The sequence below is a fragment of the Pogona vitticeps genome, chromosome 3 (genome assembly GCF_051106095.1).
Source record: "Pogona vitticeps strain Pit_001003342236 chromosome 3, PviZW2.1, whole genome shotgun sequence".
Lineage (NCBI taxonomy): Eukaryota > Metazoa > Chordata > Lepidosauria > Squamata > Agamidae > Pogona > Pogona vitticeps.
In genome coordinates, this window is record NC_135785.1 from 62,859,156 (window position 1) to 62,931,244 (window position 72,089).

The 72,089-nt window shown below is 40.2% G+C and overlaps 1 long non-coding RNA gene across 1 annotated transcript; it reads right to left on the reverse strand.

Moving 5' to 3' along the window:
* Window positions 1-17,810: 17,810 nt before the first annotated feature.
* LOC140705505 (uncharacterized) lies at window positions 17,811-56,274 on the reverse strand. Its single transcript, XR_012084899.2, has 3 exons — window positions 37,355-56,274; window positions 23,647-23,754; window positions 17,811-22,109 (listed from the first exon to the last, which is right to left on the reverse strand). It is a non-coding gene; the product is annotated as an uncharacterized LOC140705505 (long non-coding RNA).
* Window positions 56,275-72,089: the final 15,815 nt, after the last annotated feature.

A 72,089-nucleotide genomic window follows, 5' to 3' on the forward strand; every position in this document is an offset into this window, starting at 1 on the left:
CGCCAGCACCAGCCTGGCCAGCAGCTGCCTCAAGACCTAGCGGTGCTTCCTCCTCCTCCTCTTCCTCCTGCTTCAGCCACCTTGGCTCTGGAGGCTGCCTGGGCTCGCCTCGCAAAGTTTGCTCCTCTGTCATGGTGGGGGTAGCTGCTGCTGAGTGCGCCTTTATTTGAGGGGGGCCCTCAGAGGAAGGTTGTTGGACCTCTCTCTCTCTCTTTCTCTCTCTCTGTGTGTGTGTGTGTGTGTGTGTGTGTATGTGTGTGTGTGCGTGTGTGCATCTGTGGGACCCTCTCCCCATTCTGTTTAATTTCGTGGATACCGATGGCGGCTTTTCTCCTTTGGCAAGGCAATTCTGTGAGGGTTTTTAAAATTTTTATTTCATGCTCTCCTCCCCGCTAGGTGGTCACCTGTGCTCCCTCCCTTCTCCACTTCTTTGTCCTGCTGCTGGTGGTGGTGTTAGTAGTGAAGAAGGAGCCGGAGGGGGTTGTGGCCAGTGATAAGGCTTGCGCGCCCCTCCTCCTCCTCCTTGGAGCCCCTAAGGAAACTCCTGGGCGGCTTCCTTGGGCTCTTCCTCCGCTTGCAGCCCAGCCTCACCCAGACTCTGCCTCCAGCGGCTCCCAGGTAAATTGAATTTGAGACCCCTGCTCTAGGTGTATCATTCTGTGAATGGGAGACATATTTTCCTCTTCACAAGGGATTTGTTCCAGCTGAGCATTTCCATTGGTGGAACTGGGAAATGAACAAAACTTACTTTGCTGATTCTTCCTCTTCTTGCAGCCCCCTCTTCGCCTTGCTCAGGGTAGTTGGTGGAGCATTCAGATAGTGCTGAGGATGACAAGTGGTGGAGAAAGAGATGATATCTACTCATGCTCTCTTCTTGCTCCCTGGGCACATGCTGAGTTGACTTCTGTTAGGGCAGTGGTTCCCAACCCTGGGACACCAGATGTTCTTAGACTAAAACTCCCAGAAGCCTTCACCACTAGCTGTGCTGGCCAAGATTTCTGAGAGTTGTAGTCCAAGAACATTTGGGGACCCAAGGTTGAGAATCAATGTGCTAGTGGAATGCTTCCATTGGCAGGATTAAAGGAAATCTTCATCATTCTCCTTAGTATAATCTCTTTGTTTGTTATGAGATACAAAATTGATCCCACTAAAATCTTATTTAAATCTCCCTTTTTAGTATGGTAGATGCAGAGTCTAGCATGGGGAATGCAGACCATCTGTAATTTGTTTCTTTTATACCAATATCATTCTTGTAATATCCTTTTTAATTCTTGGTTCAATGTATATGGTTGTTTGGAGAAACAGAGAAGCCATTCACGAAATTCCCCTGAAATAGCACAATTTGATCTAAAATATCATTTAGGGTCACAGTTATTAAAATCAAGCCTTGTCAGAGATGGTATGAGGTTATTAGCCCTTTCCATTTTTCTTCGGCACTATGAATAATAATCAGTTTCCATGCTGCTTTTGTAGGGGGGAAATCTATAAATCTATTTAGGAGTAATGGGTGTTGTGACTGTATTTGTCCACTTTCCCAACAACAACAACAAAAAATTTCTGATGAAATATAGGTCATCAGACTTTAATATATGTTCACTTTCTGTTAAGGAGAACCATTCAAGAGCTACACTAAGATCAAAATAACGGAGTGCAGATATAGAAAAGTAAAGAGATTTGTCTGAAGTTCTGGTACATTGGCCATTATTTCAACCAAATGACATCTGACTTTATTCTTTCAAGCTTTCTTTGCCCCTTCAGATAAACTGAAATGAAAAAGGTAATGGCTAAGTTGTGCCATCTATTAACTTGGTAAATGTTTATAAGTTCATGTATAAGATAGCATGATTAGTGTTGATTTTGAGCTTCATTTTCCTTGTGTATGAAGTGTCTATTCCTTTGAACACTAGATGGTTTGCTAGGATGTAAAAGAGGAAAAAATAATTATGAAACCAAAGTGATAGGAATAACATAATGGAAACAGCTCTTTACCTATGGATCCTTTTCAAATAGTGCTTTCTTTGATACAGGGCGGCTTCACACAGAGTCTTTTTTTACTGCAGGCTACATAACATGTGACCTACCAGCATGTGATGTGGCTTACCAGCTGATTGCTTAACTATCACGCTCTTTTGCAGTTCTAGGTAAGCAACAAAATGAGGAAGTTGAGCCTTCAATGGGCCACCAGCCTTGGCTTATCAGCTTGAAAAGGAAGAGGATTCACAGACTTGCTTCCACAGTTGGGAAATAATGAGTTACAAATGAGTTACTCAAGTCGATCTTTTTTTTAATAATGAAAAGAGGACTTCAGCACATTACAGCTGCAACTTACCACTTCTTTTAAAAAGCATCATATAAATAAATTATACACAGGTGCACAATTTCTCTATAGGGCTCACTCTGAATACTGCTTGCCCTCCTTCCAAGGCTAAGTCAAGGTAAAAGGTAAAGGTTCCCCTTGACAATTTGTCCACTTGTGTCTGACTCTAGGGGGCGGTGCTCATCTCCGTTTCCAACCCATAGAGCTAGTGTTTGTCCGAAGACAATGGCTCTAGCACTACAATTCCTCTTACCTACCTGGATGATTTGGTGACCTGTTCATTGAGATGTGACAGGCTTAGAGCTTTCAGCCAGGAAAGATCTTCTTTTTTTTTTAATAATGAAAAGAGGACTTCAGTACATTACAGCTACAACTTAACACTTCTTTTAAAAAGGATCAAGTGACTTCTAGGGTATTTTCTGACCCCATGGGAAATACAGAGTATTAAGAGTTAACAAAGGAGTTAGGGCTAGGTTGGAGGGTATTGTCCTAATGCCTCTTTCTGAAGGAAGATAGCCTATTTGACAATGTGAATCTTTCCCTTCTGTTTCCCAGGATCATCTCTGAGCATCATCCCAACCAGAATATTCCACTTGTACCTTTTAGAAGCATCATCATAAATTAATAATAGATTTGTCAGTAATATTTTTGTCTTCATTCTTTTCTTTTCTTTTTCTCTCTCGCTCTTTCTTTTGCCTAAAAAAAATGTGCCCGGACCATGGGTGGAAACTTGGTGCCATTGTTCACAACTGTTCAAGTGATGTGTGAATTCTAGGAATGGGACTTTCAAGAAATACCATAGGAAGCAGTACTATGAAGAGCTTCCAGTCCCTTAATTTGGCCCGGAGGGAGGTTACTGACAAATTATGGGACAGGGGTTCTCCCCCTGCCCCCTGCCAAAGTTCAGTCCCTGTTGAATTCTGCAGCAAAACATTGCTTTTGCATGGATGAGGTTTATATTACTCCTTTTGTACTGTAATTGTAACTTCTTGGATTTTTGCATAGGAATCATATGGCAGTTGCTTTTTGTTTTGGACTACAGAAGATAACAGGCTAGGATCACATGCCTGAGTGTAAGCTCACTGTATTCACTGGGACTTCCTTCTGAGTGAGTGAACATTCATTCCATTGCAGATGCTGGAGTCCTCTCTTCCTTGATTATTAAATCCCCATCAGGCATTTGATAAATTGTTGTAAATCCAACAATTCAGGTGGAAAGATCTACAGCGTACCTCTATTAAATGCATTAGTGCAAAACCTATCACAATAATATATAATGTATGGGATATTTATTTAAATATACTTTTATTTGGTTTTCAGCTAAGGTTATTTCTTCTTCAAACGTGCACTGTAATGTTCTTGTCTTAATAATGGCATTTCCGTACAAAGCAATAAAAAAGATGTTTTTAATCTTGAAGTAACCTGTGGTCAGTCTGATGGTTATCAATTAATAATGTTTTGGACTTGTAATATTAAATTTTAAAGTGTAACTCTAGGGGATCATTATACTTAATTTCACCTTGTTCTATTCCCAAAACAAAATACATGGATACGTGTAAAAATAATATAAGGATGAATGCACCTCTTTTGCTACTAAGCAAATATATTTGAAAGTTGCTGTCCTAACTGTTATGTCAAATATAAACCAATCTGCCATTCCAAAGACTACCATTTTGAAACCAAGAAAAATAATGGACTATAAGCAAAAATGGAACAAGTTACTTTTGAAACCAGAGCTCCTAGAATCTCAGTCCATGCTAATGTTAGCCTTAAAAATTATTTATTGTTGTTATTGTTTATTAAATTATTAAAGTTTTATCCTGTCTTTCTGCCCTAGTGGGAACCCAAAGCAGTGTACATTTTTTTAAAAAATCCGCAATTAATTAATTAATTAATTAAAAAAACATACCAATTAAAATAAAAAAAATTAAACTCTATAAGTCAAATTTTAAAAGACTTTTCCATCTCAGTTGCCTATCAACTCCCCCAAAACCTCTCTAAACAGGAAAGTTTTCAGTTGCTGGCTGAAGGAAAGGAAGGGGCCAACCACACCTCCAAAAGGGAGGGAATTCCATGAGGTGAGAGCAGCCACAGAAAAAGCCCTCTCTTGATTCCTCACCAGACATGTTTAAGAAAGAGCTACTCCCAACTTGTTGAATATTCTCCCTTGGGAAGCTATCTTGTCCCCTTGGTCTTGTCCTTCTGGTGAAAGAAGATCCTCCTTTATAGGCTGGCTTTTGACAACTAAGTTAAGAGTCTTGATTTTGGGTGCTGCACACTGATGTTCTGTGTGTTTCAATGTATTTTTAAGATGTTCTTAACTAATTGTTTTAATCCTATTAAATGTATGATTGTTTTTGATGAAATAACTTACTGTGGTTTTAGTTGGTATGTTTTAATAGCTGGGTCCCTGGAAAAAAGGTGACCTTAACAATCAAATAAATAAGAAAATAAAGTAGTGGGATTGGGTTTTTTGTGGGACTGAGTGAAGGCGTATCCTGAGGCTCTTAATAGTTGTGGGTAAGATATACTGTCCTGCAGATACCTTGGACTGGAGCCATATAGAATTATGGGAGTTCTAGAACCAAAAGATAAAATAAAGGTCCTAATATTCAAGATTAAAAGTTAATTATAACAAACTACCATTCCAGATAACTGAAATTCAGTCAGTGAGGCTCTTACAGGTTTCTCAACATCAAGCCTGTCAAAATAAATTATACACAGGTGCACAATTTCTCTATAGGGCTCGCTCTGAATACTACTTGCCCTCCTTCCAAGGCTAAGTCAAGGTAAAAGGTAAAGGTTCCCCTTGACAATTTGTCCAGCCGTGTCTGACTCTAGGGGGCGGTGCTCATCTCCTTTTCCAACCCATAGAGCTAGTGTTTGTCTGAAGACAATGGATCTAGCACTACAATTCCTCTTACCTACCTGGATGATTTGGTGACTGGTTCATTGAAATGGGACAGGCTTAGAGCTTTCAGCCAGGAAAGAGTTGGATTCACTCTTTCCTGGAACAATAGCAGGGATTATCCACATCCCATAAATGGCGGTGCTTTTCTGTCACAGTTGAGGAGTAGCTGTCTAACAAATATATCACTGTATAGCTTGTGAGGCTGCCAGGCCTGAGAGGTACGATGACATTACCAGCATATCTTGCGGTTCAAATAGTTCTGAATTGGCATGTACATTCCTTGGACTTGGATCTTATGACAGAGTTCCACGTTGACAAATTGCCTAAAGAGGTCACGTTCCTTCTAGTGCAGAATGATTATATGAAACCACTAGACCATAAAGAATTTGTATCGGGCATACTTCTAATTAAGCATAAAAATCACCTGATATGGGAGCTGTTGTCTGGTACTTCATTTGGTGTTAAAATGAATTCTAGAAAGGTCCTGAATTTGAGAAACAACCTATGTAACTTCCAGTTTACTTCCAGTGCTAGTTTTGACCTGGAAAGTTCTAAAGGCATCAGGAAAGGATTTATTTTGTTTTTATTTTGTTTTGTTAACACTATCTTCCTCTATATCAGTCATTCTCAATAGAGGCCATATGACCCCCTGGGGGTCCCTGGTACATTTGAAGGGGACCACAGACTGGAAACAATTCTTTACACACCAGCTAATAAAGTTTGTTATGTGACTTATACAATCCTGATTCAGCCTATATTTCATATTGTGTTTATGGCTGTCCCCCACCCACCCAAAGGTGAAAATTGTTTCTTTACATATAGACTCAAGATGGCTCAGTCAGTGTGTCTCTTCATATCCGAGTTGCCTATCTCATCAAAGTAGAAACCCTAGGATTCCCTTATGGGGAATGAAAGTTGTATCAATCAGCCATAATTATGTAGTATAGACACAGTCTGAGTCAGATCTGCACTTATAATATAGGTGGTGCAGCTCAGGTCTGTTCAGATTAGAATTCACAAAGCTCAAATTCCTTAAGGAATTCCAATTTCCTACATAAGGTTTATGTTCCTGTCCACTTAATATTTTGATACGTGCTTGTATTCTATGCCCACCTATCATTTCTTTGTCTCCGTTTCCCAGTCCACATTATTTTGTGCTCTGTGCAGGAGTAAGATCTATTAAAGTGAGGGAGGAACTGCTTAAAGGGGAAATGGACATAGGTTTACACTCTGGTAGTGTCAGTTAGGTGTGTTTATGTGTAGGTCAAGATGTGAAATTTTGTGTGTATAGAGTGCTAAACATATTAAGGGGATATAGGAAAAAAGTACAATCCTAAAAATGTATATTGTGCTTTAAAAAATAAGGTTTGAACAGCAATTTACTAAAAGTCATTGTGAGATAATGTGCCAGCTCTTCAGCCAAGTCTGGAACCAAAGTCAATGTAGAATAACATTGCCTTGCAAAAGAATGTCTTTTATAGCTGACAACCATATAATAAGAAATAATAATAATTTTTTAAAAAAACAATTGAGAACAAACAAACAAACTCCTAGAGTCCTAAAGTCCAGGTAGAGCAAACTGATAGCTGACCAATTTAGCACTTTAGACCCATAACATTTTGCCTATCCGGTAAAATGCTTCCCAAGAAACTTACTATTCCTGCAAGTAGAGGGACGGATTTGGTCAAAACAATGGTTGCTATCTGCTATGAGGGCAAATTGCCAGCCTCATAAATTACTATGTTCTGCTTGCAATTTAAATTTTGTTTTTGAATGTACTTTTCTTTGCAATTTCTCCTATTTGTAAGAATTTTGCTTGTCACACCTATAGCTTTTCCTAAATTGCAAGGATGGATTTCTGTTTAAGCATTTGGGCCTATAGTTTTTTCCATAGCTGTAAGGCTTTTAGATGTTCTCAACAACTTTGAAGTATTTTTGTGCTCTGGAACATAGAAACAATGTAGATGAATAAAGCTTGTAGAAATAGAGCCATTCTTGCCTGGAAATATTGCAACAAGGGAAAAAATATTTTGATACCCAAATGAATTTTGATATGATTGGGAACGATTATCTGGTTTTATTCTGGATTTAGCCCTTTCTGGGATAAATGCCAGAGCTGTGATAAACACAGTATTCTGATTTATTCTAGAGGTCTATAAAGTTCAATAGGGTTGTTAGGGAAATGGTCAAGTGCCAGACTTTTCTGATCCAGCACATATATGTAGATGGAGATGAATGAGATAGCAGGACTTTTCAGAAGGCTTTCTATGTATATATTCTGTTTTAGTTGCAATGGAATCTGTGGATCATGTTTGCACTGAAAGTAAATGGGAGATATCAAACTGTTTCTGTTGATTTCATTTCAGGATGGAGTTGTAAGTATACCATATCAAACATGTGAAGTGCTCTTGGGATCAAGTTTTATCTATGTCATCTAATTACAGATAAAGCAACATAGTATTTAACATCTCATTAATTTAAATACCTTGGGCCTTATCACATCATATTAATTTTTCAGTAGATGTCCTTATTGATATCAAAGAAGACTTGGTAGAATAAAGGGGCCCTATAGCTGAAAAATACAAGAGAAGAAAATGTACTAAACTTGGGTGGTAGTGGAATACTTAGATAACCTGAGGGAGGGAAAGATTAGGGAAAAGAAATAAAATATTTTGCTAATAAAATATTTTTGATCTCTTGATATTTGAAATTTTCCATAATAGAAAACTCTTCTTTAGCAATATTTGTAATAACAACATTAGATGTATATTTGGTCAATAAATCTTTTAGTGATACAGTGGTACCTCGACTTACGACCTTAATCCGTTCCAGAATGACGGTTGTAACTTGAAACACGTTGGGGCTGAAAAAAAATCACACACAAAAAATGCAAGCCCCATTGGAACACGTTGGGACCGGGGGGAAAAATCACAAAAAAAAAAAAAAAATACCCACACACACACACAAACCAATGCAAGCCCCATTGGAACATGTTGGGGCTGGGGGGGAAATCACCAACCGCCTTCCCCCCAAAAAAAACCAATGCAAGCCCCATTGGAACATGTTGGGGCCGGGGGGAAAAATCACCAAACCCCCCCCCCAAAAAATGCAAGCCCCATTGGAACATGTTGGGGCAGGGAAAAAAATCACCAAAACCAAAACCAAAAAACCCCAGAAAAACAATGCAATCCCCTTGTAACACGTTGGGGCCAGGGAAAAAAACCCACCAACCCCCCCCAAAAAATGCAAGCCCCATTGGAACACGTTGGGGCCGAAAAAGAAAAAAAACACCAAAAAGCAATGCAAGCCCCATTGGAACACATCAGGGCCAGAGGAAAAATCACCCCCCCAAAAAAACAATGCAAGCCCCATTGGAACGTGTCGAGGCAAAACAACAACAACAACAACAACAACAACAACAACAACAACAACAACAACAACAACAACAACACATACAAAACAACACAGCAAGCCCCATTGGAAGGTGCTGGGGCAAAAACATACACACACACACACACACACACATACACACACACACACAAAGCAAAAGCATGCTGCTGATACACCGCCTCATAGTGCTTGAAGCACTATCTGGGTGGTTTATAAGTTAATTATGCAGGCTACACATTGCCCCCCCCAGCAAGCTGAGTACTCATTTTACTGACCTCAGAAGGATAGAAAGCTGAGTCAGTCTTGTGCCAGCTACCTTGGATTCAGCCCCAGGTTGTGAGCACAGTTTTTAGCTGCAGTACAGCAGTTTAATCACTGCACCACAAAAACACACCAAAAAACATCACAGCACAGAAACATAACCCTCCCAGCCCAAACCCACCCTGCAAAACCCTATACAGTGGTGCCTCGCTTAACGAGCGCACCGCATACCGATGAAATCGCATAGCGATCCGTTTTTTCGGATCGCTAATGCGATCACTTAACGTTTTTCCTATAGGGCACAATTCGCTTTGCGAAGACCGGTAAGCGTTTCGCTTACCGATCTTCGCAAAACGAAGCCCGACGATCAGCTGTTCGGCGGCCAAAATGGCCACCGGAAGCCCGGAAATGGCCCAAAATGGCCGTGTGCAGCGTTTTCGCGCCCTCGTTAAGTGAGGCAAGGGCGCGAAAATGGCTGCCGGCCATTACGAAGCTTCGTTGAACGGTGAGTATTTGGCCCATTTGGAACGCATTAAACATCGTTTAATGCGTTCCAATTGGTTTTTTTGATCCGTTCAACGATGCTTCAGCATAGCGAAGGTTAATCCGGAACGGATTAACCTCGCTATGCGAGGCACCACTGTAATTGTACTTACTCAGAAGCAGAAAGCAGCACCAGGCAATCCCAAGCCTCCTCCGATTGCACTAACCCCAACCATTGGGGCTAAAGAGCTACAAAGAAGCAGCCTCTTCGCCAACCAATGGTTAGTACATTTGAATTCCCCACCTTTCCCCAACCTTTTTTCCTTCGTAACTCAAAGCTCCGGTCACAAGTCAAAGAAAAATTTTGTGGCCAGAGTGGTCATAACTCAGAATGGTCATAAGTCGGGACAGTTGTAAGTTGAGGCACCACTGTATACAGAAGTTTGTGAAAATAATATTTATTTAGAAAATAACAAGAATCTGTGTTGAATGTGCAGGATTTGAGATGTTATATTTTGTATCAGATTTAAAGAGCTTTAAAAATATCTTTTTTTAAAAAAATCTGCATTTGGATGAGGTTTGGGAAGAATAGAACATTTCTCCCAGCATCTTCTAACCTGATCCATACCTGCAACAGTAAGTTAAAGCCCCTATAACATCCTGCTCGTCCAATACGAAGGGAATCAAGGAAGGGATTGTATGGAATGGATCAGAAATGGTGTAGTGGAGGATGGCTAATGTCCATTAGGGTTAGTTCATCATCAGAAGCTTGATGATGAACTACCCCATTCAAGCATTACAGATAGTTTGTCACTAGAAAAGGGGATTCCTTAACTACTCTCTCTACATTGTGATTGGTATTCTGGTCATACACTTGGGCTTTGTTTGCAAGTAGAGTGTCTTAGATATAAAGGTCTGCCAGAGTCAAGTTTTGGATATGCTAAAGTGATTCCAGGTGTAATGACCAGTCATCTCTCACATGTAATTTGGCCTTCTGTGTCAGTACTGTCCTAAATCTTATGCAGACTTCAACAGAGCAGCCTGTTTGCTTTGAGTGCTGTGTGTTAAGTCTGGCTAGTGATAGCAGATCACCAGCTTCTGCTAGATATACAGGCTTTCTTAAAGAAGTGATGTTCTTTCTTTTTTAAAAAAAACCTTTTGGTTTGAACGTTTTATTTAGAAATAAAAAAACTGTGATAAGATCATGACTAAGCTTTAAAATCAAAGAAAAAGCAAAGGATTATAAATGTGGCATTACTGGGATCAAATCCAGGAGATGATGCAGATGTAGAAATGCTTTTAAATATCCTGCAGTACTATTTTCTATACTTCCTATTTTGCAAAGCCTGGACATTAACATTTTGTTTTCTTTATTCCCTGTCTGTTTTCCATGTACTTCTATGTAAACTACATTCTAATTTTTTCATAGTTGGCTTCCATCTTATTTGAAAAAGGGGTGCAATCTTGACCAACAGTGTTTTATGTGCCTCTCACTTTTGTCAAGTTCAGTGTAATCTAGATGCTTTGATAAAGAATCAGTTTGCTGATTATGCTTCAGTACTTGTAAAAAAACATAGCAAATAACATGAAATGAAGTGAAATGAAATGAAGTGTGTGTGTGTGTGTGTGTGCGCGCACGCGCGCTCATATGCGCGTGTGTGTACAGAAGGTCAAATTCGTACATGAAGCTAAAAAAAGAGATTTTTTTCCCACTGATCCCCATGGACTTTGGCTAAGTCACATAGAGAGGAGGGCTTTAGTTGGACTGGTCAATTAGGACTTATTTTGGAACAGCCCAGTAAGGGGTAGGACAGATTTCATTTGAACTAAGGGGAAACATGTACTGTTTGAAATAATACTGAGGCAAACGCTACAGTGGAGAGTTAAAAGTAGTGGGCAAAAAGGCAGGGTCAGGAACATGGCAGAGCTAGGACAGAATCCAGGAGAGAGGAAGAAGCTGATAAAGGAAGATGTGTGGACAGGGAGAAAAAATCATCTTAAGCAGTGACACAGATAATACAAGATATACTGAGGAAAAAGAAAAAAGACACACACAGAGAGAATGTTTAAGGGGAAAACTTAGGAAATGGAACAAGGAAACCAGGGGAGAACTTCACAGGTCACCTGGGGTAATCTTCTAAAGTTCCAGTACACAAGTTACAATGTGGGGTAGTGGCAGCGGCAATGAAGAAATGTTAGTCGGCCTCCATCTATCTTTGTATGAAGAAGGATGTACAGCAACTGATCAAATAATTTGATTAATTTAAATTTTATTTTCTTTTATGAATATAGAAATTGATTTTGGATCAACACCGCTGACCACTATCACCCCATTGACAGTTAATATTTAATGGCACTTGATTTTCTGTGCTCAGCCGTCACATGCAAGTCAAGAAACAACTCTCCATTTATATGAAGGCCTGTTACTGGTGGTCCCACAGTTTTGCTATCACAGAACTTTGGATGAATTATTAATTCCTTGACCATCTTATCAGAAACAACATTCATTGGTGTTTTTATCCAACAGAAAAGGAAGGCCAGGAATCAAGTTTGGCTGTCCATTGAAGTGTCTTAACCATTTTATTAAGACATATTTCAAACAAGTGGCAGAGAAGAAATCTGAGGATCAGAACAGAAGCAATCCAAGAGAAGAATTTAAGCCAATTTCTTAATTGATACATCAGGAAGCCAATACATATGTGGTATAAGGGAAAGCAGGAAGCCAGTGCATGTGTCACATTTGGCTAATTCAGTGCTTTCATTAGTGCTGAAGCAGATCATTTCTGGTTTTTCCACTGTTGTTGGACTACAACTGAAAGGCCTTACTCCACTCCCACTTCTTCCATACCTCCAATTATCTTTTGTGGTGAAGATTAGACATGGGAATGAATTGTGATATTCATTAAAAATTGCTGATTTGTTTAATATTTGTCCCTTCATATGTCCCTCCGGGAAGCAGTGGAAGACAGGAAGGCCTGGCATGCTCTGGTCCATGGGGTCATGAAGAGTCAGACATGACTAAACAACAACAACAACTTTGTTAATTCCAGAGACCCCCAACGAATACAAAGGAGTTAATATTTCTCCGTTTTTTATTCCTCCCTCATAAGCAAAGACAGTAGACTAGCCTTCATTCTCTTCCTATGGCCTTCCCATCCTGCCTATGGGCCTGCCGAACAGCTGATCAGAGGGCCCATAGGCAGACAGCCCCCTCCCACAGCCTGCCCCCTTCCTACCTTGGCTGCTGCCTCCACCACCGCAGCTGGCCGTACTGCTGCAGCCTCTGCCCTCTGATCTCTACCGCCAGCTTAGTAAAGAGCAGGGAAACAGGGCCACTCTTTGCAAAGTTGGCAGCTGCAGCTTCCATTAAGACAGGGAAGCCACAGCCACCATCTTAGGAAAGGACGGCCTGGATTTCCTTAGCCTACCTTAAGGGAATCTGGGTTCCCCTTTGCAAAGATGGCAGCTGAGCTTTCCCTTAGGGCAGGGAAGCTGCAGCCACCATCTTTCCAAAGGGCAGTGAGTCTCCCTAACGGCAGGCTACAGTGGTGGAGGCCACTGCAGCGGGCTGCAATGGATGGTGCCGGTGGTGAACTGTGGTGGATGGTGGCGGCAGAGGCCGCCATGGTGCAGGCCACTGCAATGTAGGCTGCAGCAGATGGTGGCAAAGGCCATGGTGCCTGGCTGGTGGTTGCAGTGCAGGTGGCATCATGGACGGCAGCCATGGTGGCACGGATGGCAGGTGTGGATCATGAGGGTAAAGAGGTGACAGGGAAGTGGGAAAGGGGCAGCGGGGCAGGCTGTGGGGGTGGGGACCTCAGCTTTTTTTTTAAAAGACAGTCTCGGGCCATCTTAAAAAAACCTGATGAACCAATTTGTGGTTTGTTCATTCATGGGCAGAAAATTTGTGGTTTACGGTTCGTTAATCTTGATGGACTCCAAACCAGGATGAACCACCATTTTGATTGTTCATCCCCATCTCTAGTGAAGATGGGAGATCAAAGTTTGCTCCAAGAGAGTGCAGTCAATGTGCATTGTCATAAATATGTACTGGTTCCATGGGAAGTTGGGAACTTCAGGCCATGCACCTGAAAGTGGCCCTCCTGTGGTTCCAGTTGAACCCTCCAGCCTTACCAGATCACCATGTTCCAAATCCCCCAAATGCTAGGTGGGATGCAAATGGCTACAACCAAAGGGTAGATACACAGTGCCCTATATAACCTATCCACTCAAAGCTTATACAACAATCATAAAGTGGGATATTAAGGATCTGTTTTGGTATTGTTTCATCTGTGTGTGTGTGTGTGTGTGTGTGTGTGTGCGCGTGCGTGCGTGCGCGTGCGCACGTGTGTGTGTGTGTGTGCACGCAGCGGCTCCTTGCTTCAGCCTGTATTTGCCCCCATATCTCACAAATTTAGTCCAAAGACAGTACCCACACCAACTTAAAATGCCTCACCCAGTGCTACATACCATTGAAACTAGGTTGAAAAATGTTCCCCACCCTGGAGCTACATAAATGGACTTCAATTCCATGTGGGAACAACTCAGACTGAGATCCTAATTGCCAGTGAGAGATTTGTCCGTTGTGTCTCAAATACGGATGCACAATGGTTGCGATTCCCTGACAACTATGGGGAGCTATCAACAAGTATTTGAGAAAATAGTTAGCCCTCATAAAAGAGATGGACATGGTGATTCATTTTGATTTTTGATTCATCAAGGTCAAAGAATCATGAATTTAGGATTTTTTTAAATGAATTGATTAATTGATTCTTTAATTCATTTTTACTTTAAAAACTTACAAGATGCCCCCAGGACCTAGAGACAACAAATTCTCAGGCAAGCCTCCCCGACTCTCCTCTACAAGCCCTCCAAATCTGATGAAAAATGTGCTTCAGACATCCAAGTTATACCCCCACAAAGTGGGTTCCCCCAGAAAAGTGCCCTTTAGCAGCTGGTTTGAGGAAACCAAATCTTCACCAAACCTGGAGGGTTTGTAGAGGAGACTCATAGGAAGAATCTCTGTTATGTTTGTGTTTCTAGGTGCCTGAGAGAACATTCCTGGTGGGGCCCTTTTGTGGGTGTTTACCTTGGACATCTGAAACCCAATCTTCACCAAACTTGGGGATTTGTATAGGGGAAGCTTCTCTGCTATTTTGGTGTCTCTAGGTGCCTGGGGGGGGCATCCTATGGCCAAATGAATTGACAAATCAAAAATCACTAAAACGTCATTGATTTGTATTCGTCCAGATCATTGATTCATACAAATAAGAATCAACGAATTAACATTTTTTGAAGGAATTTGGCGATTTATTTTTTAATTCATTCCCATCTCTAGAGATGAGCCTTGTACAAGCTACCCCACTAAATCCACCTTTCAGCTTTCCAGGAAAGAGAGAGGCAGAAGCAAATCCATGTTGTAAATAACTCCAGCTAGTTTGCCAGCAGGGGGATGGTGAGCCCCTGAGATAGATGAGAAGCTGAACGGCTTGTATATGCACTGCTGACAACACAAGGAGCCCTGCCTCAGCCTTAGACTCTGCACCAGCTTAATTGTTTCATACTTAGCAAAGGGTAACCCTAGAAAAGAAGCCAGTGTATTCCAAGCATTCCATCTCCTACTTCTCACTGCAAGGAAAGGGATTTTCCTTTCTCCTTTTCATCTGATAGTTAATGTTGCATTTTTGAAACCATTATAATTAGCAGGCCTGCACACCAGCATTGTTATAGACATACAGGCCTTGCCAATTACCATTGGAGAGAAAAAAAACACCCTCAGAAGCCACGACTAATAGAAAATGGCCAACCTGTTTCCACAGGCCATATATGAGGCAAAAGTGGGCTCCCTGACTCTCTGTTTTGAACACATGCTATTTTGATTTGGATCCCTAGAACCTCACTTCTTCACCACAGAGAGAACTTGCATGCTTTGCTGCATACCATACAGGTGACTAAGGTCACCCACCTCATTCATTATGGATGCACCTGCTTTCCCCCAAGAACAATGGATGAGCCCCATGATGCAGTGGTTAAACTGCAGTACCGCAGTCAAGCCTCTGCTCAAGCCCTGAGTTTGATCCCAGCAGGCTCGGGCAGACGGCTCAGGGTTGACTCAACCTCTTATCCTACCAGGATTAGTAAAATGAGTACCCAGCTGGAATAGTGAGCAATGTGTTCCTTGCATAATTACCTTGTAAACTGCCCAAAGAGTGGGGCAGTTTATAAGTCGAAACAACAATAATAATACCATTGCCTCATAGCCTATATCATACCTTGTCACTTCAAACATGCTTGAACAATATAATTATCTCACTCTTGAAATGCAGGACTGTTACCCAAGTCCTCTCAAGTGATTTTTTTTTGTCAGAAATCTACTTGATGAAGTACTTGATGACAGTACAGCTAATTTTATGAATTAAACAATACTGTGAATATTGATACTGTGGATGCAGTAACAAGTAGTTGGGGAGAAAACGAGAGAAGACTTTGCAGAAATGTACTTTCTGTCTCTTATTGCATTATAAATGCCTTTGCACTTTGAAACTAGAAATCCTATTTTTTTTGTTTCTCTTTTTCCTTTTTCCTTTTTTTGGTTTGTTGAGGAATTATTTGGTATTCTTATTTTCTTGAGGGATTTCTTGATAATGGACAGATTCTTCATCATAGTGATAGCTGGGTTTCTCAAGAGTTAAGAGACACTTTGTTCTTTGTTCTCAAGAAGACAAACTGATATTTCTTTCCCCTGAAGAAGTTTCTAATATGAAGGATGATGTATCAAGAATTAGACTGAATGGTGATGTAAATCCCACCAGAAATAATTTATCCATTATTTCATTTTATGTGCATTGCTCCAGTTTCTTCCCGACTTAAATTAGTGTGAAGAAAGCTGCGGATGTTCCCTTTATAAGTGCTAAATAAAATTCTTCACTGAATATTTACAAGTCCTGATTCAATCCTTTTGTTGGGAGTGGGGACTTGAACCATCATGTGATCCAAAAAGAGAATGATAATTATTTCTTTAGTAGCTGACTGTTTCACAATGGCATTATTGCAACAATTGAAAGTTTAATATATTTCACTTGCATTCTGCTGAATGGCATTCAAGAATTGTTTTCTTTTTCTTTCTTTCTTTCTTTCTTTCTTTCTTTCTTTGAAAAAAAACTGTAATTTTTTTTATACTATAAAATGGTTTAGACTATACATGGCTTTTGGCCTAGAATTACATAAACAAATAAACAGATGATCATGCAAAAAGATGATTGGATTCAGATGAAGGAGGGATGAACATTGGAGGGTGAACAGTAATGATTTAAGATATATAGGTGATATTACTGGCAGAAAAGATCAAAGAGTTAAAATAACTACTGAGGGATATTAAAGAAGAAAATGCAAAAGAAGGATGACAGTTGAACTGTAAGAAGACAAAAAAGGCTATGTGAACTAAGGGAATTGTAGCTCTAGAAAAAGTTGCTTTCCCCAGGCCTATGCCTTTTCTTTGGCTCTACTCCAGGTCATTGATTTTATTCACCCCATCCTGTTCCATTTAGCTGCAGAGCAGATGGAAGGAACTGTGTACAACTTAGAGAAGCAGAACATGTGAGCAGGAGTATTCTCTTTCCTCCTCCATTGTGTATTGTGAAAGATAAAAGCCACATGCAGGGCTCTGTCTATTTTTGATTCTGGCTGTACCTTCAGTTGGAACACAGTTCCTCACCAGTTTTATTCTCAACAGGAGAATAAACGCTCCCATTCCAAGTTTATATGGGTTGCAACTCCATGTCTCTAGGCTGAGCTGCAGTTTACATTAGCTTCAACCTGTCAAAATAGTTTTTTAAAAAAAGAAGTGGGAAGAAAGAAAGGCGGGGAGAGGAGGTAACCAGAGAAGAAGAAAAAGGGGAAGTGACACCCCGTTAGTATGGGAGCAAAACTGCAATTAAATAGGGAAGGATTGAGGGATGGTGATGGTGGATGATGTCACCATCCCTGCAGGATGACCTCCTGAGGGAGGCCAACAGGGGTAATATGTCCTTGTTGGTCCTCCTTGATATCTCAGCAGCCTTTGATACCGCCAACCATGGTGTCTTCAATGGTCTTGCTTTGGCATGGCTCCGCTCCTTCTTCGAGAACCATCCCTAGAGAGTGCAGTTTGGCAAGATCACTTCCACCCCGTGGATCCTCAATAGTGGGATTCTGCAGGGGTCAATTATGTTGTCTACTGATTTTTCCTACTTCAGTGGATGCTGTTTCAATCCTTGAACACTGCTTAGGGACCATTCTGGCATGGATGAGGGCAAATGGACTGAGGTTGAATCTGGACAAGATGGAAATCTTGTGTGTGGGCAGCCCCAATGTCAGTGGGTTGGGAAACTCCCTCTCCTTTGGGGGAGTGACTCTTCCCACGAAGAGTGAGGTATGCAGCTTAGGCATCTGCCTGGATCCGGATCTCATCATGGAAACCCAGGTGGCATCTGTGGTCCAGGCAGCCCATTCTTTAGAGGATTGCCCAGCTGTGTCCCTATCTAGACACAGGGGCACTCACAACGCTGATTCATACCCTCAGAATCTCAAGAACAGACTACTGCAGTGCTCTCTATGTGGGGCTACCCTTGAAGCTGATGCGGAAACTTCAACTGGTCCAGAATTTGGCGGAGTTATTAATAAATGGGGTGAAGAAATTCCAGCACATCTCCCACACTCTGGCCACCCTTCATTGGTTACTGGTTCATTTCTACATCAACTTCAAGGTTATGATGATCACATTCAAAGCCCTAAACAATTTAGGACCTAGGTACCTATCAGAACGCCTGCCCCCAGCCAGATCTGTCAGTAATACCCATTCTTCACAGGCAGGACGGTTGAAGGCCTTGACCCCAAAGGAGGCCCGGAGGGAAAGAACAAGAAGCCAGCCTTCTCAGTGGTTGCCCCCCCCCCACCTATGGAACAACCTGCCTATTGAGATTCAGCTGGCACCCTTGCTGGATGGGTTCAAAAGAGCACTGAAGACCTGGCTCTTCCGCCAGGCTTTCCCGGAGCACTAGGATGTCTTACTCCCTTTTACCAATCTTTTTGTCATCCTCTCTATCATCCTGTTTACCACCTTTATTGCCATTTGTTTTAATTTCCGTATTTGTTATGTATTAATTTATTTTTATCATGTTTTTAACATTATGCCTTATATTGTTGTTAGCCACCCAGAGTAGCCTGGTTGCCAGATGGTGTGGAATATAAATTAAATGAATGAATGAATGAATGAATGAATGAATGAATGAATGAATGAATGAATGAATGAATAGTCCAGGTTCCTCCATATCACTGGTGAATAAGTTCAGGGAACAATCCTTTGTTTGAAAGGCTTTGTTTAATCTATTGTCTATTTGAAGATCTAGCTTAAAGTTAACAAACATTAAGAAAGGGAAGCAAAGGCCATGGAACTACAAATCAACAATCAGAACATCCCCATCAGGGATATACTAGATATACGAATATAATAGATATATGGGAAACATACTAGAATAACTAGACGCACATCAAGATACAATCAGATAATATGACAATAAAGAAGAATAGGCCTTATTCATGTGAATATTCCAGTCCAGAATATTCTGCCTACCTTTCCAAGCTTTCACAGCTATGTAGGTGCTCCTTTGTTTTGGTGCCAGTCTGCTAGGCTCTAGCAGATGTGTAGTTCATACATTTCCAGTCTAGCTCTGGAAAAGATACTAAACAAGCCTTACCAACCCTGCCACTTAAATTACTAGTTTTAAAGTACAACATTCTTTGTTAGCTAGGCAAAGCAGCACCTAATTTTGGAAACGAAACATGGCAAACTTCTAAGAGAGATTAAATGCAAGAACTGGCACCTTAAAACCTGGCAACCTAACAACCCAAGCCTGTTCTGAGGTATACTTTTGTAGACAGTATTAGGTGCATTTTTGTTACACAAAAGGGGCCTTGGGGAGTCATCCCATAATATAACACTTCAAGGGATACCCAACTGGCTAAACACATCTGGTAGCTAGAAGACTGACCTTCACATTCAGAGGTTCATCTGCCCTAAGGGCTTGAAAGGCAAAGCTTCGAATAAGAATACTTTGGAATCATTAACTACAAAAGAAACATGATCAGAATATTTCCCAAAGTTTACCTATTGATATAGTCCTCCAAGACCTATTCTCCTCTATTTTCACATCACCTGATGGTCTCTTGTTGATCATCTAGTTACTACATTTCTCTAAGAGTCGAAACAAACCAGGAAATACCAGAGTATGAAAATATAAATGAATAAAGGCTTAGACATATTTTATATGCTTTTGGTCTAAGCGTCTTTTGGATGATTTACAGGAGCTTTTATTTTGAACACTTAGCATCCCCCCCCCTCAAAATTACAGGAAAGGTTCATTTCTTAAAAACTTTAAAGGTTTTTGGTTTTAAAAATGGATGGCATCTTTTCACAGATGTTCCTTCCCTTCACTTTCACGACTTATTTGGCTTGTCAGGTTTTCATTCATAATCTGCCCGGAGTTTAGGTCATTGAACAGGGTAGTCTCAAACTATCATGTAGAATAAATCCTGTTGAATCCAGTGGTGCTCACCCCTAGGTAAGTGGGTTTAGGACTGCAGTCGTATTTGTCTGTATTGTTCTTCAACCCTCAAAGGCCATGTTGCTCTTGGCTTTGGGGGGGAGCTATTCAAACCACTTTAGCAGCTAAATACATAAAGGTTATGTATTCTCGAAGGTTATCTTTCTCAGATAAGATCTAATGTGTATGGTCTGAACCATTCCTGGAATTTCAGAAAAGAGAGGCTAAAGGCAGGAGATATTTTAAGGAAGATCTGAGATGCTGAATTTCACTGTTTGCTCTAATTCTGATCCTTCATGCTTTGGGAAATCATTCTCAACTCTTTCTCCTTCTCCTTCTTTCTTTAGGTTTGCTCTTGATGAGAAACAGAGACTAAAATGTGTTTATGGCCTTTTAAAAAAATTAAAATTCCATTTAAATCTGTATTTCCAATAGATATGTGAAAATGTACAGACTGATCAGTCCCTGTTCATTTTAAATGGAAATGCATGTCCTCAAGTTGTTTCCTCCTGACTCAAGACTTGGTCACTGCTGATCTTTAGGCAGTTCTCAATGTGAACTTCAATACAATTACTTTTGGAAGAGTGCCACAGGCTTCAGTATTGCTACTTGGTTTTAAGCACTTTGAAAACGGCCACCATGTAACTGCTTTTTGGGTTAAAGCCAAATGGCCTGATCCACAGAATATGTTGGAACAACTTCTATGTACGCCAGCATTTTACAGGCAAGAAGAAGCAGGAAGTGCATGCAGTTCTATTCCTCCAGAGACCCTTTAAATCAGCACAATATGCTGCAGGCAAGGAGTGAAAGAGTTACTGAAACAAAGCATTGTTGTAACCCTTTTAAAGCCCTTCGCACTGATAGACATTCCCCTCTAGAGGCACAGAATTGCACTATCCTGAGGCTTGGGTTGTTAACAGACTGTAGCTTCTCAGGGATAGCTAGAGTTCTTATTGTAGAGCTGTCATTACCTATTCATTCACTTTTTCCATCCCGCGACAGGCTCTGGTCAAACTGGCTTCTCCAGATTTTTCAAATGCTTCAAGCTGTGCTAGAAGAAAACCCCTAAAGCTTGACAAGCGCCGCTTCAATATATGGGTGTACATTTTAGTACGACTGCTATAGTACCTTTCAAATTTTACCCGCACTCCCTGCCCATGTACCTCCTGCCAGGCACATAGGGCCTCGAACACCTTTAGAATTGGTTTTCAGGTTGTTGTTTTTAAGAGGGAAGATGCATTTTTTTAAAAAAAGCTAGAGAAAGAGTCCCAGTGTATTTACCTTTATCCTCTAGAGAGAAATAGGGAGTGCAAAGTTTCCCCTTGAGAATGACATTGGCTGGACCAGGAAGGGCTCTTAATTTGGTCCAGATGATTTTATATCACAAGGGAATACTTGCATTAAAGAAATTCATCCCAGCCCTGAACCTTAGTGTAAAAGTAATTAACATCCAGCTATGAACTACACATTACAAGTGGAAATTTGTTTGCCTATGGAAGCCTAGTTTGCAAATCACCTGAGAGACATCCCTAATATGGATTGTCCCAAAAGTGGCTCACCATGTGTGTTTTTAAATGCTTGTGGGCTGAGAAGACAAGATATCCTCAGACACACCATACATTTTGACAATGCCCAGTAGGCACAGTATGTTTCTCTTTACCAACCTCCCCCAGCCAACAGTAATCAAATATAAGCTGGCAGGCTTCTCTGATACTTTCCCTTCCAGGGTTCAAATGATTTCATGGAATGATTCAACATACAATATATATGGGGAAGACATTCTACTCAGGAGGCTAGAATGACAGTCCTTCTGGCCTCTGCCACTTTGAACCTTTGAAAAGTCTTGAGCAAAAGATCTGAGCCACGTGTAAGTTCATAAAGCTTGGTTGGGTAAGTACACCCAAGCAGAGTAATACTTCATCATGTGCATCTTACAGAATATAGTTGTTACTTCATATTCTTCATTTTGAGTTTTAGGGGTCTCAGGTTTGCATCTTTGCTTGATTTTAATTGACCAGTTAGATTGCTTGGCTCTAGAGTTTCTTAAAGAATTTCTTCATGTCCAAGTCAGCAATAAAAAACAGAAATTGGCAGGGACCAACAAATCTTGAAGTCCGTGTTTCCTAAAGCTCTGGAACTGGTGAAGAATGTATGCAGCTTGTGGTGGCTGTAAAGAAACAATTCAAAGTAATGGATTAAACTTCGGAATAGGGTTTAATTGAACGGTTTACATCAATGCCAAAAACATTCAGGCTTTTAAAGGTAGGAAAAACCGTGTAAAGTTGCCTCCTGTGTCCAGGTTCATTTTCCTTGCTTTCAGACTACAGTATACTACATGGTTATAGTTCTATCAAGCTGCCAATATTAGGTTAGGTGTGGTGTCTTCAGTGTAATAAAGAGGTAGAGTGAGGAGTAGGAAGAGAACTTTCTCATATACTTAAGAGAAAAAATAAATTTTGAGTCAGTATTGTACTTTTTACCTGACTACTGCCCTGCTCCAGAGTTTGGACCGATGACAGATGGGAAAGAATGGGATTAACTAAAGCGATAAGCATGTGTGTGACAGAGAGAGAGAGGCAGGCAGGCTAATGGGTGGGTTTCAAAGCAGCTAATAGTAATATAATAGGGTGGTAATACTGTTTTGTGCTTCATCAGTAGGGGTATTTTCTACCCAATCCCATGATGGTGCCAGGTCTTCTCTTACTAGAACACATGATACTGCGCAATATCTTATCTGTTCTATGATATTACCCAAGGCTTTTTAAAATAGTTGTCACCAATAACTGAAGCAATTTTGTAAACACCTGAAACACTGCACTAGCCTACACCACGGAACAACGTGTTTAATGTTTTTAACCCCTCCCCTTATTAACATTCGTTTTATAGCTATCTACTAACTTTCAAAAACAAAAGAACAATAGTTTAGAACAGAGAAAAGTATCTACATCTTCAGAGGAAGTACATGATGAAAAAAGAACAAAGGAGTTTTAATGTTGCAAAATTTTAGGAATGTCTTGTGGTTGTACACGTTTGATTTACAGAAATCATTTTCTCTACAATTTACTAGAACATTTGTTGCCTGCTATTATATAAATTATACCATGATAGCATCTTAGCAAAACATTACGGGCAATATGTATGTTAGAGCCTTCATTTTGAAAGATATACTGTATGATACATTATAAAGCTTCAGTCTAAAATGATCGATGTTGAGGAAGGTATCATAATTATTTCATTTGCTGTGGATTGCTGCTAGTTTTTGCCTCATGTGGATCTGTGTGTTGAAACGAAAATACCTAAACAAATATCAAGACTACTAGAAATTCTAGAGTCGCAGCAATTAATTAAAAAAAAAAAACTTTAGATCTGGAGGTATCAAATGGCTTTTTACTGGGGACAAAGCTGATTACTTAAACATGTACCAAATAAAGTATTGCAAACATCTGTCTGGAAATCGATTTTCTAATTCATGCAGATATTTCTGAAACAAAAAGAAATGCTTCCCAATCCATTTGGGTTGATTAGATTCAGGCAATAAAGGGTCTTTTTTGTCCATTAAGATTGAGCTTTTGAATGAAATTGCTACCAGAAGAAGAAAAACATGTTCTTAAATTATCTGTCTTTTTTTCCTGGATTCTGTGAGGTCAATAATAATAATAATAACAACAGCAATAATAATAATAATATGGCATATGTATACTCACAAAAATTGGCCATAGCCAGCAGCAGATAAAAGTGGCAAGCTTAATTAATTAAATATATGCAAAAGGCAAAGGGGGAAAACTGATGACTAGCTTCGGTTATGGATCAGACTAAAAAGGAAATAAATGACAATGAATTAAAATATTTTTTTCTGATTATTGTGGTTAATTATAGAGCTATAAAATACAAATGTAGGCATTCTAAACAGTCAATTGAGTTTTCTTTTTTGATTTTAAAACCTTCATTACATTAAAGACTGGGAAAAATTGAATAATAGTAAGAAAGCATTTAATTTTAAAACTGAATGTCTTCACAGGTGCAGTGGTATACTGTAATTCCTCTGCCAAAATACTTGTTTGGCCAGCAAAGTATAAAATCTGTTATTAAATTGCTTGCATGTGCCATAAAATGTACTGAAAGGCATAAAGATGAGTAAAAGTCAAGTTTGAACTTAAATGTTTGACAGAGGATACGGTTCATATTTTTAAACACAGTATAAATATCTGAGGAAATAGTCACTCCCAATGATAATTGCATTGTTTCAGTTTCAGTTTCATAATAGGATTATGTCATATGCAGCTGTAAGCAAAAATGGGAACATTTTAAATTATTTATTCCATGTACATATAAAAGCATGTGTAAATTTAATAACTGACATTTAGTACAAGTATGAACGTTTTTCTATCTTTTTCTCTACAAGCTAGCACTTTGCAAGTTAACACATAACTTTGCAAAGCATACATAGAAATGTGTGCTAACGGTGTCCTAAATTTAGCCATATGTCATACAAATGCTTTCATACAAATCTGTGGCTGACAAAAAGCATGAGAAGTGTCTTTAAAGTACTGTACTTGAATGGACTCTGTGTTCCAAGATACTTTGGTGCAATGGTAGTTACAAATCTAGGGGAGGGGGGTTGGGAGGGGGGGAAATTTATCAGGAAAGAAAGCAACAATTCTTAAACAAAACTGTTTTTAAAAAAAGCTTAATTGCAGATAGGCTAACAGATTTTTATATATATAATTTGAAATGAAAACATTTATTATTTCATGTAGCCAGAGTGCCAAGAGCACCGCTCTCATTATCAAACAGATAAACAGAAGAATGTGAAATTATTGCCAGCTCTACTTTTTCTTTTGTTTTCCCCATTATGAGTGATTTTTTTAAAAAAATCACTAGCCTTCTATCGCTTTCAGTAGTTTAAAAACCAAATTAAAAAAACAGCTAAGAAAATGAAACCTGAAAGCAAGAATTTTATAGGGTTCTAATGGGAACTGGATAAACAGCCATGCTTATGATATCCTGACATCCTACAAAGATGTTTCATTGCTTACTAGTTTTCCACAGCTTTCTCAAACATTGCTGTTTTAGATACCACAGAAGCCTCTCCCTTGTTCAGATTTTGCTTCTCTGGATTTTCTAATTATTTCAATTCACTCATGTAGTCAGAACTATTTAAAATTTACTAACTTCAGAAAAATTCAGATACTCCATATCGTTTAGGATAAGGGGGTTATTGTTCAGCTTATGGTTTTAGAGAGGCCTTCTAAATAAAAAAAAATTAAAGGCTGTAACCCTGTATTGATATGTAGATGCTTACAATAACAGAATACAAACAAATACAACTGTGAAAATAAGTGCACTATGAAGTCTGATGTAAAATTCTCACTTTTTAAAGGGTGAGGGGGTTAGATCCCTCTTCTCTCTTTAATATGTTTCAGAAGTATGGGCCCAGGAAACCAATAGGGGTGTGTGAGAAAAGAAGGTTTTAAAACCTATTAGAACTTTTCCTCAGGAAATAAAAATTAGTCAGCTACTAAAGCAACATGAAACGGAATGAGGAATGTAGTGAGATGACATTTTTTGGTCGTTGTACATGTTGTTTTAAGAGATTACAATTCCAAGGATTAATTTTTTTTTTTGGCACAAGTAATATGATTCCTGAATGCTGCAGAATACCAAATCCCAGGCAAAAGGACAGTTGTTTATTGGCTTTTAAGGACAGGAATTTTGTGATCATGGGAGCTGATGCAGTTTTTTGAAATTAGCAACTAATAAAAATATCACACTCTTCATGGTGGGTAGTGTGTTTAATTGGCTCACAGTAGGAAACAGCCAAGGAGTCAAGAATGTTTTCTTCTTCACTCAGAGAGCTGTTGTGTGTTCTCTCCGTTCCTTGTGAATGAAAGGCAAAACAATGAAATAAAATGCTATTTACCAAAGCAACCAGTAAACATAATAAGAAAACAATGTGAGCTGCATTTTTGAAATAGGTTTTCCAATGGTATAGAATAGAAATAGGGAATACTGTATACTTGTCCTTCTGAGAGGTAGTTAGCTGTGCTGAAATACATCTTTGAAAGAAACACTTGGTGTATGCAGTAACAGTTTTGGAAGCAGTCTCCATCTGTTTTAAACAATCCTGTTCTTTGACAATTAAATATTCATTTCAACATTAAATTAAACAAAAACCTTCTAATATTTTCTCTTTTTAAGTTTTGTTTTTAATAAGAGCTTGCTGCCTCTTAATGGTAGCTTGATTTATCTGCACACAAAACATGTATAGATAGCTCAACATTGCAAAGATTTGCAGAATTATAAACAAATGCTAAGTGCGGTACTTTATCCACATAGACATTCTTGGCTTTTCCTGTAAGCGCCAAATGCTGTCTTCAATCCAATCTTCTTCTAGGTTATACTTTACTGCCACCTTCTGTTTCAATGCCCTTCAGCTAACAAGTCCATTGGAAGCCGAAATGGAAAAGCGAAAAACTGTGTTAGTTTAAGACTCTCATTTTATATCAGAGTCTGTTTATGTCTTACTGAAAAATGAGCTCTTCATCTATTCAACACCATTTGAGACCTTTTGGACATTTCACCAGAGACGCTTCAAAAATTGTCATGCAAATTACTTTCTCATCAACATAAGGACTATGTTGCTTCTTCTGAAACATCACTCTGATTTTCATTCCTACACCCACGTTTTGTGGGTTCAAGGAAGGAATGTGAACAAAGGGAAGAATGGTTACTATTATATATACCTAGCCTTCAAAAAGTAAATTCCCAGAGTGGCTTACACAATGTATTAAAAAATAGTAACATAGTAATACCATATAAATAAAAAAACACTTATAAGAACTGAGCAACAAAAGCAAGACAGCAAAAACCAACACCAGAGATCAAACTCCTAATGCAAATATGCTTGGGTGCCAAAATGACACAAAAGTAGGCACAAGACAAACCTCTGAAGAAATAATCACACAATCAAGAGAGCTGAGAAATGTGTTGAATTTTCTATCGCATTTATAAAGAAACATCATAGTATGCTAAAAGACTTGGAAATGTACTTTGGCCATGGTGGTTGAGAACAATGCACGTGCATCTGAGAAGGAAAGACAAACAAAGATAAAAAGTTGATGTGGGTTTGTAATCCTATTTATCAAATGATAAATATGAATTAATATTTTGCTGAGTGAAAAGACTGTCAGCCTATTGTCAGCATTGTCAAAGCACACAATTTCAGCCCTTCCCCATTCACTTCTTAATTCAGGGCTTAAATGGGTGGTGGGGATGGAGCAGACTTCTAACCCCACTCCATGGCCCCCAAAGGTACCCATAAGAATGTTCAGCAAAAGATGTGTACAACACTTGCATGCTTAGGAGTTCTGTCATATCAAAACTCCTTAGCGGAGGAACTCAATACTTGTTTTACAGGCCTTTTTGCAGAGTGTGATGTTAAAACAGGCAAAGGTTGTACTGACTTACAAGTGGGGGAGGGTGGGTAAATAGATTGCAATAGTGGTAAAACTGATTACGGGCAAAGCCAAAGGCAAACATGGGAGTGGGGTTTAGGGGTGGTGTGGCCCTCAACCCCACAACCCATGAAGCCCTGAACAGACTCAGATAAAATGCTTGAATAGGCCTTCTCTCCTCTCTCCCTCTCCCCCCCCCACAGGCACACACACACAGAACAACATCTTATTTCAACCTTGTCAGTGTATCTCTGTGACAGTGGCCAAAGTTCTCTTTCCCCACAACATGTATAACTCAAGATTGTACTTGCAGTAGTTGTGCAATGGCTGAGGCGGAAGTGTGATTCCCCAAAGCACTTCTGAGGGCACATTGCACAATTGGTCATGTGCTGGGGACATGTGATTGACTGAATAATTGCATGGCATAGCCTCTTGTTGCTGGGCATAATGCCCACCACATTTATGCTGACATAAATTGATATTATGCTGGTGGAAACATTATGCTGGTCTGTATGTTTAACCTCCATGATAATCCCTCTCTCTCTCTGCCTTTCACACACACAAACTTGTTTGCTATAGTAATAGTAATAGGCGTTTCATCTATACTAGAGAACACACACACATTCTCTTACTACTTTTAAGACTATTACTATTAATCATGAAAGTGAATAAACCATGCCCTGACTTCTTGTGTTATTATGAGCACAGTTATAAGTGTTTGCTGTTTGAAGAGAAAGTCGAAACAGTGCCCACTCACCTATTCCATCTTCAGAAGGTGCCTGGATTCTCTTGAATGCCCCCAGCATTGGGGTGCTTATCACCTCCCAAGGTAACTGGTTCCATTGTTGTATTGCTCTAGCAGTTAAGAGGTTTTTCCTGATAGTCAACCAAAATTTGGCTTCCTGTCAATTGAGCCCATTGGTATGTGTCCTGTACTCTGGAATGATTGAGAACAGATCCTGCCCCTCTTTTGTATAACTGTCTTTCAAGTGCTATCACATCTTCCCTCAGTCTTCTTTTCTCAAGGCTAAACATGCCTTGAGAACAGTGCTTTCCTCATAGGGCTTGGTTTCCAGTTCCCTGATTATCCTTTTTTGCCTCTTCTGAACTTGTTCCATTTTGTTGCCATTCTTGTTCAAGTGCAGTGTCTAGAAATGGACATAGTACTCAAGATGAGGCCTAGCCATTGCCGAATAGATGATCTCATGGGATCTAGAGACTATACTTGTGTTAATGCAGCCTAAAATAGCAGTGGCTAATATTTGGCTTGTGATCTACAACAATTCCAAGATCCTTCCGGATCGCAGTATTACTGAACCACCTAATCCCCATCTTGTAACTGTGTGTTTGGTTTTCTCCCCCTAGGTGTAGAACTTTACACTTGTCTCTGTTGAATTTCATTCAATACCTATTGAAAAAATCTGAAGAGTATCAGTCAGTGCACTCCCATTATTTCAAGCAGCGGAAAAAGTTGAGAGAAAGAAAGTACTATAAAATCCTCTGCCACATCATCTTAATGTAACATCTCTTCCTTCCCCCCATCCCCCATTACTAAATTAGTAGATTTTGGGCTTCCTGTAAATGATTCCAAAAACGTGTTTCCTTTTAAAGAATAGAATTACCCTGCAAAAGGGGTGGGTATCATCAGCTAGAGCCATAAAGAACAACTGCTAAATAATTCTCATTAATTCAAGCTATTTCAGTTCTTTATGACACTGGAAATTTCAAGCCCTGCCAGATTCTTTACCTCCAGATGAGAGCGAGAGGAAGAGTGGGGTTTTTTTTTCTGGTCAAGGTCTCTTGTAATCTGTGCAAACAATCTGCGTGCAAAACTACTGTCTTCTCCCTTTGAAATGCAAAGCACACCTACACCGAGAAAGCACAGGACTGGCTGATTGTTAAAAGCCTGCTAACATCCCTGCTAACATTCCAGTCCTCAGGAAACCATAAAACCAATCAGCAACCATCATCATTTTGCGCACGTTGCATTGTGCACTAGAGTGGTCCGGTGGGCCAGATAGGCGGGGTATAAATTAAATAAATAAATAAATAAATAAATAAATAAATAAATAAATAATTCTTATTAAAGCCTTATTTGTGCAATTTTGCTTAATTTGATCAAAACAACAACACATCAACCCTCTCATTTTCTTTTTTCACAGAGATCAAAGGATGCAGAAGATAATTTTGCCTGTCCTTGCTTATGAGGTTAAGACAAGCAAGGTTTTACATAATGTAGCTAGTCATAATCTTGTATTATGTTTGTATGACTATAAGCGCTGATATAGTTGTAATGTTCCCAGGTTACTAGAGCATGGGAAACTATGGCTTAATCTTAATTCTAAAAAATTATACAGGAAGATACTAGAATCTGATCCTGGTTTAATATTGTGGTTTTAACTACGAAAATCATATTGTGGTTTGATGTGAAAGAATAAGCTATAGTTTTCCACTTGGGACATAACAGGAATCTCTATATCCCTCATATACTGTAAATTTTGAAGGTGATAAACAATAAAGAATGCATGGGCATGATACTCATGTCTGACTTAAAGTACACAGCTGATTAAGGTAGGATTATTAAATCTAAACCAGCCCTAAGACCCCTTTATTCTAGAAAACCAATAACAAACCCTAATAGGTTCCTTGTGTACAGATCCATAACCCAGCAAAAACCTATGCCCTCGAAATTGGTGGAAATTTGAATTGTTTCTTCAATATAAGCTGTAGCATCCAAACCCAACAAAATTGAGGTCAAGGAGACTGGATCTCTGAATGAAAGTGACTCAGTTCTCAGGTATGAGGAAAAACCCTCCCAGCCCATGAAAATGTAGCTGGATGAAGGCACAAGCCCAGCTAGAATCCCCCAGAAGAGGTACTCTGCTGCAGAGAAAGACTTCCTAGTAGAAGAGTTATCATCTGCAGTCAAGGACCTCTTTTAGAGAAAATTCTACATATCAGTGAGACAATCAAGCCAAATTCTCCTGTGAAGTTCCTCTACTAACTGGTCACATGTCTATAGTAATGATATGGATGGAGCTCCAGAACCTTAGCTATATATCCTGCAGCTTAGGACTGTGAGTTCATTGGAAAATGTCTCTTCTAGCTCCAGACTTTGCCTGCTCTATATCTTGACCTTTGGTGATAACTGTATATGTTGGCTGTGTAAAAGTTTTGGACTGGATTGACTGTTCTTGGATTCTTCCAATATAGCTACCTTGTGTCAAGTTTTCCCTGTATCACTTGCAGTAAAATTGGTCCGTTATCTTGATGCCGTTGATAGCAGCCACTCTCAAGCTGCACCTTCCCAATGGAAGTTGTAGTCCAACACATCTGGAGAATACCAGCTGGTGAGAGATTTTTTCAGTCATTGCCTCCCCCCTCCTCATTGGCACTAAGCATGAAGAGGAGCAGAAGTGGGGAAAGGAACTGTGTTACGATATCAGAGCATGCAGGTTACAGAGAGATAGAATTCCAAAATTCTACTATGGTGAACTTCATATTAACCATAGCAGATGGTGGAAATTAAGAGTTCATGAATAAATCCAGGTAATCTGACTTCACTGGTTGGATATTGCATAATATCCAAGCTTTCACTGAGAGGCCTTCAAGAGTTTATGAAATTTGCTCTTGTGTTTCCTAGTGAAGAAACTCAGTGGAATATGATATTGAAAAGTGACTGTGTCATGAGTGGTAATAGCACATCTGCTGGTTAATTTTGTATCTGCAGTGGTAGTTGTAGATTGTTGTCCTCCAAGATCAATAGTGCAGGTGTCCTGCAAAGAAACAATCACCTCTTTCTTTGGTTATGCTTCATCTGTTTTCTTGTATCTACAAGTACTTATTTGTTATTGGTACAAATGTCAGGAAAGCATTAGCACTGCTCAGCCATGCTGGTCACAGCAAGGAACACCTGGAATGTCTTTAGGAGATCAGTGTTTTTGCACTCCACATTGTTCTTAAATTTACTTAAATATCCTAACGCATTCTAGCTAACATCATTTTCAGTGTGTGTCAATGTATTTGTCCACATGAGACAACAGAGTTATCAGTGTCACAACAGTATTTATATCCTGCTAATGATCTGCAACAATGGATGCAGGTCATAACTATTCCACACTGCCATTGTCTTTAGTAACTGCTATGATCAGTTCATCGCCTGGTAGTCAGTCTTTTTGTATTGAGACTTTCTATACTTAGATTGGCTGGTTGTCCTATGGTAAACATATAGTCCGCTGCTAGGTCCATATGTAAATATGTAAAGATTTACCAGATTGGTGCTACTTGCTAGTTCTTGCATTTTGCTGAGATAAGTCCGTGAGAACCTATAGTGATTGCTACACTGATAAACTAGCAGAATAAGGCCTAAATCTAATTGTTTGTTGCACCTAAAGTAGGCTCACTGAAACAACAGGAACCTGATCAATCAAGAGTTATGGAAGTTCCATTCTATAAACTCCACACCATGGATTTACTTTAGCTGGGACTAACAACTAGAGTTAAACCAAAGACTTTACAGCCTTGGTTTGAGCACTTCTCTTGGGACTCCAGGTTGTGTTAACACCCAATTAAAGAAAATTACATACTTATACTTAGAGATGGACACGAACCTCAGTTTGGAGGTTCATGACATTTTGTATGCTTGGCACCAGAGGTGCTATGCATTCCCTTCCCCTGTCTCCCCAGCTGGACCCCCCACTCACTAGCCGGGGTGCACTCCTCTCATCATCATCTTCCTCAGCTCTTCAACCAATCTCTAGCAGGAACAAGGGCTTCCCTGCCGTCTCCTTGGCGGAGCTAGCTCCAACTGGTGAATAAGTCATTGCCGGGGAGACAGGGAAAAGGAATGCATGGCACCTGTGGAAAGGGAATGTGTGCCATGCATATGAACCAGCATGAACCTCCAAACTGAGATTTGTGCCCATCCATACTTGTAATGATCAAGGAGAGCTCTGGAATAGTGTCTCTCAAATCATCAAGTGGAACTAACTGCCTGCGTGCATGCTTTCACAGAACTGTAGTGTTGAGAAGAATCCTATGGGTCATGTTGTCTAACCCCCAACTTATGCAGGAAAACTACATCGCAAGCATTCCTGACAGATGGTCAGCTGACCTCTGTTTAAAAACCTCCAGCCAAGAAGAGTCCACCACTACCCAAGTTACCCCATTCCAATGTCAAACAGCTCTTACAGTCAGTGAGCTCTTTTTAATGTTATTCAAATCACCCTTCTTGTAGTCAAATTGCTTCATCTCCCACATATCAGTCCTGTGGATATCTGAAGGCTGGTATTGCATCATCTCTCAGTTTTGTCTTCTCCAAAATATATACAATTGCCTCAACTGTTCCTTACAGGTGCTAGTTTTCAGATGATTTGATATCTTTGTCATCTCTTCTAGAAAATGTTCCATCTTGTCAATATCCTACTTAAACTGTGGTGTCTAGAACTGGACACATACTCAATGGGATTTCAGTTCAAAGCAGAATTCAATATTATTACTTCCTTTGACTATTCCAAACATTATATTTCTGTTAAAACATCCTCGATTTGCCCTAGCTCTTTAAAAAATGCTGCATTAAAAAAAAGGGTTTTGTATTAGGAGTTTCATTTGATTCTTTGGTGGCGGGCATGACTGTAATATCCTTCCTTCCTTCCTTCCTTCCTTCCTTCCTTCCTTCCTTCCTTCCTTCCTTCTCAATGTGTTATGAAAGGTTTACATGTTCTCTTCTAGCTTATGGCTGATTGCAATTCACCTGCATGCTGACTGCTATTTTTAGTGAAATGAAAATGTAATACTAAAAATAAATCTGGATGTCATTTGCTCAAATAGTGATTTTCCTTTCTACCCTTTCTCTCTACCTTTGGAATAGAAATACTCATTCTTTTGCTGTCTGCTTATCAATATGTTCTAATCCTGAATATGACAACCTTCTAGTATATACTCTTTGTAAAAATGTTTGGGTAAGAAGACTCCACGTATGCTATGGCCATTAGGTTGTTTTGAGACTTATTATTCTGAGTCTATAAACTTTGGAACCACCTGCCATTTTTACTCTCTTGTGTTTCTGCCCATATATGTGTGTCCACAGGTGGACTCAAATTATGTAGGAGTTTTACATCCATTCTCCATTACCTAATGAAAAATATCTTGTGAGCTCCAGGATGTAGAGAACAATGAAACTTGAGCCAGTATACTCCTTATTTCAGCATTTCTCCTTCAGCAGAAGCAAAAACTCTGCAATGTGGGTTAATCTATCCAATTGGGAAAATATATTCCATCTCTAAAGTATTATTCACTATTCACCGAAGCACTGATTTCAGACACACAAAATAAGCCAAGGCTGTAAAATATTTCTCCTGGTTAAAAAGAATCCTTTCAAAAGTAAGGATGTTCTTTTTTCCTTCCCTCCTGGTTAGGCATTTACAGTCTTGTTTTGAGCACTCCTATTGGGACTCCAGGTTGTTTTAACACCCAATTAAATTAGAATAATTGGGATAGAGTTGCAATTCCTTTGCCTCCAGCTGTGAACCATAATCTGTTTAGCACCTGAATATTATTTCACTTTATTTTTAGTAGCTAGCCCATGGATTGAAAATAGAGGAAAGGATTTTAAAAGTCTTTAAAGGTGAAGAGCATTATTTATCACTAGTTTTAGTGACTATTGCTAAAAATACTTTACATTTGCCAAAACTAGAAGCAGAACACTAAAAACCCATAATAAAAACAGAGCAAGAATTAAAAGTTTATTGGCAAAATTGGATAAACTGTAAGAACAGTGGTAAAAATAGATGGAGCTAGCAGCTCAACTAATCCATGGGGAGAATGGGGATAACATTTTGGGTTTATGCCAGAGGTTGAAAATGTTACTTGGTCATGCTGATTGGGGGATTCTGGGAGTTGTAGTTCAAAAGAATAAGATAAGGAATGCAGGGTGTGCTTGCACCAGAAAGGGTTGCTTTAAGAAGGGCAATTTCCCTTAAGGTGACCCTTCCATCTGCCAGGGAATTGCTCCAGCCTGGTCCCCAAAAGTTGAAGACCTACCAATGATCTTAGTGTACTTTTGTGTTGGCTCTTCAGGATGTTGAGACTGAGATACAGAAATATTTGAAGACACTGTAGTCTAGCTGAGTTAGTATTTGTCCGTTGCATATGTTGCAAGATTTCCATTACAAAAATGCTCTAAGACAATAAGTTGGGGCGGAGGGAAGACAATGTTTTAAGTTTTATGATAGTGATGGGTCATACTTTATGATCCCAAGAACTAATAACACTCCATGTGCCTCCCCCCATCACTGCAAGGACAGCTTGGTTGGAATGGGAGATTATATTCCTCTGGGCTTCTAGTTATTACTAAATTCACAATAAAACACAAGGTGTTAGCAACCACCACCTAATATATAACAGTAGGATGTATGTGGTCTGATTATGTATATGAAACAAAATCCATAGCAGAGTAATGCTCATGGGATTCCCAGGAGGGGGGAGTCATGGAAGAGGCGTGTACCTTTCACAATAATCTGAATTTCTAAATTGATTTTAATACACACATGCGGTTGCTTATTCAGTTAATCAACATGAGGTTTAGAGTATCACATTGAAAGGCTGGGTGCCAGATACATACTCAGTCTCTTCCCATTTCTGAAGACCTTCCCTGCATTGAAAAAAACTCAGCTCAGATAAATGCTGCTGCTTCCAATCAAATGATACTGCTTCTGTGATTTTACGAACATTGCACACCCTATAAAAATAGTAATAATGCAAACCTATATTCACATAAATATTTCAGTATGGCTTTTATAGTAACAGGCAAGCTTGCAACCATCTCCAGCATTTCTTTACTGCATTCTCCTTCTTGCAGTCTGGAGACCCAGAGAGAGACAGCTTATGATATGCTAAACATTATGTGGCTGTGGGCATCAAGAGGGAAGGGCAAAGGACCACTTTCCCCAGATAATACATGATCCCAGCTAAGAGACTTTTGCCTATGTAGATACTGAGACAGGATGCAAAGTATGCAGCCACTATTCTGCCCAATATTTTTATTTATTTATTTATTATTTATTTATTTAATTTATATGCCGCCCACACTACCCAAAGGTCTCTGGGCGGCTTACAGCATTTAAAATACAATAAAGATATGTACAATTAAAATACAATTAAAATATATATAAAATTGCCATCAGACCCACAGTTAATATTATTTCAGTTAAAAGCCCTCTGGAACAGGAAGGTTTTGACCTGGCGCCGAAATGTCATCAGTGTCGGCGCCAGACGAATCTCAGTCGGGAGGGCATTCCATAGTCTGGGGGCAGCTGCCGAAAAGGCCCTTTGTCTGCAAGCCACCCCTCTTACCTCCTTGAGGGATGGCTCTTTCAAAAGGGCCCCCTGGCTAGATCTTAACTGCCGGGTAGGCTCATATGGAAGGAGGCGGTCCTTCAGGTATCCAGGGCCCAAGCCATTTAGGGCTTTATATGTCAAAACAAGCACTTTGAATTGGGCCCGGGCAGCAACTGGTAGCCAATGTAACTTGTACAGAATCGGCTTGATATGTTCCCTGGCGGCCACACCACTTACCAGCCGCGCCGCTCGATTCTGAACCAGTTGCAGTCGCCGGACCATCTTCAAAGGCAGCCCCACGTAAAGCGCATTGCAGTAATCTATACGGGATGTTACCAGTGCATGTGTAACTGTCATGAGACTCCGCTCGTCCAGGTAGGGCCGTAGCTGGTATAGTTTCCGCAGCTGGAGGAAGGCGCCCCTGGCCACCGAGTCCACCTGGGCTTCCAGTGTTAGACTGGGGTCCAGGAGCACCCCCAAGCTGCGGACCCTGTCCCTTAGGGGGAGTGTAACCCCATTCAGGGCAGGGAGATGGCCCTCCAGCCTGTCTGGCGAAGCACCCACTAACAGCACTTCCATCTTGTCTGGATTGAGTTTCAATTTATTGACCCTCATCCAGTCCATTATCAGGTCCAGACACGAGTTCAGCACAGAAACCGCCTCACCTGGATTGGTGGAAAACGAGAGGTAGAGCTGAGTGTCGTCAGCATATTGCTGACTCCTCAGCCCAAACCTCCTGATGACCTCTCCCAGCGGTTTCATGTAGATGTTAAACAGCATGGGGGACAGTATCGAGCCCTGAGGAACCCCATGACATGAATGCCATGGGGCAGAGCAACTGTCCCCCAGCACCACCCTCTGGACACGGTCAGCCAGGAAGGAGCGGAACCACCGTAAAACAGTGCCCCCAACTCCCAACCCAGCCAGCCTATCCAGAAGGACACCATGGTCGATGGTGTTGAAAGCCGCTGAGAGGTCCAGGAGTATCAACAGGGTCACACTCCCCCTGTCTCTCTCCCGGCAAAGGTCATCATACAGGGCGACCAAGGCAGTCTCTGTACCAAAACCTGGCCTGAAACCCGATTGAAATGGATCCAGAAAATCCGTTTCATCCAGCAGCGCCTGGAGTTGCCCAGCCACAACCCGCTCCAACACTTTGCCCAAATAAGGGAGGTTCGCTACTGGTCGGTAGTTAGCCACCAGCCTTGGGTCCAGGTTTGGCTTTTTAAGGAGTGGTCGAATTACCGCCTCTTTCAAGGTGGTAGGGACCACTCCCTCTCTCAAAGAGGCATTCACGGCCTCCTGGACCCAGGTGCGAACCCCCCTGGCTGATCTTCTAATTAGCCAGGATGGGCAAGGGTCGAGCGGAGTTGTGGTAGAACGGACAGATCCAAGCACCCTGTCCACATCCTCAGGTCTCAACAATTGAAACTCATCCATTAATACCTGACCAAAGCAACTAGCCTGCTGTTGCAACATGTCAATGGTTTTTGGTCAATGAATTAAGTCATAGCAATGCCCGACATGTCTACTCTCTGGATGCGAAATTTCCAAGTAGGAAATGGCTGCTGCCCTATTTTAAAAAATGATGCATTTTGGACAAATAAAAGATGTACTTTACCTTTTATAAAGCAGGACTGTGCCTAATGGAACACATTTCAAAGTGCTGTTAGCCACCCACCATTCTCCAAATTGTAGCAAAAAAGATTAGAATTCATGGTCTTCTCACCTAAAAGTTGGGTTTTCCTCAGAAATTGTAAAACATAAAAATCTTTGGGCTTTTAGCTAATACAATAAACTTAAACTTGGAAAATACAGAATAAAAAAAATCAATAATCAATCAATAGATTATAGTCTGGAGTTATTATTCTGTTCCATGGTGGATTGGCTTTTGTAGTGAAATTCAGGGTGGGGCTGCAGATTCATTGTAATTGTAGTGCATCTGAAGGGATTTGAAGGTCACCAAGACAGTAATGTGGCAACCAGCCTAGTCACATTGAGGGAAACTATAAAAGGCAATTCAATGGAAAAACACTTCACTATACATTTCCAGGTAACTTTAGCCCAAAAGTAAGTATTTTTTAAATAAAAGGAACACAAAAATAAATAATATTTTCCAAGTAGATTGGTTCCCAGTAAAATAACCCAGGGGTGAGTGGGAATTAAAATGGATATTTTTAAGTATCTCCTCAGTTCTGTTTTGTGGGAAATGCTTACTTCAGTCCATGTGTGCTAACTGTATTTTTCATTCAGTACTTGTGTTGTATTTGTGGTTTTCTTTATTTATGACAGGTATAACTGGAGCCATTTGTACTTGAGCAAATAATATCAAATACTGAATCCTTTATAAATATTTACAATATTTGGTGTGCCTCCCTCCACATCAGATGTGAGGTAGCAGTAGCAAGAAAGACAAACAAAAGCTATGTGTTACCGTACTATAAATGTTTGCTGTGCTTATTACTGATTAAGTTTTCTCAGAGGCATTGTTTCTGTCAAGTTTTCTGCAGTAAAATTCTATGAATGAAAGTGTAAGAAAATTAAGTTGTGCACGTTAAGTAATGATTGATGCCAAGGGATTTTTTTTCCCCCTAGCAAGAAGTGTGGTATTTTTCTGTGTGTCTTTCCCCCACCCACCCACACACACACATGCACATGTGGCTTGTGAATGAGGCAAGAGTCTGGGATTTTCTAATACAGCTGCAGAATTCATTGGCGTAAGCATGAAAACAACATGACCCTTCATGCCCTCCCATTTCTCTCTTTCCCTTCTCCCTCCCCTTTAAGTGCAGAATCTAATTGCAAACATTCGGCATGTCCCGCACTTGTTTCCTGCATTGTATGTGGAGCCAGAAGAAGTACTTATTTGAAAAACAAAGCAAACGCCATTCAAGGAATGTACAAATGCCCCAAAGTGAATCATTCTAATTTTTTTAAATAATAGTTTTAATCCTTTGGACACAGAGTAGCTCGCTCAAAAGAGAATTGAGGCATCTCTGGAATTGTTTGAGACAAAGCCCCATCCCGTCATGTTTGGACAACTTGCTTTGCACCTGCAGACACAGGACTTTGAATTTTTTGCTTTTTAAAATATAGAATTTATTTACCACTATACTTGTTTACTTCTAGTCATGTCACTAATCTGGAGCTGAAATAAAAAGGTTGCTTTTATTGGCTTAGAAATAGCCTTTGCATTTTTGAACTTTCATTGACTTTTACTGTATTCAACCTCCTTAAGCATTTTTAGCACACAGCTAAAATATTTGGGCCAGCTTCTTTCAGTGGTTTTAAAAATGCTTTTGGAGGGGGTATCATGGGAGTGGACAAGCTCTCTGAAGACTGGAAATCTATGTATAAAATCCATGAGAACAGTGAACATTAATGCTATGTAATTACAAAACACTTTTATTGTTCTACTTCCATTAACACAAGTCTGATATATTTAAGAATCTGATTCTCTCCCCCACTTCTCCCATCCGTGCACTCATATTCTGCTGGATTTAAAAGAGGAGTCTAAAGCATTAAACTGGGATTAGCTCTTGTATTCTTGAACGAGGAAGCAAATTTTTAACACTATCACTGTAAATTCAGTAACAATCCTTAAGATCCAGTTTTTTAAAAGGAAAACCAAATTTCGAAATTGAAATTCAAAAATTTCAACTTATCTTTTATGATTTGAAGTTGAAGCCTGGAATAAGTTCTTTCCTGAACATCACCTCTCAGAATCTCCCAGCAAGCATTGCTGGTGGCTATGCTAGATGTGTTCTTATGGATGTTGTAGTCCAGAAGACTGAACTTTGCAAGCTGTGAGTAGAATCACCCTGAAGGCAAAATAATGAGTAGATTCCACAGTTCAGAGTTACAAACTAATAACTTGTGTTTATGAATTTGGGAGCCAATTTTATGTGTGGTGTGAAGGTATCTTTCAGAGAGATTCCTGAATATGATCTCCTGATATCGAAATCTAACAAAGGGAACATTGGGTAGATAAATTTCTATTCAGTAATGCCAATGTTCATGTAATATGTGGGAAGCTGCTTGCCCATGTTGTGCTGAAGAGGCTCCAGGTGCTTGCAGACAGTCTATCCAGAATCACAGTGTGGATTTCGAGCTAATAGATCCACCACTGACATGGTATTTTCCCTCAGACAGTTGCAGGAGAAATGTAGAGAACAATGATAGCCACTCTTTGTGGCCTTCATAGATCTCACAAAAGCCTTTGATTTGGTTAGTAGGGATGGCCTTTTTAAAATCCTTCCCAAGATTGGATGTCCACCTCGACTCCTTAACATCATCAGGTCCTTTCATGAAGAAATGAAGGGCACTGTAGTTTTTGATGGCTCAACATCCGATCCCTTTGACATCCAAAGCGGAGTAAAACAAGGCTGTGTCCTTGCGCCGACTCTGTTTGGGATCTTTTTTGCTGTCATGCTGAAGCACGCCTTTGGAACTGCAACAGAAGGTGTCTATCTCCGGACTAGATCAGATGGAAAGCTCTTCAATCTCTCTAGACTGAGAGTGAGGACCAAAGTCCAACTGAAATGCATTCCTCTTTGCCAATGATGCAGCCATTGTTGCCCACTCTGCTGAAGACCTCCAGCAACTCATGAATCATTTTAGCAAGGCCTGCCAAGACTTTGGGCTAACAATCAGCCTGAAGAAAACACAGGTCGTGGGCCAGGGCATTCTTACCATCTCCACACAAGAATTGGAGGTTGTTCATGACTTTGTGTACCTTGGCTCAATGATCTCTGACACTCTTCCTAGATGTCAAGCTGGATAAATGCATTGGCAAAGCAGCTACCATGTTCTCTAGACTCACAAAGAGAGTATGGCTTAATAAGAAGCTGGTGGCATATACCAAGATCCAGGTCTATAGAGCCTGTGTCCTGAGCACACTCCTGTACTGCAGTGAGTCCTGGATCCTTTGTGCACAGCAGGGGAGGAAGCTGAACACGTTCCATATGCGTTGTCTCCGACGCATTCTCAGTATCACCTGGCAGGACAAAGTTCCAAATAGAGTAGTCCTAGAACGAGCTGGAATTTTTAGCATGTATACATTACTGAAACAGTGACGTCTACGTTGGCTTGGGCATGTTGTGAGAACAGCTGATAGTCAGATTCCTAAAGATCTCCTATGTGGAGAATTAGTGCAGGGAAAGCACCCCAGAGGGAGACCACAGCTGCAATACAAGGATATCTGCAAGTGGTTTCTGAAGGCCTTAGGAATGGACCTCAACAGATGGGAAACCTTGACATCCGAGCGTTCAGCCTGGAGGCAGGCGGTGCATCACGGCCTCTCCCAATTTGAAGAGACCCTTGTCCAGCAGGCCGAGGCAAAGAGGCAGACCTGAAACCAGCCAAATCAGGAAGCTGGATAGGAGACAGATTGTATTTGTCTCAGGATTTTCTTGGTATAAAGTGTTCAGAAGTAGTTTACCAGTGCCTTCTTCAGAAAGTACTGTGAGACCACATAGCTTGCCCAAGGCCATACAGGCTGGCTGTTCTCCCAGGAATCACAGTGGGGAATTGGACTCTGAACCTTTGGATCTGCAACCAGGTCTTCTATCTCACTGAGATATCCAGCCAGCCTTTGGTGGTACATGCCCTCTTTTTTGATTATATGAAAGTAGCCACCATATCCCCTTGAACCACCATGTACCTTCAGAGCTACTTTGTCTTTTCCATATCTAAAAGCAAAAGATTGATTTTGACACTTGTTAATTTAGGACTTTAATTAATTATTTTTATAAACCAGGGCCTTAACATTCCAATTAATTCAATTCTCTCTCAGGAAAGAATCATATCATTGTAAACATCCATTCATTCACTTTGCTGAAAGCCCCGAAGACAGAAAGGAAGAAAAAGGAACAGTTAAGCTACAGATGTCTGTTGCACTGCTTAACTGTGGTTTTCCTTCTTTTCCCTTACTCCCAAGCTCTTCTTCTTTCCTCAAAGCAAATCTTTTTTGCAAATCATTCCTCTTGAGACACCCAGCTGAGCTTCCCCGACAAGTCGTTTAATGCCCCTGCTGTCAGCTTGAACTTTGCTGATTATGAGGGTCTGCTTCAGCTGGTAAGAAACGTTGATTCACAAGTTCATATCCCTCCACCTTTTCAACTTTGCATCTCCACAGCTCCATATCCCACTAAAACAGAACTTTCTTCTGTTTATTTTGGGCAAGTTTCTGATCACTGTGACTAGGAGAGTTGAATTCAGGAAGTCAGTTCAGAAATGAGGGGGAGCATTCTTGGCTAGTTTTGTTATGGTCCTAAACCCATCCCATTTAAAGGTGCCTATGACTGAGTCTCAATCATGTTGAAATTGTAATTATGCTGAAATCAGGAAAGGGTACTTAAAGAGCACCAGGTCAGACCTACCATTAATAAGAATGCAAAGGTCTCCTCAGCCAATAGATTTTGGTTGTCATGGAAGAATAGCATATTGTTATTCAAGTTATATTGACAAGTTGTGGGATTTTCCAAAATGCCGAAACAATTGTCTGAGTTTTGGTACAACAGACCTTGAATAAAGGGGGGAAAGGCACAATTTTCTCCAGGAAACAAAAATATTTTAGGCCAGTGATGAAAGGTGTTACCATTTGTCTATTAAAATGAGCAATTTTTTTGGGGGGGGGTGTTCCATAAAGGCTGACTTGGTTACCATGACATTAGAGGAATCTACAGGAAATTGGATGGGGGGGGGGAGCTTCATAGTAGTGTTTTAGATTAAATTTATATTGCACGTATTGCTACACAGCAACCCATGTATTTTCTTTGTGCATGTGTGCACATGTTTTTAACCTTAGTTAATATTCAGAGACAATGTCACTGTGCAGGAGTGCAGTGATATTATTGTGCAGCACAGCAAAGCAACATTCTGCAAGGCAATTCTAAAAAATGAGAGAGCCCAAACAAAAAATTTGTAACTTTGAAACTGGACTTTGGATCAGCACTGAATTTGACACAGACGTAACAGGCAATCTGTTCTTGCTTTGTGTCAAATTGGGGAAGTTTGGGCAAAGGGTTTTTGAGATATGACTTTTTAAAAACTACAATTGTTTTACCCCTTATTCAGCAATAGGTGACCCTAGACATGCCCAGGCTTAAAATTTATTTATTTTATTGATTTATTTAAAATATTTTTATCCCACCTTTTATCCCGTCCTTCTTAAAAGGACCCAAGGCAGCTTACAACATTAAAATGACAATATTTAAAAGCTAAAAACAGTAAATATACAAAGAATTAAACAAGCATATTAAAATGGTAAATAAAATTAATACTAGAAACACATTTAAAAGCAGCAGAGCACAACAATTCAATTTGAAAAACCCTTCTCAGACTGCCAGTCACTAGGGAAGAGCTTGTCTGGAGAGAAAGGTCTTTGGCTGCTTGCAGAAGGACAGCAAAGATGGGGCCAGAGATCATATTAATTGAAAAGACCAATCTTGCTTATCTTGAAAGAGAATGCTTGGCTTTACCATCAGTTTCTGAAATTTGAAAGGAATCTAGACTGCAGGGGTTGAAATACTGATCCTCAAAAAAGGCCTTTCAAAAGGTCAAAACAGAGACTTTGTTATAAACTGAGCATGTGTGGAACAGGTTCGAAAGTAGATCCATTTTTGTCCAATATAGCTTTCATTATTCAGGTTGTGTACCTCAAGGAAAGGGCTTGGAAACTGTAACATAGCTTTCTAGTCTGCATTCTGCAGAGCAGGCATGAAATTTACCTGAAAAGTTTACCTGAGAGGTTAATGAGTGTGCTAGGTTTCTCCATTGTATATGCTGCACTCACTGACACTTTTTCTTCACCATTTCAGTAAGTCCAAAACAGCCCTTCAAACTATTTTGGCACAGAGGGACTACAGACATATCCCAGCTGTCCTTGCTTCTGTCCTTGTCCAACAACTATAGCATAGATCATGTACTCATCTTCTGGGATGATCTAGCACTGGGTAATTCTACATGAGAGAAATTTCTGTCACAATGTTTGTGTAGTGAATGTATATTTAAGCTACCATTTTAAAAAGCCAGGAAATACAATTCTTCAATAGAAGAACCCTACTTTATGAATGTGGAATATTGTGCTTCTGCATCCACAGTTCAATGGCCCAATATTCCAGCACAGTATCATGCCCGCATTGCAAACAGGAAAACTGAAGTCAAGTTTTACATAGCAAAAAGCAGCCTGAATGTTGGCAACACCAGTGGCAGCAGTCAAGATAGTCTATAGAACACTCACTACCATTCATGCTTGTTAAAAAACACCCATGACAATTGTTTGGGTGAGAAGTGATTTTAAAAAGGAATCGCCTTCTAGGATTTCTCCCTTGCTTTGTGTCATTTTGTGAACACAAGAGGTAGTTAGACCATCCTGGCTGTTCCAGAGTGCCTCGGCCCACAGAAGGGAATAGTGACCTTTTTTTGAGTACTTTAGGTGCAACTAGATGCCATTTTTTTTCATATTTGTAATTTATTAGCACTTTAATCCCTTTTCCTTTTTAAAGAAAAAATATTGAGAAGAAAATAACCTAACATTTTGGAGGGAGGAATTCCGAAAAGTACCACCAACACCGAAAGTGGATAAAAAGAAGCAACAAATAAATATAATTTATTGCATAGTAAATATGATATTAGCAATTGTTATTTGCATTATGTCCTGATTTCCTGAAAAAGTAACATGTTACAGATAACATTATTACTTGCAGTATGTTTCTTCTGACCTCTATTACTTCTGACCATCACTAAATGCACCTGTGATGTTTATTGTAAGTACCGTTTCCCCCCCATAACATCTCTGGCAAAGTATTCCTACCTGAATGTGATCCGTTAGGTTCTTACTTTGTAAAACACCAAGTTGTGGGGAGCCCAAGATCACATTGTACATCTGTTGTCATACTGATGTTCCAGATGTTCAGGAAATTACTAAAAACAGAACTATAAACAGTTGCCTTCAAGAACTTATTCCCCAGTTGCTGTTAATATTAATTTTTAATTTTTTTCCTTTCTTGTTTTTCTTTTTCTTTTGTATGAATTTTAGAAGCATGTCTGTGAATTATCATATTGAGTTATTGATATTTGGATCTTGTGGGGTTTTAGTTTTAGGTGCTATGATAGATAAAGACATTTATTAAATATAGAGATTGCCCTTGAAATTACTGTTGTTGTTTATATATTATAAATTTCTGTTGAGACTCAGCTTGTACCCTGGAAAATTCCATTTAGAAGTATTTTTAAAAAGCCATTGTTGCTTTTTACACATATACTATGTGTGTTTTGATATACAGTGGTGCCTCGACTTACAAACTTAATTGGTTCCAGAACTCCAGTCATAACTCAAAATGGTCATAAGTTGAAGCACCATTTCCTATAGGGATGCATGGAAATGCAATTAATCCATTCCGGCTGTAGAACAAAATCAATCCCCCAATCTCTGCAAGACCCATCGGAAACACGATTAATCTGTTCTAGCCTAAGGAAAAAAAGAAATAGAAATGCAAGCAAAGCGTGCAAGACCCATTGGAAATGAAAAGAAAGCAAAGCAGAAAGCAAGCGAAGCGTGCAAGACCTTTCGGAAATGCAAAAAAAAAAAAAAAAAAAGCAGAAAGCAACCAAACCCCTCAAGGCCCATCGGAAATGGGGGGGAACCAAAAAGCAAACCCCCCAAGACCCATCACAGCACAGAAACATAATCCCCCAGCCCAAAACCATGCTGCAAAACCCATCCAGAACAATTTTTAAAAATCAGAAAACTGCACCTTACCTTACTGGGCAATCCGAAGTCTCCTCCGATCACACTCACTCTAACCGTTGGGGTGAAAGAGCTTCAAAGAAGCAGCCTCTTCGCCAACGGTTAGCAATTTGAATTTCCCGCCTTTCCCCCCTGCCTTTTTGCAGCTGGAGCTGGTCGTAACTTGAAATGGTCATATAGTGGGACATTCGTAAGTCGAGGCACTACTGTATCTCCTGCTTTCAAAAGTAATAAAGTTTTATTGTTCTTTTCTGGAGATTCACTCTGCATCCTGTTTTGTGACCCCCAGCCAACGACCTGATACAAGCCTGGGCTGAAGGGTTGTCACTGCCCCACAGCAGGAAAAGAGGCAGACTAAATACAAGATGGACTGATTCCATCAAGGAAGGCATGGGCTTGAGTTTATAAGAGCTGAGCAGGGCAGTTGAGGATAGGAAATTTTGGAGATTGCTCATTCATAGGGCCACATGAGTCAGAAGCAACTTGATCACAACAACAACATCGACTTTGTATCATTGCATGCAATTTCAACACTCCAAAACCGGAAAAGGAACTGCCTAATTATTGGGAAATCTGCTGTAGCCAGTGATGTCACTCATTTTGTACAAACATAGCTATGCAACAAGATATTAGCTAGTGAGTGGTGGGAGTTTCATAACAGATAAAGAGATGTGCTTCTTCATACAGAACATGGTAAAATTGTGGTATTCACCACTACAGGATGTAGTGATGGCTGCAAAAGGGAATTGGAGGTATCACCTCCAGCATCACAGGCAGTAGGCGTTTGTATATCACTTGCTGAAGAATATCATAAGAATTCCTTTCCCGTACGCAGACTAGCCTTCTATCTTCCAGATATTCCCTTTGCTCAGATGTCTAGTATATATCTTGGGTTAGACTACTCTATGCTTACTTCAGGACATTTTGAAATCCTGGCCTAGATGAAAGAATGGATCCACTCTTGATTTTTGTCAGAGTTCTGTAGAAAGGCAGAAATGCTACAATGCAGAGAACTTGCTTGCTTGCTTTCTGATAAACAATAGATAAATAGTACGCACAGCTTTCCTTCCTTCCTTCCTTCCTTCCTTCCTTCCTTCCTTCCTTCCTTCCTTCCTTCCTTCCTTCCTTCCTCTTGGTTGTCTGTAGCAGTTCTCTCTCTGTGTGAAACTCTACACACAGCTGCACTCCTGACATACTTTCACATACCGTTTGACAGAGTGTGAAAGGTTAACATACAGTGGCATGTACAGTATGCAAGCCAGATGTTCCTGCCATCCCTTGATTTGTTCTCATGCAATTAGTTCCATTAATGAGAGGGGTTATGGATTGGCAGACTGGGGGAAGTGAAGTCATATGGGAGAGGTTAAACAAAGGCCATTACTGACCCCCATGAGCTCAGTTTACACTTCTGCGTGTTCCTATTTGAGAACTGCTGGGTGTGGGGAATGTCTCCAGTTTCTGCCAGGTGCCTTTCAAATCTTATGACATGTGGCTTTAGGAATTCTCCACAGTGCTTTTCTGGGTTTTATGATAGGAAAGAGGAAGCAGTGCAGACACCCAGTGACCTTTTAATTGTACTAAAAGCATGACGTGACTCTAACCTTGCTGAAGCACAGAAGGACCAGCTCTTCCAACCATCGCTGTTTGTTTGGTCTGGATGGTTTGGTAAGGAAGTAATACTTAACTTTGTGAATGATCTGAAGGAGTCTGTTTGATTGGCTGGAAAGTAAAAGTGGAAGTTGGTGGATAGGACTGTTGGGCTTTTCTTAGCTGCATCAGGAAGGCAAGTGCAAGAGAACATCCAGTAGGCTGCACATATGGGGCACTATGTTGGGAAACGAAAAAGATTGGATGAAATGTAGCTCAAGGTGCCTTCATTACCCAGAACAGTGATGAGGAAAGAGGGAAATGTGAAGTTCTTCAGAGTGAGTTTTTCTATAGTTCTGATGGTCACATAATTGGTGGCTATAGTTTTTGAGAACTGCTGAATAGCTCATTGGCTTAGGTGAAGCCAGAGGCTAGGAGTTGGATTCCCCACGGTGCCTCCTTGACAGGAACTGGATTCAATCATCCACAGGGTCCCTTCCATCTCTGCAGTTCTAAGATTGTTTAAAACAGAAGAAGAATACAACCAAGAGATTAGGATGGGCCTTTCCAAACACTGTCTATGCTTAAGGTCTTGGCAACATATATTACTGCATCTGCTCATCACTGCTGAGTTTTGTTTTTAGCAGAATTTCTGCAAAATGTTATCTGCAGTACCAGTAAATATGTTTGTTGCATTTTGAAGTCTACATGCATCTCATGGATCTATATGCGAGTCATCAAATGCCATTCCTTTGAGAAATTGTAGGCCATTTGTTGCACTGAAATATGGAAACAAAAAAATAACAGGCTCAATTCTGAATGCTGGTGCCTGAAAACCATGTTCATTCAGAGCAGACCATGGTATTCTATTGACGCTAGAATATAGGTAGAATATCAAACATACATTATGTGCTACCTTTTAAAAAATCGAGCTGCAGAGAAAGACATAATTTACAAATATTCTAGAAGAGTTTTTAGAGATTTTTCAAGAAAGATATAAACTGTTCATACAATAACACTGTGGCATTTTCCCCCACAGTCTTCCTTGAAAGCACAGTATATAGGAAAATAATATTGGTGGTGAGTAACTGTTATGTCAAATCTATAAAATTTTAAAGGATTCTACTGGTCTATGATCTATGAAATACATCCTATCTTACATATTGGGCTGTTCTGCATCCAAATAAAATTTATTTCAAGAAGAATTGCATCCATATTTAGTGAACAAGAGAGGTAGCACACTTTAAAAGAGGAATAACTTTTGTTTGTCAAAATGGCAAATCTTGATGCCACTGGTTTAGGGGGAACTGGTCAATTGTCTATTTTTTTTAATCTTGATGTCTCTGCCTCATTTTCTCCATACTTTTTAACTTTCAAAAACCACTATCAATTTCTATTTACCAAAAAAATGAGTGAATTTTTTTAAAAAAATATGCTCAAGAAAAAAAATCCTTGCGTAAAAAAATCTAGTTGACCCATCCTGTTTTAGCCTGAATTTTAGCCTCTTAAACGTTCATTTTCTAATCATGACATTTTGCTGCACCATATTCTGCTATCCAAGTATTATAATATCATATCAATACAGATATATGACACGTTATCTTGCTTTTAGACTGCCCAGATTTTTAAAGAACTCCTTAAAGGGGAAAAAATGAAGGTTTGAAGAGTAAGAGAATGTATTTAAAATTCTGAATGACCCTTTCCTTTCAAATACAAGACCCAGCCATTTTCAAAAGCCCCCTGAAGTGCACAGAACATTTCTCTACTCTGGAGTGGGAGAGATTCTATTTCAGCTGCGCTTAAGCAGAGGAAACACCCAATTGATTCAGAAGCAGGAGTGTGAAATAATTTACATCGCCAAGACCAACGGAGGCCATAATACCAGCATTCCCAGAGTACCCATGCCTGAAAACAAGCCCAGCTGGCCATTTATAATCATTTCCCACTCTCTCAATAGGAAAACACCACATTTGTCAAAATTGTACGCTGATGCTTTCAGATTTAGTTCATTAGCTCTCATTGTGTCAACGGGGATGGATCATTTTGTACAAGGACCAAACAGCCTCCTTGCACTCTCTTAATTACACGTCAGCACCTCTCCCCCACAAAGCAGTGTTCCCTCTCTTCTGCTTTTCTTACCTATGCAGCTTAATGTCAGTTATAAGAAAGAAACAATGGGAGACAAAGGGAGAAAGCCTCTGTAGATTGCAGGGCTGGCTCAGTCCCTCCTCCAAATGGCACTCCAGCCTGCTCTGAGCCATTATCTCCTTTCTGCATCATAATTTCACATCCTAAAACTAATTTGAATATACTAAACTCTGGATACTGAATTAGGCCAAATTTTCAGTCTACCATGAAGGAATTACACCTTGTCTACAAGGGCAGGGCCTCCAGTCCCAATGGGAACAAAAATCGCTGGTGTTTTATTTTCAAGCAGGGTCTATGCCCAGATTAAATCATTGCCATTGTCTTAGAACTATGGAGCTGGAAGGGACCTTATCAAGCCCATGATTTGTTGTTATTATCTTTCTTGTTGTTGTTGCAGTTGCTACCCCATAGATTTTGTGGTGAAGATGGAATGAAGAGCCACCAGTGTAACCTTGATCCCCTTGGAAGAAATGTATAATGATATACATTATAATATGAAATAATATAATGATAATGATGACGATGATGACAATGGAAGAGGAAATATATTTTTCAGATTGGAGAGTCCAACAGGTATAGCTTTATTTATTTGATTTTTAGCCTGCATTTCCCCATCGCTGAGTCTGGAAAATATATATATATCCGTACCTTTAGTCCCTTTGCTTAAGCTCAGGAAACCTGCTCTGGATGGAATCTACAAAGCTGAACAGGGACGGAAGGACTGACCATAGAATACGGGTAGGTATGCCTTGTAGCTTTGCATTTACTGACAATGGTGCTGGGGGTGTCCCATCACACATCTTTGTGTTTTGAAAAGTCGTACCACAAGGCTTTTGTGCAGACATGGTTTCAGCAACATGTCGTTTTGCATACCGATTTCTTGCTGCAGCTGCAGTTCCAGATGGGAAGGGGATTCCCCGTAGAAAATCCAAAGGGGCAAGGCCTGTCTGGTTTCCTTCCCTCTGGCTCATGAAATGGCAAATGGGGCTGGTGTCCTCTTACCATCTTCTATTTCCTCCCAAATAATAGTCAATTCTTCTGTCTTTCTCTCCCCCACCACTCTGGTTTCAGCCTGCCAGAGCAGGGTCTGTCCCCTGCTATAGTTCGGCTCTGTCACTAATTAGGCTGAGCTCCCTTATCTTTAGTTCCGTCTCCTGTCAAGGCAGGAGTTATAATTGCTGGTGACACATTTGTGAGTTTCCATTGTCATGCAGAAGAGGGTTGTGAGCAGGTTATCCCATGGCTAGGCTTGGATTATTGAAAAGCAATTTGTAGGGGAAGTCTACAGGGGAAAGGTATTTCACCTCACTAAGCCTAGGAAAAAAAGCAACAACTAGGGGGGAGAGAAAAACCACTCTGGTGATAGATAGCTTTAGGTCTCTGAAGCAAACGTGTTTAACAAGGTCTATTAAAAAAATCACTTAGCATATCAACAACCATATTTCTAATGCATGTGCCGCTGAAGGCAATATTAGCTTTTGTGACATGTTGTAACAAAGTGCGGTTGCAGGATATGTCATCTCTTTCAGCAGGCTCAGTGGGGAAGTCTAGCCAATCTAGCCAATGGCTTTAGATCACAATCCTCTGGCCAATATAGACAATTTCCTGCAGCTTCATACATGGAGCCCCAATACTAATTCCACTTTTGTTTTCTGGAAGAGAGAAAATATTAGAAATCTTTTAAAAAGTATGGCCAGTTCACACATAGAACAATTCCATGCAGCAATGGGAAAATCTGCCATATTTAAATAATTAAACACACATACATGCATTGTTCTTTCCATCCCAATATTATGATACATGTGAATTTGACAAATCCTTCGAACATTAAATTAAATTGTTTCTTGTTTGCATTAGCAAAATTCATTAGATACAGGTATTCCTAGTATGGAGAGGACTATATAGCAGCTTCCCGGAGAACTGAAGGCTTTGAAGTGTTTGGCAAATCCTGAGTCTGGAAGGATGAATCTGTCTGTTTTGGTTTCCCCTACTTCTAGTTCCTTAAAAGAGCCTTAACCTCTTCAGTTGGTGAAACATAACTTGCTATCTAGTTTACAGCTCTTGGTCAATCCAGTTTAGGCATAAAGGCTTAATACTTTTCCCAAATTAGTGTTCCTCTAAATTAGTGCTTCCCAACCTGGGGTTCTTGGCCCCCAAGGGAGTCCACAAGGTGGGGGGTTGTAGGTCACCTTCTATATCTTGTAGCCCTTATTTAATAATTTCTTCCTTGACCTTTTGGAGCAGAATCTTAAAGTTAGTGTGTATGTGTATGTATGAGAAACAGGTCCTTTGGGGGAGAAAGAAGCCTCTACTTTCTGAGAAGGAATGACTCTACCCCATTAAAAATCCCTTTTTAATGCAAACATCGGGGGGTGGCAGGTTACTTGACTATTGAAAAAGGGGGTCATGACACGAAAAAAGTTGGGAACCACTTTTTGCTCTAGATCTACTGGGTTACAACTCCAACCATAACAAGTCACACTAGCTAGGCATCATCAGACATACTGGCTGTGTATCATGGAAATTAATACCCAATGTATGGCCATTTAACAGGGCACTTAAGACAACAGGGTTCTAGAGAAAAGGACATGTATTAATGTTTGAAGAGATACACGATGTGAATCTTTCTGTCAGAGCTTCGCAGAATGTGCTTAATACAGCTATCTGTAGTAGTTGTGAGATACCCAAAATGTAACCCACAAGGATGGTAATCATGTTTGTTTTTGAAGAAACATAATTATTCTGGCTCAGTAATTGCTCAGAAATATGGTGGTGACACTGAAACATCTCACAGTTCATCTCACAGTTCAACATCTCACAGTTCATCTACATAGAGAGTCATAAGTAGAGATGCTTATGAGAGATTTCACTTAGCTGTCCACAACTGTTAAATGACTGGATTATTTGGGAAGGCATCCTGCAGTAACATCCATATCTTCTTAAGATATCTTCGTTCCCTAATAGCAGATGTTCTGGGAGGATGGGGGTGGGGTGGGGGGGAAGCCTCACTATGATACATGGATATACTTTTTGCAACTAACTTGCTGACTTAAGCTGTTGTTGTTTAGTCATTACGTTGTGTCCTACTCTTCCTGACCCCATGGACCACAGCATGCCAGGCCCTCCTGTCTTCCACTGCCTCCCGGGGTTGGGTCAAACTGAAACTGTAGGCTACCCAAAATCAAGAAGTACAGTGGTGCCTCAACTTACAAACGTCTTGATTTGCGACCAATTCAAGTTACGACCAGCTCCGGTCGCAAAATTTTGCTTTGACTTGCGACAGGTGCTTTGAGATACAACGGGAAAAAAGCTGCCTCCCCCCTTTCCTGCCCTGTTTTTTCAAACCTTAGAGGTCATCTTAGGTTAAAAAAAGTCTCCCCCTAGTGGATGGATTAACCACTTTTGCATTAGGTCCAATGGGAATTAATGATTTGAGATACAACCAGCACCTTGAGATACAACCAAAAAAGGCTAGAACAGATTAATCGCGTTTCAATGGGAAATGGTGCTTTGAGTTACAACCAACTTCAGTTACAACTATCATCCTGGAACAAATTAAGTTCGCAACTCAAGGCACCACTGTATTCCTGATCAATTGGGAAAGTACAGCTCATCTAAAATAGGCTGAATCCCAAACACCTGGTTATTATCAGCAGCATCTCCATCTTGTTAGACTTTAGATTATTAATTTTTATTTTTATTTTTATTTATTTATTTTATTTATTGAAAATATTTTTACACTGCCTATCTCCTTAAAAGGAGATAGGCAGGGTAAAACTTCAAAGATTAAACTTCAAAAATTATTTTCTTTTCCTTTTGCATGAAGTATTAAGTGAAACCATGACAGCAGACAGTTTTTGATTGGCAATTTGGCAACAATCGCAAGAATTTTTTTTTTAAATTAATCTAAGTGATTCCAAAGCCAGCCCCCCCCCTCCATATCACATTTCTTGCTGCATCAAAGAGGGGCAAGGGAAGTGGACACTTTGCAGATATCCTGAAGTGGCTTGCTTATTTAAGAAACTTCACAATACAGAAATTGACAGCAGAGAGAGCCTGACCTCGCTTGAGGTCTGTATGCTCTTTGGACATGACGATCATGTCCAAATGGCATATCACTCCTCCCCGCAACCTCAGGCCATCCTATTTAGACCATGTGAGCCCACACCAAAAAGGCCATTGTCATTCTAGGCTTACTCAGCCCCCCCCTTCAACTCAGTACCTCATAAATATACTCACTGAGAATCTAACACATCTTTATTTAAAAGTTATTCCTTACCTTAATTCCACAGCTGTATAAAGGCAAATTTTGTTTTTTAATTTCAATGTGTTGGAGTCATTTTCTTCTCTACAATATTAATCTGCGGTGTTTGATTTTCTTCCGAATTGCAGGAATAAGAAGAAAAGTGAGATGGAGGTTTTTTAAAAAGACACATATTAATATATAAAATACATTAAAACAATATAGAAAGAAGGGTTGGATCTGGACATAACAATTGACTCATTTTCTGGAGCACAATAGCTTGAAATAACACTGACCAGGAAGAGACAGGAATTTGACAGATGTGCTTATATTCCTTTCAATTATTGCCTTCAAACTGGAGGAACGTTAAATTCACTGTTCCAGACAGTCATCCATACTCTTCTCCGTGATACTCCATTCCACTCTATTTCTTGGTTTTCCATTTCTACAGATATTATACCAAGCTATATTTTGCTTTTTTAGGGTTCCTCTCTAAAGTTCAGTTGTATTTTGAAGGTCTTGGGGTCTGAAGATAGTTTTTGCTATTTCTGATTCTTTTCCCTTATGCTTGGGTGATATCTTGGCTACATCTCCATAACAACATCTCCCATGGTTTGCAGCTCAACTTTGGAAATGGAGGGAATTAGAACATAATCCAGCCAAAGTCCTATGTACATACACTAAAAATACTGGATTTACAGCCAGGAATTGTTGTTGTTGTTTAGTTGTTAAGTCATTTCCAACTCTTCGTGACCCCATGGATCAGAACATGGCAGGCTCTCATGTCTTCCACTGACTCCCGGAGTTTGGTCAAATTCATGTTGATACAGCCAGGAATAGCTGCATACAATTAGACACCACTGTTTTCATTAAAAAGGTAAGCAATGTGCTTAGCAATAGGTATGGGACTTAAACCCTGTAAGTCTCCAAGCAACAACAGCTCTACATCCCCTAAACCTCTTGAACCTCCTACAGAGCTTAGCCATCCATTTCTTCTTTCTTCCTCACAGTTACATAATGGCTTTTTTTTTCAGCTCTGAGAATTCTGAGAATTCCTAGTGAAATCTGGCAGCTGAAGTCCAATAAAGTCCAAAAGCCCTATGCTGACATAGCAAGTGTTCAGGGAAAGGGAGTTCCATGATTATGTAGCAGTCATTGATTACTTCTTTTGCTATCAGGAACTTGCTTTATACTGTGTCAGAGCACTGGCCCATCTAGTCCAATATTGTAAATTCTGCCCAGCAGCAGCTGCCCAGTTTTTTTCTTGTATTTGAAGTATTGTTGTTGTGGCTGTCTTCTTCTTCTTCTTCTTCTTCTTCTTCTTCTTCTTCTTCTTCTTCTTCTTCTTCTACTACTACTACTACTACTACTACTACTACTACTACTACTACTACTACTACTACTAGGTTTCATTTATTTAATATACCACACTTCTCCCAAGTCTGGAAATTCAGACAACTCACATACTCATTAAAAACAGATGCAATTAAAGACACAACATGTTATAATATTAAAACACAGTTAAGCAGGTATGCAATCTTAGAAGGGGCCTGGCTGTAAAGGGGGGGCAGCAACTCCAAGGGATACGTTGGTGGTATCTATCCATACTTTTTTGTTCTGTTACTGAGCACTGACAGAATGATGAAAAGAAAGGTCACAGTATGCACTACACAATATAATAAGAAAAAGCAGATTGTTGTATAGGTAAGGCTTTTAGGAGTTTATAGGCAGCTGCTTCCACAATCTCTTCCTAGAAATCAGCAGGGAAATAACTGGTGTCACTCCTCACTCAAACAGCCCACTCAGATTACTAAGACATTTCTCCAAAACATTTTGACTGCTTTGAACATCTCAAAATGGGTAAGCATTATGATTCTTTTTAAAGCGAGTATTGATCTTGTGGTATTGAAGTTTGCCATCCTCAGACTGCCGTATTTCCAGTTGTAATGTTTCTTGGGTCCAAAGAGCTAAGTGTTAAGTCCCATGCTTTTCACACACACACACACACACACACACACACAAACACACACACACACACACAGAGAGAGAGAGAGAGAGAGAGAGAGAGAGAACACACACACGCACACAAAACCATCTTCCTCTCATTTAGAAGAATGCCTCAGCTCATGTAAAGGTGAAAAAAAGAGAAGTTCTTAGATCATTCTTCTAAAAAGGAAACTATCATATTCTCTTTTATCAGAAAGAAGAAAAGATGTTCCACCAAACACTTTGACACAGACACTCCAACACCTGTCCAAGACAAGGTGGATTTAGAGTGTCTAAACAAAGCTTTAAAACGCCAACCCCGGAGGTGTGTTGCAGTGTGTATCCTGGGATTTTATTTTATTTTTTCTTCTAAGCAGAGACAAATCACAAAGAGACTCATAACAATCAAATTCTGGCTATGGAAAAATCAGTGTTCGCTCACTTCAGGAAAAAAAGGTATAGTATATATTCTTTTTCTCTTTCTTTCCCTTGAGATATATGTGTGTGTGTGATCCACTCAGTGGAAAGATATGAAATATAGAAAGTGGACCGCAGTGCTTTGTTGTTGTTTAGCCGTTTAGTCATGTCCGACTCTTCGTGACCCCATGGATCAGAGCATGCCAGGCCCTCCTGTCTTCCACTGCCTCCTGGAGTTGGGTCAGACTCATGTTGGTAGCTTCGATGACACTGTCCAGCCATCTTGTCCTCTGTCATCCCCTTCTCCTCTTACCCTCACACTTTCCCAACATCAGCGACTTTTCCAAGGAGTCTTCTCTTCTCATGAGATGGCCAAAGTATTGGAGCCTCAGCTTCAGGATCTGTCCTTTCAGTGAGCACTCAGGCTTGATTTCCTTCAGAGTGCATAGGTTTGTTCTCCTTGCAGTCCAGGGGACTCTCAAGAGTCTCCTCCAGCACCACAATTCAAAAGCATCAATTCTTCGGTGATCAGCTTTCTTTATGGTCCAACTCTCACTTCCATACATCACTACAGGAAAAAACATAGCTTTGACTATGCGGACTTTTGTCGGCAAGGTGCTGCAGTGCTTACCTGTCCCCCAACAGAACCCTAGTTCTCCCTGATTGAAACTGTTGATCCCATGGCTTCCTCTCTGTACGTTTTCCTATTGTTACTGCACCCCCAAAACTCAGGGTGTACCACAACACAGAAAGATGTACAAAAATCTATTATTACATGCCTCTCCATCACTGCTCTTAGAAAGCAACATCTTTTGTTCACCAACTAGTAGTCAAATATATTAAGTAATTGAATTTGGGTTCAGGCTGTCTGAAGGACCATTTTCTTCCACATGTCTGTACTTGGACTTCGAGATAACAAGGGCAGGGCATGGTCACTGTAGATTATTTTCCCATTCATTAACGTATTTTAAATGGCATAAATTTCTCTGGTTTGTGTTTTAGTTAATAATAATAATAATAATAATAATAATAATAATAATAATAATAATAATAATAATAATAATAATAATAATAATAATAATAATAATAATAATAATAATAATAATAATAATAATAGCATGCCATCAAGTCAGGTGGGGACACTTTTCAGGGTTTTCCAGGTAGAAAATACTTAGAAGTGGCTTACCATTCCCTTCTTCTGGGGCCACCCTGAGATTTTGCAGCTTGCCAAAGACCGCACAATATGGCTGTACTTGCAGGAAGCACAGTGGGGAACCAAACGCCTAACTTCTGGATCCACAGCCAGATACTTGAATCACTGAGCTATCCCTTTTAGTTATATCTGGTTTATTTGATGTTATTGTTAACTGCCAAATGTGAGATGGATTGACTCCTTAAAGGAAAACACAGCCTTGAATGTCCAGTTGCTGAGCAGGACTTCTTAAGGTCAGGACATTTAGAGGTCACTAAAGGGACGTGGTGGCGCTGCGGGCTAAACCGCAGAAGCCTGTGCTGCAGAGTCAGAAGACCAGCAGTCGTAAGATCGAATCCACGCGACGGAGTGAGCGCCCGTCGCTTGTCCCAGCTCCCGCCAACCTAGCAATTCGAAAGCATGCAAATGCGAGTAGATCAATAGGGACCACCTCGGTGGGAAGGTAACAGCGTTCTGTGTCTAAGTCGCACTGGCCATGTGACCACAGAAGATTGTCTTTGGACAAAACGCTGGCTCTATGGCTTGGAAATGGGGATGTGCACCACCCCCTAGAGTTGAACATGACTGGACAAAAATTGTCAAGGGGAACCTTTACCTTTACCATTCATATGGTCATTGTGAGTTGGAGCCTTCTTGACAGCATGTAACAACATTGTTAACTGACATGAGTCTCATGTTTTTGAGAGGAATGCAGGTTATAAATCCACCAAATAAACAAACAAGCCTCATCCTTACTTAATCAGGAAAAGGTAATAAAAATTTCTTTTGCTTCATTTTTGTTTGGCTTGTATTCTGCCCTCCCAATCTGGGTATTACTTAAGGGTCTGTGGAGATTTTTCATTCAAACAAATGGAATGTGAATTGGAATTTTGGCTTGTATGCTACACTGACATAGTATAATGTTGGGGATAGACTCGCCCTTTGTGAGTGCATGCCTTGTTCATGCAATCACTTTACACTATATAGAGAAAAAAATGTAGATGGGAAGGATGTGCACACAGCTCGAATCCTCCAACCATCTCCCCCATGCGTACAAGATCTTTTAAAAACTTTTATGCATTTAACATGAAGGTCTGGAGAAGATTTTTAAGACTGTAGGGCTGAATTACCTTAGAAACATCTGTACAGTGAAGAATGTTGATAAGGCAGGATTCTCAGTCACTCAAAGGATTCTTAACACATTCAGATGAATGCACTTAGAACACCTCTCCAGAATTCTACGGTGTAAAAGTCTAAAGAGTAACCTCACCCCATCCAGATGTAAGTATGCTGGGAACAGGCTTGTATAACCTCTGCCTCTACACACTTTTAGCTATTGTTTGTTCAGGAAAAGTCTGAACTAGTCTGGTATCTCTTAGCAGTGTTTTGCTCACACATGTAGTCAACTCTGTAACAGCACTGATATATAGTTATTGATAAAATATTCCTTGATAGTCGTTAGCCTTTGATAAAATGAGGAGCAGGTCTGGAATCAAACAGACTGCACAAAGAAAACATGATATGCATAGAATCAACAGAAATGCAATAAGGTAATAGCCCAGGTTACCGTGGCGTGCCAGAAAGACAAACAGGTGAGTCCTAGACAAAATCAAGCCTGAACTTTCTCTGGAGGCAAAAATGACAAAACTGAGGCTATACTTAGAGCACATCATGAGAAGGCAGGATTCACTGGAAAAACCAATAATGCTAGTGCATCGCTCTCCCAGTGACTCGGTGCTTTCCCACCTGGGGTTGACCAAGTTCTTTTGGTGGCAGTGTTGAAGTCACTCAGACTATTGCTAGCCAGGGACTTGAATATTCACACTGAGACTGAATTTTCTGGTGCAACCCTGGAGTTCATGGAGTCCATGACCTCTAAGAGCCTTTCCCAACATGTCACTGGTTCAATAAATAGAGTGGGGCACCCTCTGGACTTGGTGTTCTCATCTGTGTGGGTGGGATGTGGTCTAAGGATGATGAAAATTAGCTTGTTTCCATTGTCATAGTCAGATCACTTCCTGCTGAAATGCAACCTGTCTGCATTAAGCCCCCCCCCTCCACAGGGAGAATGGACCAGTGAAAATGGTCCACTCCAGAGGTTTCTTGATGTGGATCTGTTTCGGTAGGTCTTGGGTGGATATCTGGTTGACTTAGTCGATGATTCTGTCAAAGCTCAGTTCAGTAGGTGGTATACCGATGTAACCTGGGTGACTGACATGATCACTCCCCAAATCCCTATGTACTTCAGAGCTTGATGTTCCCCCTGGTTTATGGGGCAGCTCTGAACTCTGAAGTTAGCAATGAGATGTCTAGAGAGCAGGTGTGGAAAGACCCACTGGAGTAAAATTTGGTTTCAGTTAAAATTCTGACCAGAAGATATGCCAACACTTTAAAATTGGCAAAAAAAGGCTTTTAAATACCAGCAAACCGAGTTTCCAGGTGGTTCATGACCTCACTAATTCTAGTTAGCAATGGCCTCATCCTGATGATTTCACCAGTGATCAATTCACAGCCTTTTAAAAATCTAAAATTGATGCCATCTGTCATGAGTGCATCTGAAGACCTGGAACCAGAAGGGTTAACTGAGGCTTAAGAGAATGCTGAGAGATCAGAAACACCTGAACCGCCTCCAGATTCTCCTTCCCCAGCAGACAAGCTTCGGGCCAGGCTTCAGGAAAGACTCAGGACAAGGAGATCAGAGGATTGCTCGAAGGCTGTCCACAGAAACCTACGATCATCTAGTCCTGAGTGTTAACAGGATAAAAAGCTTTCCAGTAGCTCAAGGAGCTGTTTTACTATAAAACAGCTCCCAGTAAAGCCAGAAATTCTGTAGAAGCAAAGAGTCAAAACCTTGGCTTGCATCCACGTTTCTTGAACCGTGTTCCTGACTCTGAACTCTGGACTCTGCTGTATATCGGACTCTGGACTTTGACGCTGGACTTCCTTCTGTGAGTTGATTTATGGACATTGGCTTTGCATTCTTGGTATTCTTGACCCTGGACTGGTTTATCAGACTTCGGCTGTTGCAACCCCCAGGAACGTGACACCATCTGGATTTAACTGACAGTTTGGTTGATCAGGTGGAGATCCGTGGCGCATCATCTCCCTCTGCTCATTTGGTTCCAGTTCAGCCTGATACATGTTAAGGGCATTAGCATGCTGCAGACCCCCGAGCTCAATGCTCAATTTTTGCCCTTCATGCCCAACAACTGAAAAGGAGTGGAGGCGGGGGACATGGGAGCGATCTGAAATGCTCTCTGAAAAAATGATCTCCTTTGTGAATTAAATGACCATTCAAGTGTGAAATAAAATAGATTGCACTCAAGATAGGAGCCTTTAGAAAGCAACCAAGACCACTTTAGATTCCCTCATCTTGTTGCACCCTGTCATCTGACAGATTCATCGATCCAGGTATAGGCTCAACTGATTACAAGTTCTCAGCTGAATGTCTGTACATTCAACCTCGTTTGTGGTCCTTAATTTAAGTTCTTTCCAATAGGTTCTTAATCTTTAATAGTAACATAGCAGACACTTATAACATGTTGGGATGCAGTCTCCTTATTGGGAGTACCTGTACCTGCTGACTCTGGCCAGTGCAAATGGATGACAATTCCATTTGGTTCATTTTTAAAATGAGAATGCATTAAAATCTGAATTTTTTCCATAAATAAGATGCCAACAACATCAGGTCTTTAAAAATGGAACATTGAGAAAGAGAAACTAGCTTGCCTTTAATTGGAGTGTGCCTGCCTTTGACCCAAATGGCTCAAGGCGCAGAACAATCTGTGATCCAAACTTGGAAACATTGCTTATTCAGGCTATAGGTTCCAGAATTCTTCAGTCACAATATATATGGCGACTAGGATACTGGGAGAAGTGCCAGAAGAGAACTTTTCCTCCTTGGCTGTGAAACCTACCACCACTCCATCCACATTCCTATGTATCCCTCCTTCACTTTTTCATTTTTGTTTCCTGGCTGTCTTTATAAGTTTTTAATTTTAAAAAGCCTATGGGTGAAGCGTTGAATTTCCTGTGGCTTCAAAGAACGGGGTCCGCCTGATGGTAATAAGGGACATCTAGATGAAGTGCTTGGACCTGCCGAAGGCTCTTCAAACTGCAGGTGCTGCAGAGTCCTCGCCAATAAGAATAGTTTCTTGGAACAGAAGTGGCTATTCAGAGCCTAGCCCAGCCAAAGGCTGTGTTTTTCCTTGCAGCTCACAGCCCGTGGTCTCCGACAGGAAATGTATTTTATTTTCAAATCCCTCTCAGAGTGAAATTCCATCAAAACAGCAATAAACATTTGGATGCCCCCTCCTCATTCGGGGGGGAGGGGAGTAGGAAGCATGAAGCTGGGTGTAACCTATGCTTAGCTCTAACTTTTAAACTGATGGAAAGTATTGGGTTTGTTATGTGTGAAACTGGGAGGGGGGATTCACCTTTCCCTCCCTTCTTACCTCCTCCTTTGTCAAAATGCAATGAATCACTGATGTGCTGTTCTCCAACAGTGATCACATAGGGCTTGTTGTCTGATCCTCCTCTTTCTTCAATTTGTCATTGATTTCCCCATCAAAATAGCTTGTGCAATGACGCCCAGCTGTATTCCTGGCACTCTGCTAGCCAGTAAATAAAATCCAAATGTTAATTGTTTTGGAGCAAAAGCTTCAATGCCAAGGAATGAATAATCTGAGTGAGGTGGAACAAGCAGTATATTGATGGGGAGGAGTTGGGGGTGCAGGTGGGGGGTGGTTGAACCAGAGAGGCAGACATGCAGAAGCATAAGGGCTTCTACAGGGGCATCAAAGGGTCTTCTGTTCCAAGAGTGAGCCACATGCTATTTGTTTTTTGTCCAATAATCTGGTTGCATGTTAAACTATTAATATCTACAAACAGCGACTTGGGCCTTCTTAAATGCAATGACAGCAGGAAGGCAGGGAGAGCTATTCTTCTACAAGGAAGCATTCAACATCGGTCTTTAAACATCAACAAGGAAAGAGCAGTGTGAGGAAATTGGCAGGCACAGATCTCTCCTCCTTTTGTAACTTTAGTATCTTCCTACAGGGAGATGCAAGGAAAATGCCAAAATCCTCCTTGTGGAACAGGATGCCAAACTCATGTAAATGGAAACTGCAGCCTAAATTCAGCAGGTATTTATATGGGAGCAATAGATTTTTTTTTTCAGTTGCCCAAAGGTCATCATAATTATCATCATCTTACAGTGTGCTACTGCAAGTCTCTGGGCAAAAGTCATTTTACTGTCAGAAAATGTGGCAAAATGATTGCTCACAGAACATCACAGAAGAACAATGGACAAGGATATGGGCCGCCCCACTCCTCAATTCTCCAGTGATCTATAGAAGAGTCCAAGCAAAAAAAGAATATTGACAAGACAATATTCTTGTCAATAACTAGCTAAAATGATGCTGGCTTAGTCTCCACTGTGCTGGAAGAATTGTGGCCAGCCAGCCTCCTATGCACACTGCTGGTGGCAATGTGACACCATGAAAATTTTTTAGTCCACCATACTTACTCATCCCAAATCCATCATTGGTTATGAGATCCCCTTGAGACCAGAAGTTCTCTTTCTAGATTATTTACATGGGAAAACACCATTGCAACACGCCAGAGAGTTAATTGTCACTTTATTAGCTGCACGAAACAAGTAATTGTTACTAACTGGAAGTCTCCAATGCCCCCCATGGAACATAGCTGCCCAGAGTAGACATTGGTCTAGATGGGTGGGATATAAATTAAATCAATCAATCAATCAATGGCTTGAGAAATTCTGGGACTATTTCACAGTGGCCAAAATCTCCAACAATTTACTGAAGATGGACATCTATCCTAGAGAAACTAACTTTGTTGTTAAACAGTTCAGTGCAATGTGGAAATGTGCCATATAGTTCACTTAGTATAATTTGTGTTGTTAGTTGGATAACTAACCCTGATAAAGGAAAACTTGCTTATGGCTGTATATAGTATTTGGTTTAATGTTTAACTTGTATATAATGTACACCTATTCAAATGATTTTTTGGTTTTTAGTTGAAAGTTACATTTGTTGTCTTTGTTCTTGGTTCCTATTACTAAAATGTCAATAATAACATTTTAAAAATCATTATCATAATTTTAGAACTGCAGAGCTGGAAATGACCCTATCAATTATTGAGTCCAGCCTCTGTCAAGGAGGCACATTGGGTAATCAAACCCGCAACCTCTGCAGCCAGATACCTAGCATTGAGCTATCCAGCCATTAAAGTAGAATTTGGATGCAGATGAGAACTCACCCCCCCTGATTTCCATGCTGGTGTTGTGTTCACATAGGTTGAGTTACATTATTGGATTAGCAGGATTAGCTAAAGGAATCAGTAAGAAAGTTCCTATTACTGTAGTTTTACTCAGGCTGGGTTATAGTATCCTTCATAAATTAGTCAGCATTTCGCTGGGAAGGCATTTCCCTTCATACACCAAGTGTCAAAACTTGGTGGCCCTTGTCTTCTTAGCTTTGCCAGTTCATTTCTGAAAGTTATGTTGACAGAATTATGCTGGTGAGGTGGAAGGTAACTAACAGGATTATGGCCAAGAAGTAAACAATTGACACAGAGTCCCAGCAAGTACATTGCTCATTTTGTAATTTGTGAAACATAGTGAAACTGAACAGGTTTGCATTCTCTTCCTATAGTTTGTCATTTGAAGCATGAGACCAAGGACTGAGTTTATATTGCATTTCTTTGCATTGTGCAATGATGAGAGATCTAACGAGGGACTATTTTCTCTCTGCATCAGCCTCTCTGTATTTTGATAAGATTTGCATGCCATCAAGTCAATTCTGACATGTGATTATCATTTTCAGGGTTTTCTAGGTACAGAGTATTCAGAAGTGGTAATGGTAATTCCTGGGGGCATCTTGGAACTGTGCAACGTATTTTAAGAGAGTTATATTTCCCAAATAATATTTCAGTATAAATTTATGCTTAATAATACTACATACTGTAGATTAATATACAAATACTTGACTTGCTCCATCAGTACAGTGGTGCCTCGCTTGATGAGGATAATCCGTTCCAGCAAAATCGCTGTAGAACGAAATTGTCGTCAAGCGAAAGTAAAAATCCCATTGAAATGCATTGAAAACCAGTTCAAAGCGTTCCAATGGGTGAAATACCTCAGCGTCCAGCAAAGATCCTCCATAGGGCAGCCATTTTCCGGTGCCTGTAATGCGAGGAATCCGTCCTAAAACACAGCGGGGAGCCATTTTGCACAGCGGGGGGCCATTTTGAAGACCCAACGATCAGCTGTAAAGATTGTTGTTAAGCAAAAAATTTGTTCCCGAAGCAGGGAACTGATTGTCGTAAAGTGTATATTTTCCCTATTAAAACATCATTTTTGTGATCACAAACTTCATCATAAAGTGATTTCCTTGTCTAACGGGGCACCACTGTACTAGATATTGTCTTATTTACATTGCTTAAAGTTTTGATAAGTGGATGACATCAGTAATTTGCTGACAAAATATTTATTACAAAATGTTTCATCATAAAAGTAGTGTTAAATGACTCTGATAAAAACAATACTAACCCAAACATGCCTTCATTGGCTCTGTTAGTTTCCATGTTAAATTCAAGGTACTGGTTATGACTTCTTGAAGCCCTTAATGACTTAGGACCTTGATACTTGTCAGAACATAGCTCCCAGAAATCAACAATCCATATCACCCACTCCTCTCAATCCATGCTATTAAAAGTTGCTACACTGTGGGAGGCCAAAAAGGTGAGTTTGAGGAATCAAATTCACCAATGTTTCTTTCCTTAGCAAGGGTGGTTGCCGATCAGCTGCAGGCTCTCTTGGATGAGACCAATGGATCCATTCCAGTCAGGCTTCAGGCTGCGCCATAGCATGGAAACAGCATTAGTCACCTTGCTTGATGACGTTTTGAGGGAGGCTGATGGGGGCAAAATGTCCTTGTTGGTTCTCATTGATATATCACCCACCTTTGATACCGTCAACCATGGTATCCTACTGGGGAAGAAGAGAAGAGAAGGGAAACAAAATGCAAGGGAGATAGGGAAAGTTAGAGAAAATTGAACGCAGACTTCCAAAGAAAAGCAAGGAGAGACAAGAGGGCCTTCTTAAATGAACAGTGCAAAGAAATAGAGGAAAAGAATAGAAAGGGAAAAACCAGAGATATGTTCAAGAAAACTGGAGTATTAAAGGAACCTTTTGTGCAAAGATGGACATGATAAAGGACAAAAATGGTAGGGACCTTAGAGAAGCAGAATACATCAAGAAGAGGTTGCAAGAATACTCAAAGGAAATATACCAGAAAGATCTGGATGTCCTGGACAACCCAGAAAGTGTGGCTGACCTTGAGCCAGACATCCTGGAGAGCGAAGTGAAGTGGGCCTTAGAAAGCATGGCTAACAACAAGGCCAGTGGAGGTGATGGCATTCCAATTGAACTATTTAAAATCTTAAAAGATGACACTGTTAACAGTGGCCAGAAGATTGGAAAAGATCAGTCTACATCCCAATCCCAAAGAAGGGCAGTGCCAAAGAATGCTCCAACTACTGCTCCATTACACTCATTTCACACGCTAGCAAGGTTATGCTCAAAATCCTACAAGGTAGGCTTCCGCAGTATGTGGATTGAGAAGTACAAGCTGGATTTTGAAGGGGCAGAGGAACTAGAGACCAAATTGCTAACATGCACTGGATTATGGAGAAAGCCAGAGAGTTCCAGAAAAACATCTACTTCTGCTTCATTGACTACGCAAAAGTTTTTGACTTTGTGCATCACAGCCAATTATGGCAAGTTCTTAAAGAAATAGGACTGCCTCACCACTTTATCTATCTCCTGAGAAATCTATATGTGAGACAGGACGCAACAGTTACAACTGGATATGGAACAACTGATTGGTTCAAAATTGGGAAAGGAGTACGAGAAGGCTGGATATTGTCACCATTCTTATTTAATTTATAAGCAGAATACATCATGCGAAAGGCTGGACTAGATGAATCCCAAGCCACAATTAAGATTGCCAGAAGAAATATCAACAACTTCAGATGTGCAGATGATGCCACTCTGATGGTAGAAATAGAGGAGGAATTAAAGAACCTCTTAATGAGGGTGAAAGAGGAGAGTGCAAAAAATGGTCTGAAGCTCAACATCAAAAAAAAACTAAGATCACGGCCACTGGCCCCATCACCTCCTGGCAAATAGAAAGGGAAGATATGAAGGCAGTGACAGATTTTACTTTCTTGGGCTCCATGATCACTGCAGCTGGTGACAGCAGCTACGAAATTGAAAGACGCCTGCTTCTTGGAAGGAAAGTGATAACAAACCTAGACAGCACCTTTAAAAGCAGAGACATCACCTTGCTGACAAAATTCCATATAGTCAAAGCTATGGCTTTTCCAGTAGTGATATATGGAAGTGAAGGCTGGACGATAAAGAAGGCTGACCGCAGAAGAATTGATGCTTTTGAATTGTGGTGCTGGATAGTCCCCTGGACTACAAGGAGAACAAACCTATCCATTCTGAAGGAGTGCTCACTGGAAGGACAGATGCTGAAGCTGAGGCTCCAATACTTTGGCCATCTCATGAGAAGAGAAGACACCTTGGAAAAGTCGCTGATGATGAGAAAGTGTGAAGGCAAGAGGAGAAGGGGTCAACAGAGGACGAGATGGCTGGACAGTGTCACCAAAGCTACCAGCATGAATTTGACCCAAGTCTGGGAGGAAGTGGAAGACAGGAGGGCCTTGTGTGCTCTGTTTCATAGGATCATGAAGAGTTGGACATGACTTAACGAATAAATAAAAGACTGAATTATATAAAGCTGCCTTTATCTTCTAACTTTCTTGAGGGCTGCCAATAATTTTGTAATTTAAAAAAAGCAATTAATGGATTTCTCCAGAGGGTCATTCATAATTTACCATTATATTTATTGTCTGTTCTATTATTGCTGTATTGGTGTAATTTTTGTGTTATTGTGGTATACTGATGATTTGTGAATTTTTAATCCTGTGTAAACTGGCAATATAGTGCTTGCACTAGCATGTGGTGGTACATAAATCGAGCAAACAAACAAAGAAGCAAGCAAATATCTTGCTTGTGGGCTTCCCATGCTTCCCTCTGGTCACTGTGGGAACAAACTACCTGACTAGATAGGCCTTTGGTATGACGCAGCAGGGCATTGCTATGAAGCTCTATCGGAACCGTCTTTGTGGATCCTGGGAATTCCTCCAGTGCTGTTCAGACAATAAGATACACCACACGCACACACATACAGACACCGAGGAGAAAAAGAGGAAGGAATACATGAAACTAATGCTCTCAACAAAAGCCAAATAATATGCTGAGCCAGGAATCCTTATGATGAGCTCTTTGAAAGCAGGCGGGCATTCAGAAACCGCTACCAGCCTCTGTCATTTAAGGGCACCCTGTGCTTTGATGTCGGCTGCAATTAACTGCAGGAAGAGCACAGCAGCCACCTCTCTTGATGGCGAAGCTGCCTCTCATTGAAATGTTCTCCCTCCTCTGCCACCAGCCCCCTCCAGGTCAATGCTGCAGGGACTTGCTTCTTTATTGATAGCAAGAGCTCACAGAGGGCTCATAGATCACCAGACTTATTGGTGTACTGGGGATTGGAGGTGAATTGCCTAAAGGAGGGATGCACCGGCATGCCAGCCTCACTATTGATTAATGCTAATTATCATTTAATTTAACTTCCAATTAGTTTGAATCAATTGTCACTCTCTAGCTTTGCCATTCTCTCTCACTGATTTTTTTCCCCCCTGCGCAGATGATTTACAGCAACTCTGGACAATTGTCTAGAATCCTTTCTCGCCTTCCCAAATGGCTAGTTGCCTCCTCCTTTTTTGCCTTTCATTTTTAATAGCATTCAGTGAATAATTCATGGCTGAAATCAGCCTTCAGGTCTACCTGCGAGCAGCTTTGGATTTATTCATTAGTCAAAAAGTATTTGTAAAATAATTGAGATGAATCATTGTTCTGCAATGTAGTACAATGCATTCATGATAATGAACTAGCTGATATACCTGACCACATGAGCACCAGTCCTTTATCTTTCACTTGTCTCTGACGAGGGACACATGGTATCATTTTGGCTTACTGATCATGCATGCTAACGCAATGACTAAAGTCTTGTCTATTGGAGTACTAAGTTACAACTAGAGTAGATCCACTGAATCAGTGAAACTTATGGAGGAGTTGACTTACCAAATTGCTGATTCAATGGGCCTGCTCTAATTGTGACTTACTACGGTACTTACTAAGCAATAGGATTTAAGGTAATAAGTTTAATCAAGAATTGGAGTAATTTGCAGATGTGGCCTGGAAATATGGATTCGGCTAACATGAACTGCTTTGTTACAATTCAAGATAAACAGGTAAGTTTCTTCATAACAAGAAGTTAAAGTGACCTCTCTTCTGCCTCTTTCTCTTACAGGAGACGACTCTACAGTCTTTAAATTTTGCATAAATAAATATGGCCACATGGAAGCAGTCATCCCATTACCATGAAGGGCAAGACAGGTAGAAGCAGCCTCAACTCTTCCTTGAAGTTAGATTTATCAAGCTCTTCTCTCCATCCAGGATGATCTAACAATATGCATTGCTTCAGAGTTGGGCAGTGGAAGAGATGGGATGCAGGGCCCTCCAACACTCTGTTGAGATTCCAGCAATTATGTTCTTTTTTAAATTGGTTCTATTCCAGATGCTTGTTATAAGAGCTTTAGGAACCTGTAACCAGTTTACTTCCCACTACCACTTATTTTCTTGTGTTGTTTCTTTTTGAAAGCTTGAGCAATCTCATTATAGATCTTTGTAATAGATAAAGGTAAAGGTTCCCCTTCACATTTAGTCCAGTCGTGTCTAACTCTAGGGTGCGTCATCCCCGTCTCCAAGCCATAGAGCCAGCGTTTGTCTGAAGACAGTTTCCACGGTCACGTGGCCAATGCGACTAGACATGGAATGCCATTATCTTCCCACCGAGGTGGTACCTATTTATCTATTTGCATTCTTACATGCTTTTGAATTGCTGGTTGGCAGGAGCTGGGACAAACGATGGGAGCTCACTCCATCATGTGGATTCGATCTTATGACTGCTGGTCTTCTGACCTTATAGCACAGAGGCTTCTGCAGTTTAACCTGTAGCGACACCACGTCCCTATCTTTGTAATACACTAGGAATATTTTCAGCTAAAAACAAGGTAAAATGCCTTAAAGTGTGCTTCAAATCAATCAGTCAGTCAGTCAGTCAGTCAGTCAATCATCTGTCTCAGTCTAGCTGCAGCCATACACTATTTATTTATATTATTTATTTATTTATTTGGATTTCTACCCCCCCCCATGTAGACCAAAGGTCTACTCTATAATAACCATTTTGTAGAAAAGTGTGGTGGAAATTAAATACAAAAACAATGATAAAACTGAAGGGACCACTAGCTTAGACTATTCTTTTTATGTGTCCTTTATGCATGACTGTTATTTCTTAATTTTTCAACTCTGCCCAGTAGCCAATGAATATAACTGCTGACAATTCAACCACAATCAAAGTGAATACTGGGAGATGGAGTAATAATTTCCCTGGTACTGCCAGTCATACCTCCAACCTATATGTTATATTTCCTATTAGCACAGGTATTTTCACAAGATGCTATGTTATTCTACATCTACCTTATCCCTCATACCAGCACTGTTAATATCATCCCTGCCTGCTCAAAGCTCAGAGGTAAAGAATGACTGAGCAAGTGACGGACATAGAATGAAATCCTCAACCATCACCACCTGAACTATATTTTACCCAACACTCTACAGAAAGATGTGATTGGCACCATCCCATCTTAAAGCAGAATATTTTCCATACAGAGAAAGCCTGTGCTATGTTAAAAGTATCTGTCTCACCTTAGCTAAACCAAGCAAATGAGACTATGACTCACGGGAAGAAGCAACAAACAAGCCTTGAAAATCACTGACTTCATCATAATAGTAATTATATCTTTTTATACCCAAACCTTTTTATAGTTATATTTCAGTGACATCAGAATAGAACCTATGGAAGTAATAACAACCACTGTAACTTTAGCTGAGCTTTTTCCTAGACTTTTCTTATTTCACTTTTCAGTAGACTTTTTTTATTTCACAGTAATTGTATGCTGTACATTTACTCCAGTTACACCAGTTACTATTTCTAGTAGTGTTATGGAAGGATTCATGTTGGGTAACACCTAAAGTAATATAAAAATGGCTACAAATAATATAACAGCTATTCTAATGTGACCACAACTGTATCACATATCTAATATCACATGATCACATTACATTATATGCATGAAGTTACAGATTGAAAGGATGGAAATAAGACCAGAGAATTGTGTAGCTGTTTTATGTTGGGATTAATGTGCAATTCAACATGCAGATTAATGCACAATCACCTGAGAGGAAGGAAATGCTTGTAAACTGACCTGCTGGAGAGATTGCATGACCTCCCTTCCACCACTTGACCAATTAACTAACACTCTTCGGTAGGCAAGGATGACCCCTCCCTTATCTTGAATCATTTTATTGCCTTGGGTAGGCACACAAGAGGAATCTAAGAAGAAAGGATGCCCTTTTGAGTGTCTCCTCATGCCCACCCATTTATTCTCTCAGACATGTGGCTGGAGAGGAACCCACCTTCTGTTTTCACTATTTTAATCTTTTTCTTTATTTCTTCTACTAATCTCTGAGAGCCTTTTGTACCTTACTGAAACCGAGATCAAGCCTACAGTTTGCAGGATTAGTGAGTAAAGATCTATTTTTATCTTGAAAGCAGTGTCTTGAGTAATTACTTGAACTGGTTACAGGCAGTGGGGTGGGGTGTTTGGGGGTTTGCTATACAATTTTAACTCCAAAAGTTTTTAATGTTTCCGTTGTGCAATTAAGGGAATTAAATATATTCCTCTCTGCTGGTACTACAAAGCCCATCATCCTAACTTTAACTTTCTACATGTCTCAGCAGTAATATTAAAGGCAGGACCAACTAGAAACTAAAAACCATTACAGTTTCATATTCAAATATCATATATTAGAAGGCAGCTCTTCACACGTATGATTGGGTGCCAGTAAGATCACACCTACACTTCATTACATTCCTCGACACTTGGGAAAAACTTGCTTCAGAGGATTGGCGGACACTCTGGTCAGCGTGTGCTATGGTACCTAGGTAAAAATTCACACTTGTCTCCCCATGCAGAAGAAATAATGTCTCCACCTCTGCACGAGGATCTTTGGACTATTTCACCGTTGTGTTTCAGATTCCCCCACTTCAAACAGCCCATTTGGATTAAATTTTAAAGGCTACAGATCTTTAAACTACAGATCTTTGTGATTTGGCTGTCTTTTCAAAACATAAGCCACCTCCCCCATCATATTATTTCAGTCCCCCCCCCCATAAAAGGAAAACTAGATCCGAGTAGATCAATTCCGCTTGCCCTGAGAAATGGAAACTTAACCTGCATTTGCCCTCACATGTGATGCTAGGAAAGGGCAACACTTGTTTTGTCCAAATAAACTGTTGACTTTTTAGACTGATTCTTCACAAAGCATTGAATGGACAACAAGAGAAATGGGAGCTTTTGTGCAATGTTCTCTTGGCATAACTTGCTGCTTTCAGTCTCATTATTATTGCATTATATGTAGCACAGCTGTTGCTGGTCAGGAGCCAAAGCATTTAATTCTATTAGATACATCTATACAGCTAAGTGATAATCTATACCAGGTTTATAGAACAAGCACTTAATTCTTGGCAGGGAGCAGTCGAAGGCTTGATATGGAAGCAGCAAGAGTATAAGCAACAGAGGCAACACAGTTGTAGATCAGTGTCAGAAACTGGCCAGAAATCACTTCGGCATTCTTTGGCACACAGGCATTCCAGTGTGGGAAACTATTCATTCAATTTATTGTTCTAACATCTGTAAGTTTTGGGTGGGGGTAAAGCAAGCAAGAGAAGGGGAAACATACTGAGAGGAAAACATTT